The sequence below is a fragment of the Andrographis paniculata genome, unplaced genomic scaffold (assembly GCF_009805555.1).
Source record: "Andrographis paniculata isolate CXL003 unplaced genomic scaffold, ASM980555v1 Contig61END, whole genome shotgun sequence".
Classification (NCBI taxonomy): Eukaryota; Viridiplantae; Streptophyta; class Magnoliopsida; order Lamiales; family Acanthaceae; genus Andrographis; species Andrographis paniculata.
The window spans coordinates 1,386,972-1,459,060 of record NW_026137597.1 but is presented as its reverse complement, the minus strand read 5'-3'; the positions used below and the strand labels follow the sequence as shown (position 1 = coordinate 1,459,060).

At 36.2% G+C, this 72,089-nt stretch overlaps 4 protein-coding genes across 4 annotated transcripts; 3 read left to right on the top strand and 1 right to left on the bottom strand.

Annotated features, from left to right (window-relative positions):
- Positions 1-9,395: 9,395 nt before the first annotated feature.
- On the bottom strand, positions 9,396-14,931 carry LOC127260246 (ubiquitin carboxyl-terminal hydrolase 4-like). Its single transcript, XM_051287949.1, has 6 exons — positions 14,540-14,931; positions 13,696-13,812; positions 12,177-12,275; positions 10,815-11,009; positions 10,474-10,655; positions 9,396-10,046 (listed from the first exon to the last, which is right to left on the bottom strand). Exons 1-6 carry the CDS (start codon positions 14,654-14,656, stop codon positions 9,641-9,643), a joined length of 1,116 nt encoding a protein of 371 aa, XP_051143906.1. The 5' UTR covers positions 14,657-14,931; the 3' UTR covers positions 9,396-9,640.
- A 128-nt stretch (positions 14,932-15,059) lies between these two features.
- LOC127260247 (50S ribosomal protein L29, chloroplastic) lies at positions 15,060-17,018 on the top strand. The gene is made up of 2 exons (XM_051287950.1): positions 15,060-15,439; positions 16,673-17,018. The coding sequence occupies exons 1-2, from the start codon at positions 15,113-15,115 to the stop codon at positions 16,853-16,855; spliced, it is 510 nt and encodes a 169-aa protein (XP_051143907.1). The 5' UTR covers positions 15,060-15,112; the 3' UTR covers positions 16,856-17,018.
- Positions 17,019-36,641: 19,623 nt separating this feature from the next.
- On the top strand, positions 36,642-37,568 carry LOC127260268 (uncharacterized). Its single transcript, XM_051287978.1, has 2 exons — positions 36,642-37,010; positions 37,122-37,568. The coding sequence occupies exons 1-2, from the start codon at positions 36,642-36,644 to the stop codon at positions 37,566-37,568; spliced, it is 816 nt and encodes a 271-aa protein (XP_051143935.1).
- A 19,989-nt stretch (positions 37,569-57,557) lies between these two features.
- LOC127260234 (protein SENSITIVE TO PROTON RHIZOTOXICITY 1-like) lies at positions 57,558-58,788 on the top strand. The gene has a single exon (XM_051287925.1). The coding sequence runs from the start codon at positions 57,622-57,624 to the stop codon at positions 58,615-58,617; it is 996 nt and encodes a 331-aa protein (XP_051143882.1). The 5' UTR covers positions 57,558-57,621; the 3' UTR covers positions 58,618-58,788.
- The last annotated feature ends 13,301 nt before the right edge of the window (positions 58,789-72,089 follow it).

Here is a 72,089-nt window from a genome sequence, read left to right as displayed (position 1 = left end):
CATCTTTTTTATTCAGAAGTGTAACTTTGGGCCAGCTTGATGAGCTCCACAGATTCCGGCATGAGTTTCCTCCATAGCTTGTTTGGCTTGATGATTGCCGAGGCATCGAAGGAACATGTTGTCGAACGACCGACGATAGAGTATGCCGTTGAAGTAGGCATAGCGTGCAGCTCTTCTTCGGATATCTGCTCGTATGTGCGGGTCACTCGGGAGCTTGTCATATTTTAAGAAATCTAATATTGGTTGCCGCCAATCTTCTTATTCTTCTTCAATTTCAAACACCTTGATGAGGTGATTTACTTCTTTATCAACACATTCTTCTTCTTCATACTTGCAGGAATCCACCCAAACTTTGCGTATCGGAATATACACCTGTTGATCCGGGATGGATAGAGTCGATGCCAGTTTAGCCAAAGCGTCAGCTTGCCCATTCCCTTTCCTCGGGACATATTCAATAGAGACATCCCTGAGCAACTCAATGAGTGCCTTAGCATACTTTAAGTAAGGCATTAGTTCTGGTTTCTTCACTTCAAACTCTCCAGTGATTTGATTTACAACCAGCTTGGAGTCCCCGTATACTTGAAGTTGGCGTTGCTTGATGTCTACTGCCATTTTTAGGCCGAGGATGAGTGCTTGATACTCAGCCACATTATTTTAACACTTTTCTTTTAAGGTAAAAGAGTATGGAAGGACTTCTCCTTGTGATGTGACAAATATTACTCCGGCTCCAGCTCCATTTTTGTGTGATGAGCCGTCAAAATACATTTTCCACGGTGGGGTGATTTCGAAAAAAAACGTGTTTCATCAGGGAAGTCGTCAGACAACTCCCACTCAGCGGGAATGGGATGATCAACAAGGAAGTCAGCCAATATTTGTCCTTTTACAGCTTTCTGTGGTACATAAATGATTTCGAATTGTTGCAGCTGTAGGTACCACCTTGCGAGTCGATCAGAAAAGACAGGCTTTGACATGACATATTTTAAGGGATTTGCTTTGGACACCAACCGGATAGTGTGCGCTTGGAAGTAATGCTTCAACTTTTTTATGGCGAAGATGAGCGCCAAGCATATCTTTTCCACCGGTGAATAATTTAGTTCATTTGGTGTCATCATTCTACTGAGGTAGTAGAGGCCATTTTTTTTTCCTTTATTGGCTTCATGTGCTAAAAAGGCTCAAACTGAACGTTCTTGTGCAGCGATGTAAAGCGTCAACGGATGTCCAGGAATTGGCTCTGTCAGCACTGGTGGCTTTGTCAAGTAGTCTTTGATACTTTGGAATGCCTTCTTGCATGCTTCATCCCAATGCAAAGGCACTCCCTTTTTTATGATTCGGCTGAAAGGTTGACATCATCCAACGAGGTTAGAGATAAATCTTCTTATATATGCTAATTTCCCTTGTAAGTTTTTTAGCTCGTGGATGTTTTGAGGCTCAGGCATTTTTGTGATGGCATCTATCTTTGCCTGTTCAATCTCAATTCCACGACTATGGACAATGAATCCGAAGAATTTTCCGGAGGTGACTCCAAAAGCGCACTTGAGAGGATTTATTTTTAATTGGTGGCGCCTCAACCTTTCAAAAACCTTTCTTAAGTCTTGCAGGTGATCTTATTTTCTCTTGGATTTGACAACCAAGTCATCAACATAGCACTCTACATTTTTGTGTAGCATGTCATCAAAGATTTTTTGCATTGCTCTTTGGTAGGTTGCCCCAGCATTTTTCAATCCGAAAGGCATAACTTTGTAACAGTAGATACCTTTCGGTGTACGAAAGGCGGTTAACTCTTCGTCTTCAGGTGCCATACGAATTTGGTTATATCCAGATGATCTATCCATAAAAGAAAGCGCTTCATGTCCTGTCGTTGCATCAATCATCAATTCAGTTATGGGTAAAGGAAAATAATCTTTTGGGCATGCTTCGTTTAAGTCCCAGAAATCCACACAAACTCGGATTTTTCTATTCTTCTTCTTTACAGGCACGATGTTGGAAATCCATTAGGGGTATTTGACTTCCCGGATGAATCCCACTTCAATGACTTTGTTGACTTCATTTTTAATTTGAGGGATGAGTTCAGGACGGAATCTTCGTTGCGCTTGCTTTACAGAGTGAGCTCCCTTCCTTACACCTAGATGGTGGACCGCAACTTTCGGGTCTAAGCCGGGCATTTCTTTATATGAACAAGCGAAGACATCTTGGAATTCATTGAGAAGTCGGGTGTAGGCATTCATATCATCCTCACCCAGCTCTTTGCTGATATACACGGGTCTTGGGTGATCTTCAATTCCCAAGTTGATTTCTTCTAACTCGTCCACTGCAGCTTTGACCCCTTCTTCAAGCGTGGCGGGTGCATTTCCTGCATCTTCTTCAATCATTGTCTCTTCACCCCCTTCAGTGATGTAGCAGGATGATGCAACACTTTCTTCATTATCTTCTTTGGGTTTGGTGAAGACAACGGTTTGCCATTTAGCCTTCAAAACTTTACCGCAATGTATCGTCATTTTTGTTTGAAGCGTCATGCGGGATGGAAAGCGGCTTTTGATTTCTTCATCCATCTCCACATATTTTGTTGATGTGGAATTCGTCTTGTTTTTCTCTTTATTGATCTTTTGTTCTAACCTTGTGAAGACAGAAGGTTTTAGCATCTCGAAAACCGATACTCTTGCATTCTTCCCCTTTTGAGGTGAATTGGAAGACAAACTCTCGCTTTCGGTGTATAATGGTTTGCAACCCTTTTGATAGCGATGCGTACGGGAGCTTGTGGCATGTATCCAAGACCAGCCCTCGAACCTTGGGTTGTCTGCAGTGGTAACTTTCCTAGCAGTGACTCCTCATTTGAATTATATCCAGCTTTTGTGGGAAGTTTGTAGGCTTTTGGGCCAAAGCTTTTGTCCTTTTGCAATCGCATAGCCTCTATTTTTTCTTCTTTTCCGTTCCTTGTCTGTGAGGAGGAGATTGGGTTGAGTGGGGTCTTCGGAAGAGTCAAATCTTTCAGAGGCTCAATTAATGAGTCTGCAGAACCTGAGGCAGGTGTTTTTTCTTCATCTCTTGACTTTGCCCCCAAGTTTGGTTGTGGTGCTTTGACTACTTCATGTACCTTGGATTTTTTTGCTTCTGTAGAGAAATATTTGGCGTCCGCAAAATGTGACTCGGCTTCTGCATATGGCTTTGTGTCTCCGAGAACTTTCTTTGTCACTCCATTTTGAGTGTATTTGAAGCATTGGTGCCACGTTGATGGAACTACACCATTCTCATGTATCCATGGTCTTCCCAAAAGAACGTTAAAAGATGTCTTTGCATCTATCACGTAGAACAAAGGGTTAGTTTCCATTTCATCGATTAACAGTCTCAATCTTATGGTGCCAAATGCTCTTTGCCCCTCTTGATTGTATCCATGTATTGTCATACGACTCTCGAACAACTGATCTACTGGTATTCCCAATTTTTGCAATGTGTATAGAGGAAGGACATTGACTGCGACTCCTCCGTCTAAGAATATCCGGCTAATCCTTTGTTCATGGATATAACCCACGACCAGTAATGGACTATTATGGGGTTTGGATCCTAACATCAAATCTTCATCAGTGAAAGTTATCATGGCACATTCTTCACTCGATTTGTCTCTGATTGCCTTGCCACATTTCTCGGTAGTGAGGCAATATGATTCATTGTCTTTTATGTCAACTTCGAGAGACCCGAACATGATTGAAGTGATATTAACAGAAACAGAATCATCTTCAAGGGTGATCTTTCCTTCATGAGCCAACTCCATGACTTTGTCTTTAAAGACGAAACACTTATGGATGGGATGTCCTACGACACGATGGTATTTGCAGTATCTTGGGTCATTAACCTTTCTAGCTTCCTCCGGTCTTTCTGAATTCGGAAGTTCAATGAGGTTTTCTCTGAGTAGATCGTCAAAGATGCCCGAGACGTCAGAATCCAAGAAAGAATAAGTTTTGGATTGCAACTCTTTAAGGGTTGGCCTTGGCGGTCTTTTTGTCTGAGTTGACTGTCTTTTCCTTGCAACTTCCTTTTCTTTACTTTGGATCTTCACTGGTGCTTTGGTCGTCGCTTTTATGGCCAAGGCTTCTTTTCCGAAAGACTTGATAGGGGCGTTGTTCCCCTTCTTTACGGCATCATATCTTGAACTGGTGGTTCGTGCATCCCGCTTGAAACCATACTTAACTCCATGTCATGAGCGCGGGTAGCAAGTTCTTCGAAAGTGTGGGGTCGGATCCCTTGCAGGATGTATTTCAACCCCCAGTGCATTCCTTGGACGTACATCTCTATACCGGAGGCCTCAGACAACCGGTCTTTACAGTTCAAGCTCAGACTCCTCCAGCGGTTGATGTAGTCGATTATTGGTTCATCTTTCCATTTACGAGTATTGGTGAGTTCTGTCATACTGACGGTTCTTTTCGTGTTGTAGAACCAATTCAAGAACTCGTACTCCAACTGCTCCCAACTGTCGATGGAACCAGCCTCCAGGTCGATGTACCAGTCGAAGGCGTTGCCTTTTAATGACTGTACAAACTGCTTCACCAAGAGATCGCCGTATGTCCCAGCGTTGTTGCATGTTTCCATGAAGTGTGCCACATGCTGCTTTGGGTTGCCTTTGCCATCAAATTGTTGGAACTTCGGCGGTTGATATCCCAACGACGTCTTGAGGGCGTCGATCCTTGAAGTGTAAGGCTTGGCATACATATTTGTTGGCCTTGAACTTCCTTCAAACTCCCTTTTGAGAGCTCCTTTGATATACTCGTCAAGTTGGGATAGATGGATGAAGGAGTCAGATGATGCTTGAAACGGCATTGGTCCCGCCATTTTTTCTTTACCGTGACGTTGATCCATGGATGTTTCTGCTTCATTTTGGGCCTCTGAAGCATTCTGGTTGGTTGGTTCCGGCTTGTCTAATTTTGCAAGCAATTTTGCGATAATATTGTTTTGTTACTGCATGTGTTGAGACATCCCTTCAACAACTTTGGCCAATGCAACAAGTTGGTCTTCTATGTTTGAAAGCGTTCGTGGTCATCACCGGGGCATAACTCGATGCAGTCGAACGAGTTGCAACTTCTTGAGGGGTGCCCAGTGCAAAGGTACTCTTGAAGCTTTCGTCCTCCTCATAGAGTGAGTTTTGCTCTGTGATTTTCGGATGTGCATCCTCGGAAAATAACAGTACTCTTTTAGCCATGCTTCGTGTCATCACTCCAGCATTCGTTGAAGCACTTGAGGTTTTTGATGTAGTAGCAGCGACTCCTGTGGCGGTGGCAGCTAGAGCAGCAGCTTTCGACACAGCGTTGGAGATCTTGATCTTGTAGGAAGCCATTGATCCTTTGAGAATTCGACGGAAAGAGAGATGAAATGTAGAGTTGTCCCACTGGGCGTGCCAAAAATTTGTAGACAAAAAAAAATTGTGTTATATTTTTATAAACACAAAATTTGTACAAATTATATTTAATTTAAATATATGAGGGTCCTATTCTATATTCGGATCCTTTGATTCTCTTCCCGGGTCGATCCATTTTTTCAACTTGGATTTGGGTGGCTTCTTTGATCCGAAGGGATTTTGGTCTTCGATTTGGCCGGCTTTTGGAGGGCTTTGGTATCCGTGTTGGCGATTTTGATTGTCAACTTTGGATTGATACCTCCTTTGGATGATCCGGCGGAATTTGATCTTTGAAGATGGGGATTTGGTGCTCCATAACGCTTTTGGCGGTGTGTCCCTTTGACTTTTGGATCGAAGTGGGCCTGGTTTGTGCCTTTTATGAAGAACGAGACGAACATCTTGAAGCTTCGGGAGCGATTTTGGAGGCTCTTCCTTAGCTTTGATGGATTCCTCGATGGCTTTGGGAGCTTTGATCCTTCCTCCAGCTCGGGCATACGACGAAGAACGTTAACTCCATCGATTCGTTAACCAATATTAGTTCATTTGTCCAAATCGGTGACTTTTCGACGAAGAACGCTTCGAATGACACGAAGAACAATGAAGAACATGCAGAGAGTCTAGAGAGACTTACCCTTGCGCGAGTCTTCAAATGAACTTCGGTGTGTAATGAATTGGCCAAGGCTCCTATTTATAGGGGAGGGTGGCCTTGGCTTCCTTTTCGGATGGTGCCACGTGGATGGAAAGATTTTATAATATTTCATTTTCCATCGGATGCCGTTTTCCATTCTTGACGGATTTGATTGTGCACCTTCCTTTCTCGCCAAAATCTTTATATCATTGTCTTTTTTGGAAGATATTAATTTATATACTTCATTTATTGACAAGATCTTTATATCATTGCGTTGTTTAGAAGATATTAATTTATATACTTCTTTTATTGACAAGATTAATTTATTTTGCTACCAAATTTATTATGGCTCTATTTATGTACATAATATTTGTACGATATCTTCCATTTTAAGCAGATTTTTGCATTAATGGTTGATATTTATTGTACAAAATTAACATATGTGCATAATTAAATACCATATATTTATATCATTGGAATTTTATTTTCTTCTAAAGTATATGATATTTAATTTAATTTAGACATTTAGGGTGTGTTCGTTTGTAGGATTTTATCAAAATCCTACTATTCATCCAAAACTTTTTCCCCAAAAACATCAAATCAAACACCTATTTTTCATTATCTATATTATACTAAAAATCAATTTTACATTCAAAACATCACATCAACACCTATTTATATCACATCATACAACTATTCAAATTCAAAATTTTTACTATTCAAATCCCAACTCAAAATCCAAACCCCCAAACAAACACACCCTTAATTTTTAATGCCTACAATTACTTTTATATTACACTATACTAATAGGGGTATTTTTGTTTTTTTTTACTACAATCCAATATAATACTAATATTCAAAAATTTACGTGCAAAAAGCAAACGTCACTCTTTCACTGGGACGGAGGGAGTATTATAAAAATATAAAATATATAATTAATTTAATTACATATATTATTTATATAAAAATTGTGCCCTATATCAAACAAACTAAACTCATTCACATTCACAACCGTTCTGTGTGCACAACGCTTTCCCCTCTCTGTTGCAGCCGCTACCGCGTCTTCTTTCTTCTTCAGTTAAATCCAATATTTTTGAAGATTAACTTCTTCAATCCAATATCTCTGAAAATCTGTCTGTGGTTAGATAAGATTATTGATTTATTGTACTTTCTTCTTTTCATTTCAATTCTAATTCATAGTTTATTTGTTCTTTCCCGGTTTCAATTTAAATATGTGCATTAATTTATTTTTTATGATGTTACTTTTTATTTTAAATATTTTTATCGGAAGATTTTAAGTTATTTATGGTAAAATTAGAATAAAATTTAAAATATATTATGAATTTTGATTTTTTTTTTTTTTTACATCTATAAAATTAAAATTAGGTTTTATACTATAAGGAGAAATTATTAAAAAGAAAAGTATATTGTGATGATTTAAGTGGAAATAGTTCCAACAATCTTTCTCCATTTAAATATTCTCTATCAACACTATCAAAGATAATTGAATTGAAAGATCTTCCGTGAGATCCGGTTGATAGGCCAAGAATTTTTGAATACGACACCAATCAAAGAGATGAAATAAGATTGAATTTACAAGGAGGGTCTTTTCAACCATGTGGCTATGTGTTTCCAACAAAATAATCCGAAGTAACGTACGATGTTTTGTCTCAAAATGATTTGATGAATTTCGTTGGTTGGAGTACAGTGTGAAAGATCTGGGAGTGAACAGTTGTAGAAGATTAAAATTTTTAATTTATTTTAGGCAAAATTGCCTATAACTCCCTTGTGGTTTCAAAACTCAGCGTAAATTCCCCCTCTACTTTAAAAATTGCACGGTATCCCCTTATATTTTAAAAAATATTGCATGAAACTGCTTTGTGGTTTCGAAACGTAGCATAAATCCTCATTTTACTTTAAAAAATTGCATGACGCTCACTTGTACTTTCAAAAATATTGTATAAAATCCCCCTGTCATACAAAACATATAGATAGGAAATCATCTTCTTATCACATGAGGAAAGTTTCAAAGTGGTGAGTTTCATGCAACGTTTTTTAAAGTATAAGGGGGTACCATGCAATTTTTAAAATAGATGAGGAATTTACGCTGAGTTTCGAAACTACAAGGGAGTTATGGGCAATTTTGCCTTTATTTTATTTTAAAGTTTATATATTGTGTCACCAATGAATAATTTTTCTAGATCCACCTAACAAACCTCAGATTATTATTTGGGAGAAAGAAGATGAAAATTCTAAAGATAATTATCATTTGAAACAAGATTATCCCAAAGAAATATTCAAAAGAAAAAATAAATAAATAATTATTCCACAAAAATTTGTTGCACCAATATGAACATCCTCCCTACACTTTAAATGAATTACAACATTAGGTACATTTCGAATGTTGAAAAATGAATGCCCGCAAAACAGATTATATAAAATGTTGACTAGTTTTATCGTACCAATAAAAAACCAAAGAGGAGACTATTTGTTACCTAAACAAAATTATATGCAAAAATCAACCAGGTTGGCGGATTGGGTATTACACAAAAACTCTTCAAAAATTGTGCAGATTTTAAGAATCGATTAGTCTCCAAATTAGACAATTACAATATTCAAATCAGTCCTCAAATTATACAATCGGATACTGCGCAGATTTAAAAGATGCCGAATACCATGCCCGGTATTTCGACCGATTTCAGATAGGATAAATGGGAAACTATTCAGTTCAACCAAAAATTGATTTTTAACCAATTACAAACAGCAGCTCAACCGACGAGTCGATCATATGACACAAACCAATCGATTCTACCAACCAAGCACAAGTCTATAAATACCCCATCCTGAGAAATTATTAGGAAATCACTACTCTACATTTCTTCTACTTTTATTTTCCTTGTATTTACTTTTGGAACTTAAAAGATTCTCATGTTTGATTGAGCCTTCCCCGAAATTTTACTATTGATTGTTAATTTTCACGATTAACAGTAAGATTAAAAATTACGAGCATAATAAATATATAAATTAAATTTCAAGGGACTAACTCGAGCAGGACACAAACTATAAATATATATATCACAAGATGTGCTAATATAATACAAATACAACATATAGCAGTAATCCATTCCACACATACTATCATTAAACTTAACATCATATGAGATATATAATTCAACTCATAAGATGTACAAAAACAACACACACATGGCTTCATTTAACACATCATTTACTATGTTAAGCTAAAACTATATGCTGTCTATCTATTTTTGTGCATGCTAATTAACATTAATCAGCACCCCATGCATAACACTATACAAGTAGTAGTATAATATATATATAAAATCTACTGATGCATCAACTGCCATTAAAACACTACACAGTTGGTTCAAAGAAATGAGGAAGCAAAACCATTTATTAGTCTCACCTAGGGCGTGCGTGTAGAATACCAATACATAATATACAATTTTTATTTACCAAAAAGGATAAAAGAGAACCAAAGTTCAAAACAGGATCCACATTTAATTCAATTCAACTGAAATTATGTCGCGGCCAAAATTTAAAAAATACCGTCTATGCAATAAGAAAATATATATAGCAGCATAGCGCACCTCGACTCCATCAGCTTTTCTTCAGGCCACCGTCAGAGAGCCGTTCCGTTCGTAGAACAAGATGTATCCATGATCATTGTTGCTCGAATATTCCTGTGCTGATCCGAAGAAAGTCTGAACCGCTGATTCATCAATCATCTCTACATTCTCATCATCAAAGAATAGCCAATGATTGTGGCTTTTAACGAGGCTGACATAGTGCCCGTGGTTGGGTCCACTGCCAACATGGACAACCACAGCAAACAAAGAGTACTCGGCATCTGCATCCTCGACGGTGTTGCTGAGCTTTAGCTCCAGGGGGAACACAACACGGTATGATAGTTTCTTGTAACGGCCCAGCTGTTCGATGTATTTAAACCTCTTTAAATGGATAACCAGTATGTGGGGAGGTTTCTTTATCTTCATTCTCTTTTGGGCTTCTTGCAGACTGCATTGAATTGCACAAAAAGCTTTGTTACAAATAAACAATAAAGTTAATCATTTTCGATATTATTCTCTCCAGCCTAAGCAACAGTGATTGTACTCGTACATATGCGCAGTTGAAATGCTTTTAAGAGAGAATATAAACATGGATATATTTCCAATACAGCATATTTATTTTTCAGAGGTCGATATCTATCTACTCCATAAGAAAACAAATGCACCAGAAACCTCAATCACTTATACTTTGGAATTAAAAGAACTTTTTATTACAACTTGGACCTTTTTGTTTGCAGAATAGAATTTTGTTTTCATTCAAATAGCTAACAAATTGTGCGTTATACTTAAACAGCTGTCTATGCTGACCTGAGTACCCAAACCCTCAAATAGAAAGATACTCATCAACATTGAATAACACAAAAGTGAATACTGACCTGCAGCATTTATCGCAAAAGAATTTGTCCTCAGCATTTAAAGTTTCTGTGGAGCTGAAATTTTTGAGACAGCTTGTGATTGAACTATTCTGCTCTATATCAATGCTCAAGTCAAAAAATGTTTCGTCCCTTGCCGTCACCGTCTCACAACACAGGCACCTAGTTTCATTTGTCAGTATACCCTGAAAACACAATATCCATCGGTGAGAATTAAGCCCACAAAAACAATCAAAATCTTCAATTGTGTAGAGGTACCTAATTAAAATGAGAGAAAGCAAAGCAAAGTAAAGCATGGAAAATGAGCTGAAGAGTATCAGCACAGGCACACACAAAAACTTCACCTGAAAATTCTCGTGCACCCAAGTGATCAGAGGCTCCTTTTGAGGACCATTAGAAAATGTATTATTATCCTTTATTCCATTAGCAATTTTCCCAGATGAGGGGGAATTTTCTTGATCACTCTTAGCATCTTTGGCCTCTTTCTCTAGTATATCAACTAGCTCATTTAACAAATAGTTCAAGAACTCATGTGCATCCTACAATAAATAGTACACATACCACATCAGAACAAACTCAAATGTGAGACTGGCTGATGAACTCTGCAAAATTCAGGAAAAAAGTAAAAATTATAGTAAAAGACGTGAAAGATGGTAATTCTAAGCAATATGAATTTGCACTATAATTTAACAAAATAACAATCACTTCCAGCAAAAAGAAAAGGAAGAAAAAAAAAAAAAAAGAGCACAGTGAATGAGTGATTGCATAAGGCAGCACACATAACTTTCATCATAACAAAGTCAGTTCAGATTATATAAGTAGAATCAAAATTATAACAGAACACAAGAAAATGTTCAATAAAAAATAGGAAATATGACTGACGAATGAACACAACACATGATCTATATAATTTTAAATTCACTAACAATTTGAAACTCAATATTTCTAACAAAATGAATCAACTAGTCCATCCACAGCCAGCAGCCAGCAGCTCATTTAATGGATCCACAGCACTTCAATCTGAGTATAATAACAAGCTCCCATGGTTAAGGACTCAAATAAATTCCAAACAAGATATGCTTCAATAATGCAATCATTAAACCCTGTATGCCGTCAAACAGCACCTTGAAGCATGATCAAACTAGTAATGAAACAAAGAGCGGATGAACATCACAATTCACCAGGATCAACTCAAAGAAGATAGCAACATCATATAAGCATGTGGATAATGTAGCATAAAAAAAAGGCATAAGGAATTGGAAAAAGTTAACATGTTAGGTACACAGCATAATGCATATCATTTAGCATAATAAAATTGAAGACCAAGTTGCATCCCATGGTTTTGAGTGTTAGATATAGCTATTGTGTAGTGAAGGGGGAGAACATAAAATACAAAGTTTCTAAACAAACAGGGAGCTAGTGAAAAGCATATCATAACACAGCTTTACGCATGTCGGTGCTGCCAGATTTCAAAAATAAAGAATTAAACTACCAGTTAGCTTTAATGTTATAACATAAAATAAATATAACTGCAGCATATGAAAATGAACCCAAAAAAAGTAATAACCATCAGAACAATCTCTACTACTCGTATCAGAGAATATTCTTGCGATAATAATTCACTCTAAGCCCATGCCATCATTAAATATGATCATATAAATGTTAGACTAATCCACCTCAAAAAGAATTGAGGTAAACACACATACCTGGTGCATAAAGCTGCGAAAAATCTCATTTTGCTTCTTCAACCTTTGTACAAAGCGCTTTGGAGCAATAGCACCAGTTTTTTTCTTCTGTGAGGTAATCTATAAGAATAATCAATTTCATCTATTTAGATAAAAGTCTATCCAAGTTAATGCATAACTTAGCAATATGAAACTGTAAAGGCCGCAGCCCAAATCACAATCAACGGGATCAAGCTGTAACTTGCAAGCGCAAATTGGCTCATGAAACTATATTCATACCATAGTTGTCGAGAGCGGCGTAGAGTAGCGGAGAGGAAATCTGTCGCTACATCCGCTCCGTAATTCCGCATTTATGCAATAATGGCGTAGCAACCTGTAGCGGCACTTCACTACGCTAAGCTACACCACTATTGTAGCTCATTGAATTATTTTTTAACACATAAATAATTAAAATCTAAATTTAACTCATAAAATGTATTTTTTTCATTATAAAATAGACGAGAAAAAAAAAATTAACATTTATTTTAAATCTTAACTAAATTTTTAGATTCATTTCAAGAAAAATAACAAATTAGAAAGCCAAAAGTGCACAAGTTGGTTTATATCAAGTATAACAAAAGTTTGTTAGATTGTTATGGTAGCAATGATGTGATTGGTTTTACTGTTTTGAACGAATCCGATTCCAATGAGTGGTTGATTAAATAAATTGATAATTGCGGAGGATGAATTAGTCTTTGACAATGATAATTTTACTAGAAGAGTTGTTGATGCTACTGGAGCTAACGGACCTGCTTTTTACACTAGGATGCAAACATCAATACATCAATGAGAAAGAAAACAATGGATACTTCTATCTCTATCAAGGGAAATGATATTATGTAACGTGATGAACATACAATAGAATAAATTGATGAGAATGAAAAAGAGGAAGAAAAATATATAGACGAGTAATTAAGTGAGGATGACGAAAATGAGAAAGAAAATTCTTTATCAGATTTTGAATTTGATTAACTTTGATATATCTATCACACAATAGTAATCTAATTGTTTTTGCTTATATAACTATCTAACAATTATGATCGTATCTCTTTTTTTTTGACATTTTATTGGTTTGAATGATAATTACGAGATTAATTTATAAGTTTTTCTTGTGTATTTTTGTTGTAATTTTGTATATATAATAATTTTTATATATTTTTAAATATTTAAATAGAGTTCGCTATAGCATTCTAGATGTTAACTTCTACACACCACTATCGGTGATTGACAACTATGATTCATACAACTCATTTTATCCTTCAACATGAGCATCATCAGTAACGTTAACCCATTTTGTGCATCTCAATGACAAATAAATCACTTGGTTGGTTCTAAAAAAGAGTATTTCATGCAGCACCAACAAGTGACGACTCTTGTGATCCCTACATGCTACAGTAGTAAAGACTCCATACTTTGATTCTAAAAAGTAGTAAATACAAGTACAAGAACGACAAGATAAAAAAACTACCAAAAATAATCATTTTATACAACAATCTATTACCTGCAAGAATAAGTCAGCCAGGCATGTCAAGAGGTTTTCTTCGGCATCAGCAGGATATTTATTGTTTGAATAATAATCAAGCAACTGTTCACGAAATGGGACACAGAAATACAGAGCCTGCACAGAGAGCAAATGAAAACATAAAAACGAAACCCAAATAGAGTCGGTAGAAATCTATTCTTCGAAACTATTGGCAAAAGACTCTTGCCTGGTGTTGGCAAACATTGAATCTCTACAAGTGGGAAAACAAACAGAAAACCACTGTCCCCATCTAAAATTCTAGAAAATAATAGCAAAAAGAAGAAAAAAGCTTCAACAATGAGAAGAAAAGAAGTAAGCGACTGTTTTCTTTTGAATAATACTCACTCTTTACGTTAGGATTATAAGCGACCATGATGCATTTAGCATAGAAATAGTACTTAGATTATGATTGACAAGAAGCTACAATCTATACCTCAATTTAATTCGGAAAGGGTGTAAGATAAATATGCACTGTGATCAGTCACAAACATCAATTACTCGAAAAGAAGAAGAGAGAGGAAAAAAACTAAAGAAACACATAATAACACGAGATTATTAAAGGCAAATCTAAAAATAAAAAATACTACCAAATAAACAGTCTCTATCCGCCATGTTCATCAGTCCGCTATTCTACACACTGCAAATGACGGTTTCTAGAGGGGTTCCTTACACTCTTCTCAAAAAGCATCGCAATATCCACAAACAGCAATTAACGGAGAATCCGCATGGCAAAACCATAGTCCAACCGATAAACAAATCGAAACGAAAACAAAAAAAAGGGGGGGTTTTACGATCTAATGGAAGGTGGGTCATCAGCAAAAACCTGAAGGACGCTGTTGCAGTAACAAGTGTTGCCAAAATTCTCGAGTCCAAAATATCTCTCGCCTTCAGGAAATTGATCTCCCAATGCTCTCTCCAGCTTCGAACCCGTCGCGCCCATCCCTGTCGCGCTGTTCACTTCACCCGAACCTTAACTTCCAATCTACCTGTAATCACACATTACACGAGCATACTCCAGATAAACAAATCGCCTCAGAGAACGACAATTCGATTTGCCCCACAAGATCATCAACAAAACCTCCGCGACAGACAGAATTGTCGATTGAATTGTTTAAGGAGATGTGATCGTGGCTTCAATTAGGGTTTTTGTTTGTAGTTAAGTCAAATTTGGGAAACGGAATCGCCGACTCGCATTTGTGGAGTGGACAATTATAAAGGCTTCCGCCAAGGAGGTGCATAACAATTTCATCATTTAAAAAGCGCATTTATAATAATGCTGACATCGCACTTTCATAAATACAGCCATAAAACACGACTTTGAGTTATATATCGCCATCAAAGGAGGCTTGGCTTATCTTCAACCTTCAGAAGACTTCACAGTCGAGAGAAAGCAGCAATGGCGAGCCTCTCCATATCGACCATCCCCTTTATTTCTAAATCGAGCCTCGGGAGGTCTTCTTCATCCTCTTCTGCCTTCCACGGCGTGAGAATGGTGCAATTTTTCCGGTCGCAGTGCCATGGGATATCCACCGCTCGTTCTTCAAATGCCTCTGCGGTGATGATGGCGAAGAGAGAGGAGGAATTGAAGGAAATAAGAGAGAAGTCTACTGAAGATCTGAATGAGGAAATCGTAGACCTTAAAGGAGAGCTTTTGATGCTCCGCCTCCAGCGCTCCGCTCGGAATGAATTCAAGTCCAGCGAGTTTCACCGCATGCGTAAACGGGTACTGCTTTAGCTTCCGAATCAATTTGTTGGATTCTTTGTAATTTCATATCGATTTCTGCTTTTTGACTGTGCTTTGTTAGCTGGAAGTATACTCTGTGTGGTTTTTTTTCGTCGATTTGGAGCTAACATGCGATAAACATTGCGATTATTCAAAATTGGAATAGATTTTCAACAATGCGTAGCTTTTGCATTGAAGTTTGTAACAAAATCAAAAGGATTGCCATTTTTTTGCACAAATCTTGTCACATTGATTTCATTGTTGTTAACCTTTAGATGCATTATCAAAAATTTTATGTAAGAGATGGAATCATTGCTTGAATTCTAGCCTCCATGCATTTGGATTAAATTCATTGTCATATCTCAAGGAAAATGATTGTATATGATTATGTGGGAAACTCGTATGGATGCTTCAGTAAGTTTGCTCATGAACTAGTAGAAAAAGCCATTGCGTATTTACAAGTAAGCACTAAGCAAATAAAAGTCGAATTTGTGAACACATATAGTTAGTCAATAAAGGAGGAATGAATGTAAGTCTTTTTTTTTTTTTTTAACTATGTGTAGTATACCCCTCTTGATTTTACTAAATAGGTAATATATATAGATGTGTAAATTTGTGATTTTAGCTTACAAGAAGTAGCTACTGTATTTCAGTCTCAGGATATACGTTACTTCCCCACAATTGCAAATTTTCATTACTTTTTAGTGTCTTGAGTTCCATGATTTTGAAGCTGTTGGATAGAATATCACCCTCCATTTAAACATTTAATTGTCTTTTATCTGGCAATGTCAAACGAGTCGTATAATTACAACCAATTTTCTTTGGGGAGTAAAAGCACTAGTTTGCTAATGATGGTGCATAGTGGCTCCTAGTTCACACAAGGATATGGATACAAGTTAGATTAGGCTGGAAGATAGATTAGATTTCCTATAACATATCGATTTCCCCGTTATTTTCCACCACACTCTTGCTGGAAGTTTGTTATCAGTTAACCTCAGTCCCTAATAACTCTACTCATGTGAAAAATTAATCCGTCGGCGTCTGATAACACAATGCTGTATTTTCTTTGTAATGTCATTTCTATTTCTAGTGCCTTCTTCATATGATTATTCATTAAGCTCGCGATTATATATTTGCACCTACAATTCTTCTACAATATAAGTGTTCTTATGTCAAAAAACCAAAGGATGTTGAATCTCTACCGTATGATTTCTATTTGTATATATACTATAGATTGCTCGGATGCTGACGGTAAAGAGGGAACGCGAGTTAGAAGAAGGAATAGGGAAGAGGCAATCTCGAAAGCTGGACAAAAAATGGAAGAAGAGCATCGTTCCAAGACCGCCACCGTCACTAAAGAAATTACAAGAAGAGGAAGCGGCTGCCGAAGCCAAAGAAGCAGGAAAGTCAACTTGAACCCAACCCCATTGTTTGGATGTTTTCTTGTACTGTGTTTTTGTTTGTTTGTTTGTTTGTTTGTTTGTATCATTTAAGAAAATTTGGTGGTCGTTTTTGATATGCATAATGCATGTATGTTTCATTCCAATTATATCTAGTGCATTGCTCGACCTACCTGCCATCTTATATCTTGTATGTATACTAGTTATTATTGTTATTACTATTATTTTCTTCATGCTATGTTATGCACGATTTTATTAAAATATATAGAAATTGTGCAAATTTTGCTGCATCATTTAAGGATGTAAGTTTTAAAACCAATGGAGTATAGCTAATAAAATTGTAAAAGAATTTTTTTGGGAAACTATCAAGTGTTTTATGTGAATAGTAATTTTTATTTCTTCGGTCCCATACAAATGTAACTTGATGGACATATGTAAAATATTTTTAATATTTTTGTCTTTTGTTTATTATGTATATATTTGTAGTTTATGTAAAAATTAAAAGTATTTTGTCGTGAGGAGCAAGTTTATAGCCAACGACGGTCCATCTCGTCGGAAATTCCTTGTCGTAGGTCATGATGTGGTGTACCCCAAGAGCTACAGGAAGTTGAAGGGGCATCATACCCAATTCTCAAATGTGATAATTACACCGATTGGTCGTTTGTGATAAAGTGATGCTCCAAGCGAGTGGGTTGTGGGATGCCATCAAGTATGGAGATGCTTATCTACAAGAAGATTGTGCATCATTGAAAGTAGATTTCAAAGAAGTACCAAAGGAGATGTTGTGTATGATCGCTCGTAAGAGGACGGCCAATGAGGCATGGGACTATATCAAGTCCGTCCGGGTTGGAGCCAATCATGTATATCGAGCGAAGTTGCAGAAACTATGTGCCAAGTTTGATACGATCATATTCAAGAAAGGCGAAGATCCGGAAGATTTCGCACATTGCTTAATCAATTTGGTCGGAGAACTTGCGGAGTACGGTGTCATCAACCACAATTATAGAAGGTAAGCATTTACTAATTGGAGAGGAATGATTGGTTTGCCACAGGAATAAATAGAGCACCGAGCAGACATCAACAAATAATGGTGGTTGTATTCGAAGCATCGGGGGAAGAGGTCGACGACCAGTTAAAATCAATGGTGCTACAACAACAAATATGAATGCGACATTAGTATGGGCAGATACTGCAACTGTGGGACAATGTGCTAGAGATTTATGAGCAGCAGCAGCCACGATGAGAAAAGATGCACCTTGTCAAGGAAGATGATGAGGAACCAATATTGATCATAGCACATGTTTGCTCTATCACTAACTATAATAGACGCCACACCTAGTGTTGTGGAGCTCGATAAGTCAAGTGGCCAAGTCAATCTCAAGAGTAAAAGAAAAAATGTTGCAGTGACGTATGGTACTTATATATAGGTGATAGCAACTACATGATTGGGAACAAAGATCATTTTGCAAAATTGGATAAAAGTGTCATTAAGTAAAATTCAGCGATGGTTTGATCATGGAGATTTTTTGACGTGGCATGGTGGTGTTCACAAGCCCAAATGGGGAGCATCATGCGATCGTAGATGTCTACTACATTCCGAGGTTCAAAAACAGTATCATAAGCATTTAGCAACTTGATGAGCGTTTGTGTGATGTTTTGATTAAAGAAGGAGTGCTGAGGACCCACGACCAAAAGCTAAAAACCACTTGTATACATTAAATTTAAATATTCCAAGATTGGTGTGTCTAATGGTGCAGAAAGACAACAAGAGTGGTTATGGTATCCTGGGTACGGTTATTTAAACATTGAAGCTCTAAATAAGTTAGCTAAAGATGGCATAGTACACAGGCTTCCGTAATCAATCATGGTGATGAAATTTGTATTTGTTGTCTCATTGGCAAGCAAAAACACATTTTTTTCCCCGGTAGCTGCATACAATAGGGCAGAAGGTCTACTCGATTTTATACATCTATGTGGACTGATAACCCAAATTATAACATATTTTCTACTTACAAAACCTATGTATTACTTGAATTTTTGTACGAAAATTATCACAGTATTAGACTTATGACATATTTTATTGGCTTGTTTCACTTGATATGATCTAATACACTTTAGTTGAGATTTACTAACTTTTTAGTCCAACTTAAGTGAGATTCAAGCCTAAATTTTTATTCTGAAGTAGAGCAAAAAAGACAAATACCTTATGTTGAGTGATGAGAATCTCGTTCAGCCGAAGTCTCAGAGGCCAGTGAATTTGCACCGCTACAGTGAAGCCCTGAAGCGAAAATCGTGATAAGTGAGTGTCGAAACGGTACAACCATTTTATTCCAACTAACAATGAAGATCAGTTCTATTCTGAGTGACGTCAATTCCATCCCACAACGAAGTGAGGAGGAAGATCTATACCCATATTGAAAGAAGCAATGGAGGGGGCGAGCTGAGATACTCAACTTCCTAAATACTCAGTGGTTGTAATTGATCTCCAACAACATTCTAGTTGTTTACTAACTTTTATTTCAACTGCTCAACTTCCATCCTTGAATCTTCTATAATATGTTAGATTTCTCTTTGTAAATACGCTTATTGCAAGTGTTTAGTGCAATTTTATTGTTACTATGTTTTTTTTATTTCACGATAGCTCCAAACTATAAGAAGTTTTCTTAAGGGGAATGATGAAGCTTTCACCACCCCTAACTCTCTACCAGTTTTGCATTTCTAGGCAACTTTTATTGCTTTACTTTTCTATATTGTAATATAGTGTTTATTGCTTTAATTTGTGTTAATGAAATATACAAGCCCATGTTTATATTTCATTGTTTAAGTTTTGATTCTTGATAAAACTGTGGAAAGACGAAAAGAATGATTAACTATATAAGCCTGAGATTGTGTAACCAACAGATGATAGATAGTTCGTAGAAATTAAGTGCGTGTTTGCCTTGCCAACCTGCGTAGTTGTGATCTGATTTTAATCCTAATTAAAAAGAGTCATAAGAGGGATAGAACTTAGTAAGTAATAAACTGTGACATCCTAGCCTGCAAGCCACGCAAAGCTGGGCGTGTCGGGATTAGACTTACCCTACAGGTCAACATGAGCCCTTACAACGCGCTTCTGTCCTCACTCATGCGCACCATGAGAGACTTCCCAAGGGGTTACCTATCCTCAAATTACTCTATTGCAAGCACACTTAACTCTAAAGTTCTTTCAGTATGGCTTCCGAAAAGGAATTTTCACATTGTTGATATGAGTAGTCTATTCAATCCATTTAACCTATATTGAACCTCGGATGATCTGACACCAGCTCATCCACAGGAGTTGGCCTAGCATCGGCCCAACTTCGGAGGTATTACATCCTCCCTCACTAAAGAATGCAACGTCCACGTTCCATCCCAAGGATTATCAACTGCTAGGCTCATCAACAGTTCGGTCAACGACTTTGGGCTATTGCAGGTTGGCTCACCCATCGTCAAATTACTCTATGACAAGCACGCTTAACTCTAAAGTTCGTTCAATAGGGCTTCTGAAAAGGAATTTGCACATTGTTGACATAAGTAGTCTATTCAATCCATTAAACCTATATTTAACCTGGGATGGCCTGACACCGGCTCATCCACGGGATTTTGCCTAGCATCGGCCCAATTCCAGAGGTATTACATCTTCCCTCACTAAAGAATGCAATGTTCATGTTGCACCCCAAGGATCATCAACTGCTAGGCCCATCAACAGTTCGGTCAACGACTACGGGCTATTGCAGGTTGGCTCACCTATCATCAAATTACTCTATAACAAGCACGCTTAACTCTAAAGTTCTTTCAATAGGACTTCCGAAAAGGAATTTGTACATTGTTGACATGAGTAGTCTATTCAATTCATTTAACCTATATTCAACCTAAGATGGTCTGGCACAGGCTCATCTACGGGATTTGGCCTAGCATCTGCCCAACTCCGGAGGCATTACATCTTCTGTCACTAAAGAATGCAATGTCCATATTGCACCCCAAGGATCATCAACTGCTAGGCCCGTCAATAGTATAGTCAACGACTACGAGCTATTGCAGGTTGGCTCCAATACCAACTGTGATACCCCGACCTGCAAGCCACACAAAGCTGGGCGTGTTAGGATTGTGGACTGACCCAACAGGCCAACACGAGTCATTCTAGCACGTTTTCGTCCTAACACATGCGCACCCTGAGAGAATTTTGAAGGAGTCACCCATTTTCAAATTACTCTAGAGCAAACACGCTTAACTATAAAGTTCTTTCAGTATGGTTTTCGAAAAGGAATGTACATATTGTTGCTATGAGTAGTTTATTCAATCAATTTAACCTATATTCAAACCTCGGATGGCCTGGCACCGGCTCATCCACGGGAGTTGGCCTAGCACCATCCTAACTCCGGGGGTATTACAAATTAGTAAGTGATAAAGAAGTGTATTAGTAAAAATAATTATGATTACATAAAAATAATTATAGATTAAGATTTATATGACTAAATAGTTTAATTAAAATAAAAATATATATAAATTATGAATTTCTAAATGTAATTAAAGTGTATAATTATATTTCTAAAAACGGAAATGACAAATTATGTAGGACGGATGGAAATAAAAATAATGTACAAATTAAGTGGGATAGAGAAAGTAATTTATTATACATAGTCGTTTGTCTATTGGATCACAGAAATGTCCAGTGATAGTGGCTTTTATTTTGAATAATGTTCTTAATTGGGTGTCATTAAAATCTTGATGTAACTCCCCTAAAGTCAAATAACAATCGAGTCAAGAATCTAATTTAAATTAAATGATCACATTCTTTACTTCTATTCATTTATGTTGTTATATATACATTTTCATTATTTCACCATCATCTCACACTCATTTTATCCGGGTAATCCTAGCTATTTTGAAACATACAAGGATCACTTACAAACACCTCACTTCATCCTACCATCTAATATACTAGAAATCTTGTCACAGGAATACTTGAGCTCTGTGCCATTATGTATTATTTTATTCAGTTCTCGTTCTAACTTTTTAAGTTTGATGTGGTATTTTAAATTTTAAGGGTCGTAAAAATTTCCAATTTAAGATTAATCATACTCCTACGTGTACATAGAGATGTCTGCTTTGTGAGATTACTAAAGAAAGGATCTTGGAAAGCAAGAAATCAATGTTGCCCCTGTCCCCACTGTTGCCACTGCATCCTTAATCTCATATGCATCAGCAAAGAATCCATCCGCCTCTATTGCACCTATCGTTGCTGCTCTTACTACTGCCAAGGTGCAGATTGAGCAGGCCCTTATCAACATGCAGACAAGCATGGCCTCCATGCAACAACAACTTTTCCAGGTCAAGCAGGCCCAAGTCACTCAAGCTTAGTTCATCATTGCACAAGCTGCTCGTGACCCCACTACTTTTGATCCTGCCACCATTATCACCATCAATTGTTGTGCCTACTGAAAGACAATTCCCAGGGCACCGTTCTGCTGATAGCCAAACTGTAGAGATTCCTATAGACGCTCATTATGAAACTCTGTTTGACTTTACTTTGATAATGAATACGGCATCCCATACAGTTAGCCATTATGAACTGAAGCCCGTGTTGGTTTTGCTTGTCAGTCAGCGGCGAGCTCCTGAATGAGAACCCCTACGATCATTTAATGAACTTCAACTGGATCGGTGCTACATCTAAGGTGAATGGTATGTTTGAGGACAACACCAAGCTGATCTTATTACCATTCTCTCTAGCAGGTGAGGCAAAAGGTGGTATGACTCCCTCAACCCAATGCCTCAATCATTCAAGGAAATAGCTTAGCTTTTCATGGGCAAGAACAATCCTTTATCGAAAACCATTAATTAGTGAGCCAAAATATTCAACTTCAAGATGGTTTTTTATGAGACCCTGCCCCAATCACAAGATCCCTAGATTAATGGAGCTTTAACTATTTTACACAAGTCTTTCTCTTGAGCTCTAGATCCCTTTGAACACTATAGAGGCAGCTCGCTCATGGGAAATAAAGCTTATGAGGCTCGGACTTTAATCGAAAAGATGATGGCCGATCAAACTAGCTGGTCGGAGAACAACAAGCCGTCACTATCTAAGGGTCTCTACTAGGTCTTTGCAACCATTTCTCAGGATTCCGGGATTGAAGGCCTATCTGTCCAAGTGAAGAATTGTCAAAGCTCCTAAACCAGAAAGTCCTCGAAAAGAAAAAAGGTAAACAAATGGTATGTAAAGTTGAAGCAAGCGAGGATCACTCCAAAAGAGTAACCCTCCAACTAATGCAAGTTATGTTCAACATCTAGGTAAGATTGTCTACAATGCAACATCATATCACTCAGGTCGAGCAAGCCCAGAATCTGAAGCACAACTGATCCATGAGCAAGCAATGACTCACTCTCCTTCCGCCACTGCTCCTACCACCAACACTACTTCAACTACTGATGCACCTACTAAGAAAAGAATTATTCATGATATATTGGTGCAAGTGAACAAATTTGTTTTTCATGCTGACTTCATCATTATTGAAATAAATGAAAACCGCAAAATTCCAATAATATTGGGAAGATCATTCATTGCCATTGTCCAAGCCAACATAAACATCGTTGAAGGCGAAATCACATTAAGTTTTGTGGTGCAAAGTCACATTCTCCATGAACTCAACCTTGAATCAACCTCAGGATGAGAATGATGAGTATATTAATAAAATAAATGAATTAAATATCCTTGAGAATAAGCTAACACTTGAATTTCTCCAGAAAACTTCAAACAAAGATTTGTTGAAACTGGAACAACTAAATGACTCAGATGAGCGAAACATCGCTGACAATTCTGAACTTGAGCCACTTCCAAAAACCCATAAGCGAATCTACACCAAAGAGTGAACTCAAGAAGTTGATGACCATTTAAAGTACATATTCCTTGAGTTGGAGAAGATTCTACCACTAATTATATCCAACTTACTCTTTGATGAAAAATGGAATTTCCACTTTGCATTGCCGACATCACTTGGGGCTGGCAATTGGAGAAGTTTGACATCCGGTAAGAACTAAACAAATTTAGCTCTCTTCTTATCGAATGACGATCATTTGATTGCTTGTAACAGTTGGAGAATGTAAGCCACTTGGCGCGACATATCATGCACAAAGTCTCGAAGGCTTTCCTGCATCAGCGATGATACTTCCTCACGAATGAAGGTAGTCGCCATCCGTTGGGAAGTTACGATGCCCCCTACATGCAAAGTGGCACCTTCTCGACATATATTATTTTGGATGGACAGCCTACAGAAGGTGTCCGAAAACTCATCGCCGTTCTTTTCTTAATTCCCCATATGAAAAGTATATTTTCCCCATTGTAAGGACATATGCCCTAAGTCCCACTGGGCGTGCCAATTATGTTGGCCTGGAAATTCGAGATTTCTTGCATAAAACTTCTAGTTGAGAGAATCGGTGGATTCTCGGGAAATTTGATGCAAATATCCGGTGATATGCAATAAATTTGAAAGAATATAACATAAATCGATCGAAAAACAAACGGCACAAACTAATTGTAATGATTCAAGATCAAATTACTTATTTCTTCAAGAAAAATAAGAAAAATGCAAGGAAATGAAAAGGAAAAATAAAAGATAAAATTTGTGGATGAATTGGGTAGATCTTGCTCACGGCTGGTGCTCCACATTTTATCATCCTTCGTCATTTTCTATAACGTACTTAATGGTTGTTCACTATATTCTATTAATCACCCAATCTTAATTACTTGTTGTAACGGCTTCACCACTACTTTCATTTCTTTACTTATTTCAAATATAACGATTATCCTTCTTCAATTGCATTTCCTCCTCCATAATCACTTCCATGACACTCACTTTGATTGTGACATTATGGTCTTCTATGTTAATGATAATTCATTCCAAAATTCCACCAAATCATTCACTCATCTATTTGAATCGCAAAACCTTATTAGTCATTGATCGGCTGGTTATTTTATTGGGTTTGTATTCTTTTGGACCGTCGCTAATCATAATTCACCGTTAATTGGTCTGCTCTGGATGCATGGACTTAATAAAATTATGTTGCGTCGGTCAGATTCGTTTTAATATAACTAATCATAATCCTTTAGAATCACCATCATCATCGATGAAATTTTTGCGTGAATATATATATATATATATATTATTCGTCTTACATAATATCAATCAAATTAATATGTCAATAAAACATACAAATACAAGATTTCAGCAAAAATAAGTATCAAGGAGACGTTTTGCATAGGAAAAAATAAAAACTAATTTTATAAAGCATTATGAAGTTGTATAATAATAATATAATACTAATAATAATAAAACATAGTCTAGCTAATTTTATTTTTATTATTCATAAAAACAATTTCTTTTAAAAAGAACCAAATATTTTTTTTATATGACACTAAAAATTATTACATTTAAAACATCACGACAATTCTTATTTATATTACATCAAACAACTATTCAAATTCAAAACAAATCAAAACCCCAAACAAACACACCCATCCTAAGTTTATTTGATTTTTTTTTTTTTTTTGTTTGAATTTGCGTTTGTTTGTATGTTTGTTTATTTGAATGCTATTTTACATATTACTTTTATATATGTTTTTTTTAAAAAAAAAAAAATAACCCTACCTTTGTCTATGGTTAAGTTTATTTTTAAGTATTAATTTTTAAATATTAATTATTATATTAAAATGTAGTATAAATTTAAAAAAATATATACAAAAACTTTTATTAATATATTATACAAATATAAAAATATTTATAATATTAAATACAAAACGGCAAAATATAAACGTAACCATTGACGGTAGATGAATGTAGTATATTTTTCTTAATAATTATAAGAATTAAATAACATTAATTCTAGTTAAAATTAAACAAAAAAAACAAAAAAGTTAAAAAAAAAAATCCAAATGTTGTATTTACTTGTATTTTTATTAACTTTTTAATTATTTTATAAAATATTAATTTAAATAAATATTAAAAATTAATTTATATTCAAAATATTTTATTAATATTTATTTATACTACATTAAATAATTAGTTTAATTTAGAATATTATTATATAAAACATTTAACGCCAAAATCCCGGAGCGAAAGCTCCCGAAGAATCAATAATGTTATTACAATGAACAAAGCCGCCTTTCTTTCACTTACTATATTATTATTATTATTATTATTATATATTTTTAGCAATAAAAAATTGAATTATTGCCTGATAATGCTGTCAACACAACGAAACTTGATCCCACCACTTACCACTTACCATTTAATTATAGTATAAGTTTCTTTATATACAAAATTCAAACTTTCTAACAATTTTAATTTTAAATTTTCTAATTTTTTTTTTCTCTAACAAAATGTAGAAATATTAAAAGAAACTACAATTTAAACTAAAATTTTATTTTAATATCAAATTTAAACTAAAATTTTTCAAACCAAATTAAAAGAAACATAACTTGGAGGCTTTGGAATGAATTTTATTGTTCCATAATCCATCATGCTAAAAGTTTTTAGGGTGTGTTTGTTTGGGAGATTGGATTTAATTTCCATTATTCATTCCATTTTTTTCCTCCAAAAACATCAAATCAAACACCTATTTTTCATTTTTTATATTATACAAAAAATTAATTTTACATTCAAAATATCATATCAACACCTATTTATATCACATCATACAACTATTCAAATTCAAAATTTTTACTATTCAAATCTCAATTCAAAATCCAAACCCCCAAACAAACACGCCCTTAGTGTGTTTGTTTGTGGGCCTTAGTTTTTGGATTTGGGTTTTTGAATAATAAAAAGTTAAATTTATATAGTTGTTTGATGCGATATAAACAGATGTTGATATGATGTTTTGAATGTAAAATAAATTTGTAGTATAATACTCATTCCGTCCCACAATGGAAGTCTTGGTTACTGTAGACACGAGAATTTATGATAAATATAATTAATAAATAATTAAGAACGTATTAGTAAAAATAATTAATTTATAATATAAATTATTATAGATTAAAATTAAGATAACTAATTAGTTTAATTAAAATTTAAAAATATTAATTAAAATAAGATTAAAATGTATAATTATTTTCCAAAAAAGAAAATGATATGAGATGTGTGACGGACAGAAACAACAACATGGACATGATATGTGAGACGGATGGAGTATTAAAAATAAAAAACTAATTTTTGATCTGATATTTTTGAAGAGAAAAAATAATTTATCGTAAAAAAAAAAAAAAAAAAAAAAAAAGACACAACCTAAGTTTTGGAATTCGTGAACATTATTTCATAATTAATAAAGAGATTGTAATTCAACTTATTGAGCTCTCCTTTGTTTGAAAAAATTCTAATCGCCGACTATTAAATTTCAAATCTAAACTCTTTTCATTAGCGCAATTGCCATTCTCCTTCTGCATTATTTGAGTTTGTTTTTTTTAACTTTTTTTTACGTGACTTTCAATATACTATATTTTATTTTTTATCGTAAAATTTAATATTTAATATAAAATATTATTTTTATATTATTAACATAAATTTTTATATTTCACATAAAAAAAAAATTTCTAAACAAAACACTAAATAAGCAAAATCGTTTTACAAGTTTTTGCAATATTTTATATTCTTTCCGTTTTATAAAGAAGTATCAATTTGTTTTTCACGTAGTTTTAAAAATATTAGTATTATATTGAGATATAATAGGAATAAAATAGAAATAACTAAAATAACCTTATTAGTAGATAGTATAATTACTAAAAAAAGAAATAAATATTTTGTTATGGGACGAACTAAAATGAAAAAATAGATATTTTGATATGGGTTGGAGGGAGTATATTTTTTAATGTTATATTTAAAAAATATTTTATTCTATTTAAAAAATATTAAAATAAATAAATAAATCTGCAATTTTAATAATTGAAATTTCATTTATTTTGATTTTGACGTTTTTTTCTATATATAATTTTAAAGATGTTTTTGTTTGTATTTTTTTCTTAAATTTTTACGGTTTGCAATTTTAAAAAGTATATATATATTTATATATATATATAATCACGCGTATATTTTTTATTTTTTTTAATTGAAAATTAATTTATATATAATATATAAAAGGATAACAGTGTTAGTCCCACTGATTATACTTTTTCTCAAAATTTTAATTTTTAAATATGAAAAATTATCATCATTAAAAATAACAATATAAATATATTAATATTTTTTATTTACTTCAATTTATTTTTTTATATTTATTATTTTTAATTTAATCAGTATTTTTTTATATATTGTAATATATATTGTTGATGTATTTTTTCAACAATAAAAAAGTAAAAATCGAAAATAGGAGATTATCTTCGAACTTGATTAATTAGTGCCTGAGATTAGGAATTTATAAACACTGTATGGTACAGAAAATAAATTGTAAAATAAAAATACAGACTGAAAAATAAAGTGGTGATCCCAAAAGCAATTCTCTTGAATTTGATGTCGATTGAAGATGATCTGCCAGTTGCTGACCACAATCCTTAAATATTCCTCAGAAGAGATGTTTAGGAACCGTCGCTAGCAACCGCCGTCAACCGTCCATAACGAAACGTTTTGAAACGTCGTCTGGTCGGTTACGGCAACCGTCTTGCCAACCGCATAACCCAACCGACCAATCCAGAGACTAACTGATCGCTAGACCAAACGATTCCTTGGTCGCCCCATCAAGCGACCACCCTCTGGTCTTTCCAGATGATTCAATGGTCGCCCCAACCAAGCGACTGAACTACTGTTCACTTAATTAGGCGACTAATTAACAGACTTTCGCTTGGTCCAGACTCCGTATTGGCCGACTCAACCGATGGCGGACCAACCGACTGCGAACCAACCGACCCGACTGCAGACCATCCAACCTGCATGTCTGACCGCGGACCTTCCGACTTGTTGGTCCAGCCACAAACCTCCCGACTTGCGGACCGTCCGACTTGCGGACCGTTCGACTTGCAGACCGTCTGACTTGCAGACCATCCGACTTGCAGACCATCCGACCTGCAGACCGTCCGACTTGCGGACCATCCGACCTGCGGCCCTTCCGACCTACGGACTTTCCGACCTGTGGACCATCAGACCGGCGGACCTTCCGACCCGCGGTCTTTCCGACCTGTGGACCTTCCGATTTGAGGACCTTCCGACCGGACCAACCGACTTAGGACCAAATTTTCTCCTTTTCCGTCCGACTTCGTGTCTAACTTCCTTTAAGATCCTGCTATCCTTATTTTTATTATTATTATTATTTTTTGTGTATAACAACTTGCCTCCTCCTCAAGACTCCTAAGCGCCATTTCTTATGATGTTTAGGAGTTAGCAGGCCGTCATCCGAGGCCACGTCAACCTCAGATCCGACCTCCAACTTCCGAGGCTACGTTGGACCCGACCTCCATTTATCGCGGACTGGTGCTGGCCTGTACGTTGGTCGATCTTGCACTACCATTTCTTCAGCACCTCCTCCCTGACAGAAGTAGTGATTGTTTTCTCTAAAAAAGGATTATAACCTCCTTGTCTTGGATGCTAAACTGGCCAGATTTCGAACGTCGTGGGCCGTTAAAGCCTCCCGCAGTCATGTATGTATATTCCTGACCACCAGGTTGGTCATTTCACTCTCCTCAATGACTGTCGGGCAACGCCCCTTCATTAGACATGTCCTTTCGATGAACTGTGAGGCTGTCTCTTCTGGATATTGTTTCAGTTCCAACAAATCGGAAAGAAAGACGGCTGGTAAAGGGTTGAAGAATCTAGCATGTAACGCCATCTCTAAACCTTCCCAGGTTTGTATTTGCCTAGGTGGCAGATTTACAAACTATGAAAAAGTTGTTCTAGTAAGAGACAAACCAAATAGTTGCAGTTTATAAAAAGGATTATTACCGACTTCTCCTAACTGTGCTGTGAACCGACCCACATGCTCTATGGTGGAAGATCCGTCTTCTCCAGAGAAAGCATGAAAGTCTAGCGGTCGATAATTCTTTGGGAGAGGAAAATCGTTAATGATCCTTTCTGGAAAAGGTCTTTGATATGCCGGTCTATTCACCATTTGCGGATTCATTCCGAAATGCACCCGCAGAACTTGAGCGATGTCTTCCGGATCTACTCTGGGTGGAACAGGGTCGAATACAGGAATGGGATTATGAGCGTGTCCCCCCAACCTCTCTTCTCTGGGGACGGTTGACTCGGCTGGGATGGGATTATGAGTTTGTCCCCCCAATCTCTCTTCCATCACGATATGCGGCTGCGTATTATCAACTCTCGGTCCCAAAGGAACATTATCTGGGAAAGTTAGAGAAGTCTTCCCCATATCTGTTCGGTTGAAAGTTGTGAGGCTTGGAAATGTACTATCAACGTATGTTGGCCCTGCAAACGTTGATCCTGAAAAATTCGCATGAAAACGAGAAGGTGACAAGGATGTAGGCATGTTTGAATGTAGTGTGAATTTAGAGAACGCCTGATCCAACATGTTCTGCATTAAGTTTTGTTGCTCACGCAACATGATGTTCTGTTGCTCGCGCAACATATTCTGCATAGCCAAAGTTTGTTGATTGTTCAATTGTTGAACATAAGACAACCAATCGGTATGTGGTTGGGGAATCTCCCCTGGATTTGGCATGCCAGGTGGTGAAATATTTTCTCCCACCGGTACTGATGATGATTGAGGTTGTGAGCCTGCCATAGTGATCTATCTGATGATTCGGCTGGATCTCAGTCGTATAAAATTCTCTGTTGATGTAGGATCAGCAATCTTGCCTTTCTCCCACTGTGGTCGCCAATTTGTTAATGTATTTTTTCAACAATAAAAAAGTAAAATCCGAAAATAGGAGATTATCTTCGAACTTGATTAATTAGTGCTTGAGATTAGGAATCTCTAAACACTGTATGGTACAGAAAATAAACTGGAAAATAAAAATACAGACTGGAAATAAAGTGGTGATCCCCAAAAGAATTTCTCTTGAATTTGATGTCGATTTAAGATGATCTGCCAATTGCTGACCCCAATCCTTAAATATTCCTCAGAAGAGACGTTTCGGAACCGTCGCCAGCAACCGCCATCAACCATCCACAACGAAACGTTTTGAAACGTCGTCTGGTCGGTTACGGCAACCGTCTTGCCAACCGCATAACCCAACCGACCAATCCAGAGACTAACTGATCGCTAGACCAAACGATTCCTTGGTCGCCCCATCAAGCGACCACCCTCTGGTCTTTCCAGATGATTCAATGGTCACCCCAACCAAGCGACTGAACTACTGTTCACTTAATTAGGCGACTAATTAACAGACTTTCGCTTGGTCCAGACTCCGTATTGGCCGACTCAACCAATGGCGGACCAACCGACTGCGAACCAACCGACCCGACTGCAGACCATCTGACCTGCATGTCTGACCGCGGACCTTCCGACTTGTTGGTCAAGCCGCAAACCTCCCGACTTGCGGACCATCCGACTTGCGGACCATCCGATTTGCAGACCATCCGACTTGCAGACCATCCGACCTGCAGACTGTCCGACCTGCAGACCATTCGACCTGCGGCCCTTCCGACCTATGGACTTTCCGACATGTGGACCATCAGACCGGCGGACCTTCCAACCTGCGGTCTTTCCAACCTGCGGACTTTCCGACTTGAGGACCTTCCGACCGGACCAACCGACCTGGGACCAAATTTTCTCCTTTTCCGCCCGACTTCGTGTCTAACTTCCTTTAAGATCCTGCTATCCTTATTTTTATTATTATTATTATTATTTTTTGTGTATAACAAATATATATATTGAATATTGTATATCTGTATCGTAATATTTAGTGAACTTGGTATGATAGTGATATATTACGATATGCAAAATTTTATATCATTATCATATCGAAAACCTACGGTACAATATCATACTGTACTAAAAATACTCCTTCGTTCGCCTCTAAGGGTCATATTTACCTGTTACGTCATTGTACTTAACATTAAAAATATTCTTATATTTGTACTTTTTTTTTGTGCAAATATCCTTCTATCAGTATTATAAGACACTAACGAAAGTATTTTTGCAATTTTTTTCTAAATTTGTACTACGTTTTGATATAATAATTAATAGGCAAATTGTCCATAACTCCCTTATAGTTTTGAAACTCACCGTAAATCCCCCTTTACTTTAAAAATTGCATAGAGCCCCCTTATACTTTAAAAAATGTTGCATGAAACCCCTATGTGATTTCGAAACTCAGTGTAAATCTCCACTTTAGTTAAAAAAAATTGCATGACGCTTCCTTATACTTAAAAAAATATTGCATGAAATCACCCGCCATATAAAAAAATATGGATAGGAAATCATTATCCCATCACACAACGAAGGTTTCATGGGGGTGAGTTTCATGTAACGTTTTTGAATAATAGGGGAGTGTCATGATATTTTTAAAGTATAGAGAGATTTTAGGCAGAATTTTGAAACCAGCAATTTTACCTAATTAATATTTAAAGACCAACATGCAAAAAGTAAATGAGACCCTTAAAGTCAGATGGATGTAGTACAATATACCAAAAACCCATTATAGACAATAATATTTTTAATATTTTTTTCACCTTTAATAAATATTATAAAGATAAGTGTTATGGGCGCACGTGTGTATTTGTAAAGTTGGATGAATTTGAATAGAGAAGATAAAAGTTAAAAAATAAAAAAATAATAAAAATTTCTTATTTTTTACTGACATTCATGAATTTCTTTCAAATTATTTTTTATTTTAAATTTAATATGATTTAAATTTGAATATAAATTTAATATGAATTTTGTAAGATTTCACTTATGATTTACATTAGGTAGTATGTTTGTTTTTTTGTTTTGAAATATACAAAGACCATGCTAAAAAATTATTTAAGGTTGAATTTGTTAAGAACAACGGAATTGCAGATAAATATGATAACAAAAAATTGAATTTAGAAAAAAAAAAAAAGGGTGAAATAAGAATTAATTATATTGTTTAATAAAATAAAAATTTTAATTGAAATAAATGTAACATAAAATCAATTATTATTTATTATATGAATCTATATAAAAGGTAAAAAAAATTAAGAAAAAATTGCACAAATTAATAATTTTAAGTAATACGACTACTAATAATAATAATAATTCTATTATTTCTATGTAAAACTCTCAAATGGCAATGATGGTGTGATCATGGTGACGAAAATAGAGGAGAAGATTTGGAAGAAAATAAAAAATAAAAAATGTTTTTAATAAACAATAAAAAAAGTTTTTTTTTTTTTTTAATTACATGAAACTAATATAAATTAGATTTTTTCTTACGTTGAGCAATTATCATAGAACTTTTGATAATCTGCCATTTTTCATCACCAAAATGGTATGAATATGCATCATCATCCAGCCTACTAGTGGAAACTAGATGCAATCGAACATTGGGAGCATGTCTCACATCCTTCAACGCTAGTGTGTATCCACTATTGGTATTCAAACACACTGTTTATGTGCCTACAACTTTCGCCAAGCTATCGTTTCCCATCTTCAAGACTTTAAAGTCTCCCGAAGTATATGATGTGAAGTAATCTCTATTGGCAGTCACATGAAATGCAGCTCCACTATCCACAACCCAACTAGTCTCATTTTGGATAAAATTATTTCCCATTCCTCATACACAATGATGAGATCATCCGGCATTGTTGTATTCACACGATCATTGTTCCTATCATCATTTTTCTACTAATATTTGTTGTCCTTACCTTTCTGCTCTTTTTTCAATTTGAAAAGCTACCTTTTGATGTGTCCCTGTTTGTCACGATGATGACACTCAAGGTCTATGTAGTTTGGCTTTGACTTACTTTTTCCTCGGCTCTTTCTCGATTCCCATGATCTCGGCCTATATTCCGACTTCTCCCACTATTATTCATAACTAGGATCTTCAAATGAGAAGATACATTGCCAAGAGTCTTCCTTCTTACCTTTTCATTCAAAATGGTATTTTTGATAAACTCCAAAGTGACTATACCATCGGGCGCAAAATTAAGTAAAGAGTCTGAAACCTTCTCATGAATCTGGAAGAGTACTAAGTAGCCGCAAACCAAGTACCTCATCATCAAACTTCACTCCCATGCCTTACAACTTATCGAAGCATCATTGAAATTCATTTATGTGGTTGGAAATAGACTTGCTCTCATGATAACTCAATCGCGTAGCCTGCTTGAGTAAAAACAACTAATTGTTTCCAGTCTTCGAAGCATATAAACTTTATAGCTTGCCCCATAATCTTTTGGCATTGGTCTAATTCATAAATGTGATTCAAAAATTGTCCTATACTCATTGCTTTATGAAACCACATACTTGTCGATGCTCCAATTCCAATATGCATCAGTAGTTTTAATATCAAGCTTTGCCGCAGAAAATACTGGCCCGTGTAACTTCTTCACATATAGAAGATCATTTATCATCTTTTTCCAAACATGATAGTTTGTTCCATCTAAGAAAATCATTCTTCCTAAGTTCACATCCATCATTCAATGGTGAATAACACTCCCAAACAACCTTACTCTGATACCACTTTGTATTGGGAAAATACCAAAAGAAGAAGAAAATGCAAACAAAAAATATCAGACGTGGATGTACTCTTAAGCGTGGGCACGCCTAAGAAACATATAAGGACGTGGAGCGTAGGTGTGGCTATACGTGATCACACCTAAGAAGGGTGTTCAAACTATCCTATCAAACTCTTTCCCTCCAATCAATTATTCTTTCCACCAAAATACGATGGGTGATAACCACTAATAAATCATAGAAATAATATTACGGGATACAAAAATTTTTAGCGTGGAAAATTCGTTCAAAATGAAGGATAAAAACTATGGGGCCTAACACCCACTACAAGAAAAAATCATTTTTGTAACAAAACTTTTTTTTTCTCTAAATCTACTTTTTCCGTTACTAATGACATTAGAGACGGAATTAGTAATAGAATTACGTTAGCTACGTGAACTTTAGGGACGGAATTCCGTTACAAATATATATTTTTTTGTAGTGACCTGACCCAAGGGAAAATCTACTATATCAAAAAATGTTCGTATAATCAAAGATAACAACAACTAAAAGGCTATCAAACTATACACCCAATTACAAGAATCGAACCCCAATAACAATAGATTTCCCAACTACAAACAACCCATTCCAATCACCAACCAACAAGATTCAAAATCGAATCCAAACAAGTAAATAGTGAGAAATCAACGATACCAAGAAGAACATCCAAGGATGATGAGACCGTTGATCGGAACCGAATTGAAAAAATTCTCTCTTGTTTGTCGATTCTTTTGCTTGCATGGATAACAGTTGTTTCTTTCTCAATCTCTCATCTCAAATTTGATCCCACTCTCAACTGTAAGGTCTAGGACAACAATTGACAAAAATAGACTCTCAATTCTTATGAGCTAATATGAATTGTTGGACCTCCTAATACCTGTTTTTTCTGATCAAATTTAGAGTTATTGCTGTAGACTCTGAAAATTATCGGCGTTGATCGAATTGGACTGCAATCTTGCAGCTAGAAATCCCAAACCACGACACAACCAGGAGTTGAATTCAATTATGCATGTTCATTCAAAATTAATGGAAACAAGGAAGTTTGCTTTGCTTTTGATTTCTCAATTGAAGGCGTGTTTGTTTGAGTTCTGATTTCTAAATTTCATAATATTATTTTTGCCTAATTCCTAGTGTAAATTCAGTTTGGATTCAGTATTATTAAATTGGGGTTTATTCAAAGTTGCTTTGTTAATTAAATTGTATATTTGTTTACAAGATACTGTTCGATAAAGATCATCGATCCGAAATATAAATTCATAGCACGAATTTATTATATTTTCACCGCTCACTCTCCATATATCTATTTGCTTTTTTTCACATAGATTTTAAGATATTAATAATTATAAATAAATTGTACAATGATAAAAAAGTTACTTCTCAACTTATTTTCTTCTTAATAATATTTTTTATAATATTTCGTCAAAATATAGAGATTTTTTTTTTTTATCAAGTAAAAATATTTTAGATAATTACTAAAGTAATGCAGCATGAAAGAACAAAATAAGAAAAATAAATAAATAAATAAATCATGAAGAAAACGTTAATATAAAATGTTGTATATATTAGTTTTTTAAAATTTAGTTTTTTTAGGGTTTAGGTTTATCCTTTGTCAAGATTATTTAATTATATAAATTATCCGAGCTCATGGGGAACGAATTTCAAACACAATCAAATAACTAAAAATTGTTTAATAAATTCTTTAGTTGTTATACACAACACAACAACTACGTCGACGGAACGTGGATGCTTTATAATCATGTATTCTACCGCCTCACTCACCTATATATATATATGTATGTCTTTGGTTATAAAATGGATACCGAAAAATCCTTTTCTCCCTCCCTTTCCATTCATTGCATCTTTCTATCTGAGCATTTATTGCATACTAATATATATATATATATATAATATAAGTGTAATAATTACTCATATACATACAGACATACACAACCGTACACCCGTATAGACATATATACATATACACATTTATTAATATTATATTATTATTATTATATAACACGTTATCAGCACGAGGACTCTTGTCTATTTTATTTTTGGTAAGTTTTATTTTTATATTATCTATTTTTTATACTATGGAAAATCTTGCAAAATTTTCTTTTAAACCTTTATCTCTCACCGGCAACAATTTTCTGACTTGGTCCCTGGATGTAGAAATGCATCTGGTTTCAATGGGCCTTGTTCATACAATTGCCAGTGAAAATATGGCTACAAGCCAAGATCGGGCTAAGGCTATTATTTTCATCCGTCATCATTTGGACATTCCTCTACAGTTTGAATATTTGACGGTGAAAGATCCACTTGATTTGTGGAACGAATTGAGGAAGAGATTTGGGCACTTGAAATATATCACTCTCCCCAAAGCCCAACATGATTGGCTTAACCTGCGGTTGCAGGATTTTAAAACTGTTACAGATTACAACTCTGCTATCCATCAGATTACATCTCAGTTGAAACTCTGCAGAGAAAATGTTACTGAGAATGATAACTTGGAGAAGACTTTCTCTACCTTTCATGCTTCTAATGTTGTGTTGCAACAGCAGTATCGCGAGAAAAATTTTCAAAAGTACTCACAGCTCATTGCATGTCTTTTATTAGCTGAGCAAAATAATGAGTTACTGATGAAAAATCATCAGTCCCGGCCCACTGGTTCCAGTCCGTTCCCTGAAGCGAACGTGACATTTTCTGAACGAGCCCGAGGACGTGGTAGAGGCCGTGGACGTGGTCGCGGTCGCGGTCGTGAGAGTAAACGCGGTCGATATACCCCTTACAATCGCCGCAGTTTTGACATTAACAGGATGCAGAGTAAACCCCAACATGGGGATATAGCCGAAAAGGCTAAACAGGAAAAGAGGCAAATCGGCAGTTGTAATCGGTGTGGCATTGAAGACCATTGGGCCAATACCTGCAGAACATCCAAACACCTAGCCGATCTTTATCAAGCCTCACTGCAGAAAAAGGGGAAGGAGGTCGAGACTAATCACGTTGATAACGATAACGACCCCGATGATGATCTTTTGGATTATGACACAACACATCTTGATATAACAGATTTTGTCGTAGATCCAGTAAACTCCCAGTGATAGACATATTATGTCATTTTATATTATGTTTTGTAATATTTAAATTATCGCGTACTACCTTTTTGTAATACATTTTGTAATATTTATATTTTTCTCTATTAATACTGCGTTTATTTATATTTGAAGGTTAAATGGATGCCAAACATAATGATGCAAATATGTGTTTCATTGACAGTGCAACGACATATACCATATTGAAACACGAAAAATATTTCTCCCATTTGAAAAGAGAAAAGATGAATGTCAATACAATAAGTGGCAGTGCAAAATTAGTTGAAGGCTCTGGAGAAGCCATTATATTTCTCCCCGCGGGGACGAAAATTGTGATACAGTATGCGCTGTTGGCCACTAAAGCTCGAAGAAATCTACTGAGCTTTCATGACATTCGGAAAAATGGTTATCACATTGAAACTATGAGTGATACCGATGGTGACTTTTTATTGATCACCAATATCATTGATAAAAGGAAATGCATAATTGAGAGATTACCCTAACTCTCTACTGGCTTATATTATACCAGATTAGGTGTTGTTGAAACACACCTCACGGTAGATCAAAAGACTACCGATTTTCAAATATGACATGATCGCCTTGGGCATCCTAGCAGTATAATGATGAGGCGAATAATTGGGAATTCGCATGGCCATTCATTAAAAGGTCAAAAAGTGTTAAACTCAAATGAGTTAACATGTGTTGCCTGCTGTAACACCCCCAGTTGGCTCATACTGGAAATGCTACCGCCACACTGCATCATGAGGTCGTCACCTCCTACTTCGGGCCCCACAACACAGTGTTAAGGCTAAAATTAATTATATAAGCATTTTATTATTCCCAAAAAAAACAAGTTTATAAATATTTACAAAAACTTACTCCCAAAACGGGAGGTTTTTTTTCTAGTTAGAATTTACATATAATACATCAGATGCAGTTCACTCATTCAACCCGTCTTTCTATCTCCCGAGACGTCCCCTGTCCCGGAGGTGCCATGCGTACCTGAATCAAATATTTTTCTTAAAAGCAGTCTAGAATTAAATCCATTTTAAGAACTAACATAAAATATGCCATGTCATGCTCGAAAATAGAGTTTAATTTCCGTCATTTGCAAAATAAATGCCATGCCATGCCCATACTGAAATAATGTAACAATAATGTCAAAATCGACAACTCATGCACATATACCCATATACACATGTCCAAGTGAGCAGCCGGAATAACCTCGGCTCCATAGTAACAGCTCACTAGACTATCATCAATAAATAGCCGGAAAATCCTCGGCTCAAGGAAGGACCTGGTAAACCCATAATAATATAACGGTCACCCGGTCACTCCCATATACCCACCATACGACTCCCGCAATCAATACATGGATAGTCGAACGTTGTCGCCATTAACCACCAGACACCCCATAGTCTGTGATAGCGAATATAGGACCCTCCTGTCTAGCCCTACCCCGTGTAACGTAGTAGAATCCGTGCAACCTGGAATCACCCGAAGGAAACCCGGAAACTCTACTCCTCCTCTCACGCCCTAACGGGATCGCGTTTGGAGTTTGGCATATGATCCTAAACTACCGGTAGACCTCACTAGTGATCAGTCCAATGAGTGGAACAACACCGAACACGAATGATTAGACCAAATACGTCTCAACTGCAATGGGTCTAATCCCTGAATGACCGTGCGACTAAGTCACCCAGTTGCCCGACTACTATCGTCCACTATCGCCAAAGTGTTACGGTACATCGGGGTCGAATATCCTAACCCCAGATGATGCCCTCGCCTAGCACTACCGCACACGGCGACTAAACGATAGATCCATAAAACATATCCGATAAATCGTGCAATGTGTGCAGCATGTCAATAAGTGAATCTAATGAAAAGGGCTGGTGAGACGGCCCACCTATCCTCCTTTTTATAAATTCACCAACACGATCAAATACGTATATCAAATATCGTAAAACGAAGTTTCACACATGCATATACACACACATATATACATATATAGATGCACTGACCAAATGATTCCACATAATATCATATCAATATCAGAATCAGAATCACATGCAACATAAATACCTAATTTCTTAAAATTAGATTTAATTCCCTACTGCTTACCTCCTACCGATACTTTCTGGATTTTATAACTTCACCCAAATCTCCTCCAACGTACACCTGTCCCATTATTTACTCAAATCAGATGAGCTTTATGCTTATTCTCAGGAGCTACCTGCTTATTCAAAAGCTAATTTCTATAATTAACTCGTCGGGCTCCAAACTTTTATATTTAGTAGAATATGATATTCTAGCTATAAAATCCTTCTACCTCATAATATTTATATTGCCCGATTATTAAATAAAAATACGCAAAGGTATGAACAAGCAGGCAGGTGCGATATACTGCCGTTTTCCATTCGGCTCGGATCGATACGAAATTCTCAGAATATAATACTAGGACTACGAATAGGCTATTAGCTAAAGAAATTCGTCGATTAAATAGTCAAATAGGCGGTTATGAATTTTTGAAGAATTTCTAATTTAATACTCCAATATCAAAATTCGTATTAAAATTTATAATCGGACTCTACGAATAGCAAGGAATACCATACCCAAGTCGGAATTAGAATCGGACGGCTAAATCTTTTTCTTTCCTTTTTTTCTTCTTTCTCTTCTTTCTCCTTCGCGTTCTTCTGCTTCGGCCTTCCTTGACAGGTGGGTTTGATTTGTTATATATATATATATAATTATATTATTATTATATATTATATTATATTATATTATATTATTATTATTAACGTTATTATTATTATTATTATTATAAATATTATCTTCATCATCATTACCTTTATTATTATTATATTATTATATATTTTATATTTTATATTTATATTTATCGATATTTATCCGTTTAACAGTCTTTTCAATCATAATTAATATATAAAATGGGAATAAAATTTATCCCAAAATATTAATTTCTTGATTCCAAAATATTATAAAAATATTTATTTGCTATAATAATATTATTTTATACATTCCGAAATCGGGGCATTACAATCCACTCCCCCTTAAAAAGATTTCGTCCCCGAAATCTAAACTCAAACACATAACAAGGCAACTTAATTAAACAATTGTGGGTATGCTTTGAACATTTCTTGTTCTACTTCCCACGTGGCTTCTTCCGCTCCATGTCTGGACCACATTACTTTCACCATACGAATATCTCGATTCCTCATGGTTCGGACCTTTGTGTCCATGATCCACAGAGGCTTTTCTTCATACGAAAGATCTTCATTCAGCTCTATCTCATCTGGAGACAAAATATGAGAAGGATCTGCAACATACCTACGAAGCTGAGATATATGAAACACATTATGGATACGCTCCATAGAATTTGGAAGTGCCAACCGATAGGCCCAATCACCAACTCGATCGGCAATTTCATAAGGTCCAACATAACGCGGACTCAATTTTCCTTTAATCCCAAACCTTCTAATACCTTTCATTGGGGATACTTTCAATAGGACAAAATCTCCACTTTGAAATTGACCCTCACGTCGGGCTCTATCGGCATAACTCTTTTGACGATCTTGAGCTGCCTTCATCTTTTCTCTGATAATTCGAATCTTATTTTTCGATTCCTCAATCATTTCCGGACCCAGTATCAGTCGATCACTCATATCGTCCCAACTCAAAGGAGTTCTGCATTTTCGACCATAAAGAGCTTCAAAAGGAGCCATTCCGATACTTGCTTGATGGCTATTATTATATGAAAATTCCACTAAATCCAAGTGGTCTTCCCAACTCCCTTGAAATTCCATAGCGCAAGCTCTTAGCATATCTTCCAGAATACGGATAGTTCTTTCTGACTGACCATCAGTCATAGGATGGAATGCAGTACTCATATGCAACTGAGTACCAAAGGCTTCCTGTAATTGTTGCCAAAATCGAGATTGAAAACGTGGATCACGATCTGATATGATCACCTCAGGAATACCGTGTCGTTTAACCACATAATGAACATATAATTTGGCCAATTTCTGCATACTCCAAGTCATACGTACTGGAATGAACACTGCTGACTTGGTCAATCTGTCTATAATTACCCAAATTGCATCTGTTCCCGACTTTGACCTTGGAAGTCCTGTTACAAAATCCATTGCGATAGAATCCCATTTCCAGAGTGGAACTTCTAAAGGTTGTAGCAACCCCATTGGTCTATGATGTTCTGCTTTTACCTTTTGACAATTTAAACATCGTGCAACAAATTTGGCTACATCCTTCTTCATGCCCTTCCACCAAAAGTGTTGACGTAGGTCATGATACATTTTATTTCCCCCCGGATGCACTGAGTATGGTGTATTATGAGCCTCACTCATAATCTGCTCTTTCAAATCATTTCGATCCTTTGGGATACACCACCTCCCGTGAAATCGAAGACTCCCATCTGGAGCAATATTAAAATTTTGAGTCTGACCGTACTGAACTTTCACTGCAAGCTCAACCATTTTATTATCTTCCATTTGAGCCGCTCTAATGCGATCATAAATTTCAGGCTCAACTTGTATCATTTGCAAATATCCCCGAGTCATACCCCGTCCAAGTACCTCAATTTCCATCCGCGCTAAATCTTGGCACAGTTCATCAGCAACCGACATGAAGCCCAAGTTATGCCTTGGTTTTCGACTTAAGGCATCGGCTACCACATTTGCTTTGCCTTCATGATACACAATTTCAAGATCATAATCCTTCACCAATTCTAACCATCTTCTTTGTCTTAAATTCAATTCTTTTTGGGTGAAGATATATTTCAAACTTTGATGGTCAGTAAATATTCTGCAATGGGCTCCATAAAGATAGTGTCTCCAAATCTTCAAAGCAAACACCACTGCTGCCATTTCCAAGTCGTGTGTCGGATAATTCTCTTCGTGAGGTTTTAGTTGTCGTGATGCATAAGCAATAACTCTTTGATTCTGCATTAAGACACATCCCAATCCCTGCTTCGAAGCATCACTATACACTTCAAAATCCTCACCTTCCACTGGTAAAGCCAAAATTGGCGCTGAAGTTAATCGATGTTTCAATTCTAAAAAGGATGACTCACACTCGTGATCCCAGTTAATCTTTGCATCCTTTTTCAGCAAATTAGTTAATGGTTTTGCAATCTTCGAAAAATCAAGAACGAATCGCCGATAATATCCTGCCAAACCCAAAAAGCTTCTTACTTCTGATTGATTGGTAGGTCTTGGCCAATCCAAGATTGCCGCCACTTTAGAAGGATCTACTGAGATACCCTTTCCAGAAACAACATGCCCCAAGAAAGCAACCTCCTTCAACCAAAACTCGCATTTGGATAACTTGGCATATAACTTTCTTGCACGTAATATGTTTAATATTACATGCAAATGTTTTGCATGCGTCTTTTTATCTGGGGAATAGACCAAGATATCGTCAATAAATACCACCACAAACTGATCGAGGTATGGTTGAAAAATTCTATTCATCAACTCCATAAACGCAGCCGGGGCGTTAGTCAACCCAAAGGACATAACCGTGAATTCATAATGCCCGTATCTAGTCCGAAAAGCTGTCTTCGGAATGTCATGCTCTGCAATCCTTAGCTGATGATATCCAGATCTCAAGTCAATCTTTGAGAATATAGTTGCACCTCTCAGTTGATCAAATAGATCATCAATCCTCGGAAGAGGATATTTGTTCTTCACCGTGACTTTGTTCAGTCCACGGTAGTCAATACATAACCTCAAACTTCCATCCTTCTTTTTCACAAATAAAACTGGAGCTCCCCAAGGCGATGTACTAGGCCGAATGTAACCCTTATCTAGCAATTCCTGTAGTTGCAATTTAAGTTCAGCTAGTTCTAAAGGTGCCATCCGGTATGGAGCCCTTGATACTGGCTCAGCACCCGGCACAATATCAATAGTAAAATCCACCTCACGAGCTGGTGGCATACCCGGAATGTCATCAGGAAATACATCAGGAAAATTTCGGACTACAGGAATATCTTGCAATCGCTGCTCCCCTTGCGTCAAATCTCTTACCTCACACAGATATACTGGAAACCCCTTACGAATAAATGATTGAAATGGTAGGAATGAAATTACCTTCATAGAAGGTTGTCTGGCAGATCCTGCATAATTCACCTGTTCGCCCATCGCTCCAACCAGCGAAATTGATCTTTTTCGACAATCAAATTGAGCTTGATATGCCACTAACCAATCCATCCCCAATATTACATCGAACTCGGATAGCTTGATGCCCAACAAGTTAGTAACAAAATCAACCCCTTCAATACTAACCGGAATCTGCATATAAAGCTCTCGGCATTCCAGCACTTCTCCTGATGGAAGTAAAACTTCCACTACCACTTCTACTGATGAATTCAGACCCAATCGTCTAACTAGACGCTTAGATATGAACGAGAACGTTGCACCCGAATCGAATAACACAAGAGCAGGAAAACCGCAAACCAGAAATCTACCCGTTAAAACCTCACCTGGATGATAATAAGCTTCTGCTTGGGTAAGAACATTTATTCGACCACGCTGGTCAGGTCCTCTGCCTGGCTGCCTAGATGACGAACGTGACTGACTTCGTCCCCCTCGCCAAGATGATCCTAATCCTCTCCCTTGTGACTGCGAAGACGGCGGCTGCCATGGCCTAAACCTCGGTTCTGGAAACTCCCTTGCAGTTACCACACTTGGACATAACCTGGCAATGTGACCACTACCACCACATTTAAAACATGTCAATGGAACTTTATCACAACGAGTACCTGGGTGGCTTGTTCCACAACGCCGACAAACAGCCCCCGATTGCTGAGACCTCTCCTGACTCGGTTCATTAATCGAAATCCCCTTATACGATGGCCCAGACTTGAACATTTGCCACCATTTCTTTTTACCCTTGGGCTCATCCTCCACTTTAGCTTTTCCCTTATCTCGAACCTGATGTTGATAACCTATTTCCTTCTCACTCTCCTTTTGTCTGACTTCCTGCTTCTGATAAAATCGGGCAGCACGCTCGTAAGCCTCATACAATGAACTGATATCCAACACCGCTAAAGCTTCTTGAATTCTGTGTTGCAACCCGTCTACAAAATGGTCAATTCTGTCTCGCTCACAGGAAAAGTAGTCAGGAACATACATCTCCAACTCATTAAACTTCACAAAATAATCCTCAACTGACATCGAGCCCTGCTTTAAGTCCAGCAATTCTTGCTTCTTCGCTTTTCGAATATGCGACGGTATAAACCTAGCCTTTAACTTTGCTTTAAATTCATCCCAAGTCATATCCACTTGGTCTACACCTGCAGCTTCTTCACCTAACCACCACCGATTTGCTCGGCCTTCCAAGAAATAGGCTCCAATATTAACTCGTTGATCTGGCGGAACCTGAACAACACGAAATATCTTTTCCATCTTTTCAACCCAAAACTCAAGGACTCCTGGCTCCACTGAACCAGAATATGTTGGTGGGTTATGCCGCATCACAGCATCAATGAAACTCCTCTGTTGAGGCATCATCGCGGCCATAAACTGCCGAAAGAAATCCTGACTAGGTGCCTCTGTTGGTACATGCGCTGGCACAGGATACTGTGACTCATCAGACGAAGGATCAAACTCTGGGCCTTGAATAGCCCTACGTACACCACCACCTCGAGAATTCGACATACTGCCCCCAATTTTTCCTGATTCAATATCAATTCAGCACACAGCTAAACCAAGCATAACAATAAAAGATAGATCACATTAACATGAATGCACCCGCAAAACCCAAACCTCACCAAACCAATTCAATATCATTATTATTTTCAAAACCTTTTTAATTCAAAGAGCCAAAATCTATCAAACCTAGGCTCTGATACCAACTTGTAACACCCCCAGTTGGCTCATACTGGAAATGCTACCGCCACACTGCATCATGAGGTCGTCACCTCCTACTTCGGGCCCCACAACACAGTGTTAAGGCTAAAATTAATTATATAAGCATTTTATTATTCCCAAAAAAAACAAGTTTATAAATATTTACAAAAACTTACTCCCAAAACGGGAGGTTTTTTTTCTAGTTAGAATTTACATATAATACATCAGATGCAGTTCACTCATTCAACCCGTCTTTCTATCTCCCGAGACGTCCCCTGTCCCGGAGGTGCCATGCGTACCTGAATCAAATATTTTTCTTAAAAGCAGTCTAGAATTAAATCCATTTTAAGAACTAACATAAAATATGCCATGTCATGCTCGAAAATAGAGTTTAATTTCCGTCATTTGCAAAATAAATGCCATGCCATGCCCATACTGAAATAATGTAACAATAATGTCAAAATCGACAACTCATGCACATATACCCATATACACATGTCCAAGTGAGCAGCCGGAATAACCTCGGCTCCATAGTAACAGCTCACTAGACTATCATCAATAAATAGCCGGAAAATCCTCGGCTCAAGGAAGGACCTGGTAAACCCATAATAATATAACGGTCACCCGGTCACTCCCATATACCCACCATACGACTCCCGCAATCAATACATGGATAGTCGAACGTTGTCGCCATTAACCACCAGACACCCCATAGTCTGTGATAGCGAATATAGGACCCTCCTGTCTAGCCCTACCCCGTGTAACGTAGTAGAATCCGTGCAACCTGGAATCACCCGAAGGAAACCCGGAAACTCTACTCCTCCTCTCACGCCCTAACGGGATCGCGTTTGGAGTTTGGCATATGATCCTAAACTACCGGTAGACCTCACTAGTGATCAGTCCAATGAGTGGAACAACACCGAACACGAATGATTAGACCAAATACGTCTCAACTGCAATGGGTCTAATCCCTGAATGACCGTGCGACTAAGTCACCCAGTTGCCCGACTACTATCGTCCACTATCGCCAAAGTGTTACGGTACATCGGGGTCGAATATCCTAACCCCAGATGATGCCCTCGCCTAGCACTACCGCACACGGCGACTAAACGATAGATCCATAAAACATATCCGATAAATCGTGCAATGTGTGCAGCATGTCAATAAGTGAATCTAATGAAAAGGGCTGGTGAGACGGCCCACCTATCCTCCTTTTTATAAATTCACCAACACGATCAAATACGTATATCAAATATCGTAAAACGAAGTTTCACACATGCATATACACACACATATATACATATATAGATGCACTGACCAAATGATTCCACATAATATCATATCAATATCAGAATCAGAATCACATGCAACATAAATACCTAATTTCTTAAAATTAGATTTAATTCCCTACTGCTTACCTCCTACCGATACTTTCTGGATTTTATAACTTCACCCAAATCTCCTCCAACGTACACCTGTCCCATTATTTACTCAAATCAGATGAGCTTTATGCTTATTCTCAGGAGCTACCTGCTTATTCAAAAGCTAATTTCTATAATTAACTCGTCGGGCTCCAAACTTTTATATTTAGTAGAATATGATATTCTAGCTATAAAATCCTTCTACCTCATAATATTTATATTGCCCGATTATTAAATAAAAATACGCAAAGGTATGAACAAGCAGGCAGGTGCGATATACTGCCGTTTTCCATTCGGCTCGGATCGATACGAAATTCTCAGAATATAATACTAGGACTACGAATAGGCTATTAGCTAAAGAAATTCGTCGATTAAATAGTCAAATAGGCGGTTATGAATTTTTGAAGAATTTCTAATTTAATACTCCAATATCAAAATTCGTATTAAAATTTATAATCGGACTCTACGAATAGCAAGGAATACCATACCCAAGTCGGAATTAGAATCGGACGGCTAAATCTTTTTCTTTCCTTTTTTTCTTCTTTCTCTTCTTTCTCCTTCGCGTTCTTCTGCTTCGGCCTTCCTTGACAGGTGGGTTTGATTTGTTATATATATATATATAATTATATTATTATTATATATTATATTATATTATATTATATTATTATTATTAACGTTATTATTATTATTATTATTATAAATATTATCTTCATCATCATTACCTTTATTATTATTATATTATTATATATTTTATATTTTATATTTATATTTATCGATATTTATCCGTTTAACAGTCTTTTCAATCATAATCAATATATAAAATGGGAATAAAATTTATCCCAAAATATTAATTTCTTGATTCCAAAATATTATAAAAATATTTATTTGCTATAATAATATTATTTTATACATTCCGAAATCGGGGCATTACACCTGCACTCAGGGAAAATTGATAACCAGGCCATCGCCAGCTAAAGTAGGTATTGAATCACCTACATTTTTGGAAAGAATACACGGGGATATATGTGGACCAATAGACCCACCGTGTGGGGCATTTAAATATTTTATGGTGCTTATTGATGCATCTACCAGATGGTCACATTTCTGTTTATTATCTACTCGCAATATGGCATTAGCGAGATTGCTTGCCCAAATTATTAAATTACGAGCACAATTTCCCGATAATCCAATTAAGAATATACGTCTGGATAATGCTGGTGAATATACATCGAATGCATTTGATGATTATTGCATGTCAATTGGAATTAATGTAGAGCACCCAGTTACTCATGTTCATACACAAAATGGCATGGCAGAATCACTTATTAAAATATTGCAATTGATTTCTAGACCATTACTGATGAGGTCTATGTTGCCCGTTTCAACTTGGGGGCATGCAATCTTACATGCAGGAATACTTATAAGAATTAGGCCGACAAGCTATCATAGCTATTCTCCGATGCAGTTAGTATTTGGTCACCAACCAAATATATCTCATCTACGTATTTTTGGGTGTGTTGTTTATGTTCCTATTCCACCCCCAAACATACAAAAATGGGTCCTCAACGTAGATTGGGCATTTATGTCGGATATGAATCGCCATCAATTATAAAATATCTTGAACCTATGACGGGTGATTTATTCACGACAAGATTTGCAGATTGTCATTTTGACGAATCATATTTTCCGACATTAGGGGGAGACAAAAACGAACCGAAAAGGGATATTAATTGGAAAATCCCATTGAATTTTTCTGATCCTCATACAAAGCAGTGTGAACTAGAAGTTCAACGCATTATACATTTGCAAAATATTGCAAATCAGTTACCGGATGCATTCAATGACTCGAGCAAAGTCACTCGATCATATATCCAAGCTGCTAATGTTCCGGCTAAAATAATTGTCCCTGATGGACAAATTGCAAGTGCTAATGAATCAACGACACACTTAAAGCGTGGTGGACCACTTGGTTCCAAAGATAAACATCCTCGAAAGAAAAGAGGAATTAATGATGATAATCATGAAAATATCAGGAATGACATTGATAAACTTCAATCTAACGAGGAACTCAACCCTGAAATAATTGCTCAAGAAGAGCACGATCTTGAAGAACATGATGAGATTATTGAAAACTCAATTGACTATGTTACTTCAAGAAAATGTTGGAATTGTAAAGAGACAATTATTGATAATGCCTTCGCAAACAGTTTAGCACTTGATATAATGGAAGAAAACGAGGATCCAGAGCCAAAATCGGTTTATGAATGTCTGCAAAGAAATAACTGGCCAAAATGGGAACATGCGATTCAATCAGAGCTTGACTCATTAAACAAAAGAGAGGTCCTCGGACCAATTGTTCAAACACCAGATGGTATAAAACCAGTTGGGTACAAATGGGTCTTTGTACGAAAAAGAAATGAGCATAATGAAATTGTGAGATATAAAGCCCGTCTTGTAGCTCAGGGATTCTCGCAAAGGCCTGGAGTAGATTTTGATGAAATGTACTCTCCAGTTGTTGATGGAATAACATTTAGATACCTTGTGAGCCTAGCAGTGCGAGAAAAACTCGATATGCATATTTTAGACGTAGTCACTGCATATCTTTATGGCTCATTAGATACTGATATTTATATGAAAAGTTCCTGAAGGATTCAATATGCCTGAAGCATACAAATTAAATCCAAAGGAATCATATTCCATCAAATTGAAAAAGTCATTGTATGGACTTAAACAATCAGGGCGAATGTGGTATAACCGTCTCAGTGACTGCTTAATAAAAGAAGGTTATACTAATGATCCAATATGCCCATGCGTCTTTATAAAGAAAAATAGATCAAATTTTGTCATTATTGTAATATATGTTGATGATCTCAACTTAATTGGAACTCCAGAAGAGATCCAAATTGCAGTTAAATATCTAAAGAAAGAATTTAAGATCAAAGATTTTGGAAAGACAAAATATTGTCTGGGATTACAAGTGGATCATGTGAACAACGGAATATTTATCCATCAATCAACATATACCCAAAAGGTATTAAAACAATTTTACATGGATAAATCTCACTCTCTGAGTACACCAATGGTGGTCAGATCCCTTGATCCCAATAAAGATCCATTTAGGTCAAGTGAAGAAAATGAAGAAATACTAGGCCCCGAATTACCATATCTCAGCGCTATTGGCGCATTAATGTACCTTGCAAATTGCACCAGGCCAGATATATCTTTTTCAGTAAATCTACTGGCCAGGTTTAGCGCACCCCCCACAAAGCGCCATTGGAATGGTATCAAGCACATTTTTCGTTATCTTCAGGGGACTCATGACCTCGGATTATTGTATTCGAGTGAATCTCAAAATGAATTAACTGGTTATGTTGATGCTGGTTATTTGTCTGATCCGCACAAAGCAAAATCTCAAACTGGCTATTTATTTACTTGTGGTGGAACCGCAATCTCTTGGAGATCTGCTAAACAGACAATAACAGCTACCTCTTCAAACCATGCTGAGGTTTTAGCAATTCATGAAGCTAGTCGTGAATGCGTTTGGTTGAGGTCCATGACTCACCATATTCAAAAAAATTGTGGCTTGATTACCGATGATATATTACCTCCTACAGTATTATATAAAGATAATGCAGCTTGTATAGTTCAATTAAAGGGAGGATATATTAAAGGCGATCGGACAAAGCACATATCTCCGAAATTCTTTTTCACTCACGATCTTCAGAAAAGTGGTGAAATTAATGTGCATAAAATTCGATCGTCTGAAAATTTTGCAGATTTATTTACGAAGGCGCTACCGACTGCAACATTCAACAAACTGGTGCAAGGAATTGGAATGCGTCGGATGAAAGACATCAAATAAAGTCCAAAACAGGGGGAGCACATTAATACAAGAATGATGTACTATTTTTCCTTCACTGTGATTTTTTCCCATATGGTTTTTTCATAGTAAGGTTTTAACGAGGCACATTCTTTGTATAAAACATCCAAGGGGGAGTGTTATACACCACACAACAACAACGTCGACGAAATGTGGATGTTTTATAATCATGTATTCTACCGCCTCACTCACCTATATATGTATGTCTTTGGTTATAAAATGGATACACAAAAATCCTTTTCTCCTTCACTTTCCATTCATTGCATCTTTCTATCTGCGCATTTATTGCATACTAATATCTATATATATAATATAAGTATAATAATTACTTATATACATACAGACATACACAACCGTACACCCATGTAAACATACATACATATACACATTTATTAATATTATATAACATTAGTATTGTACACATAATGAACAACAAAATTATACGAACTGAACAACAAGTATATACGTGGATTATTTTAAACATAATGTACAATCTCATTTTACCTATAAACAGGCTTGTTCTGTAGATTGCCTTCAATTCAATGAAAACACAAAGCTCATTTATTACACTATATTTTCTCTCTCACTCTCCCCCACTCTTTAATATTACACGCATATATACATACATATATTTATTAGTGTAATCATTGCATTTATATATATTATCTTATATATCATACACGCACCCATACATATATATACTTAATACTTATCCATATATTATTTATTATATAACACGTTATCAGTAGGAAGTTTTTTGTCTATTTTATTTTTGGTAAATTTTATTTTTATACTATCTATATTATTTATTTTTTAAATTATGGAAAATCTTGCAAAATTTTCTTTTAAACCTTTGTCTCTCAATAGTTTTCTGAGTTGGTCCAAATGCATTTGGTTTCTATGGGCCTTGTTCATACAATTACCAGTTATAATGCTGCTACAAGCCAAGATCGGGTTAAGGCTATTATGTTCATCCGTCATCATCTGGACATTCCTCTACAATCTGAATATTTGACGGTGAAAGATCCACTAGATTTGTGGAATGAATTAAGGGAGAGATTTGGACACTTGAAATATATCACTCTCCCGAAAGCCCGACATTATTGGCTTAACCACCGGTTGCAGAATTATAAAACTGTTACAGAGTACAACTCTATTATCCATCAGATTACATCTCAGTTAAAACTCTACGGAGAAAATGTTACTGAGAATGATAAATTGAAAAAGACTCTCTCTACCTTTCATACTTCTAATGTTGTCCTGCAACAACAATATCGTGAGAAAAACTTTAAAAAATACTCACAACTCATTGAATGTCTTTTATTAGCTGAGCAAAATAATGAGTTAGTGATGAAAAATCATTAGTCCCGGCCCACTGGTTCCAGTCCGTTCCCTGAAGCGAACGTGACATTTTTAGAACAATGCTGAGGACGTGGTAGAGGCCGTGAGAGTCACCGCGGTCGATATATCCCTTACAATCACCGCGGTTTTGACATTAATAAGAAGCAGAGTAAACCCCAATATGGGGATATAGCCGAAAAGGCTAAACAGGGAAAGAGGCAAATTGGCAGTTGTAATCGGTGTGGCATTGAAGGCCATTGGGCCAATACCTGCAGAACAACCAAACACCTAACAGATCTTCTGGATTACGACACAACGCATCTTGATATAGCAGATTTTTTCGTAGATCCAACAAACCCTAGTGACAGACATACTATGTCATTTTATATTTTGTAATATTTAAATTCACATATTACCTTTTTGTAATACATATATGTGCCTTTATTAATACCGCGTTTATTTATATTTGAAGGTTAAATAGATGCCAATCAAAATTATGCAAATATGTGTTTCATTGACAGTGCAATGACACATACCATTTTGAAACACAAAAAATATTTTTCATATTTGAAAAAGGGAAAGAATGAATGTCAATACAATAAGTGACAGTGTAAAATTAATTGAAGGCTCTTGAGAAGCCCTTATATTTCTCCCGCGGGGAAGAAAATTGTGATACAGTATGCACTGTTGGCCACTAATGCTCGAAGAAATCTACTGAGCTTTCATGACATTCGGAAAAATGGTTATCACATTGAAACTATGAGTGATACCGATGGTGAATTTTTATTGATCACCAATATCATTGATAAAAAGAAATGCATCATTGAGAGATTGTCTTCACTCTCTACTGACTTATATTATGCCAGATTAGGTGTTGTAGAAACACACCTCATGGTAGATCAAAAGACTACCGATTTTCAAATATGCCATAATCGCCTTGGGCATCCTGACAGTATAATGATGAGGCGAATAATTGAGAATTCGCATGGCCATTCATTAAAAGGTCAAAAAGTGTTAAACTCAAAGGAGTTAACCTGTGTTACTTGCACTCAGGGAAAATTGATAACCAGGCCATCGCCAACTAAAGTATGTATTGAATCACCTACATTTTTTAAAAGAATGCACGGGGATATATGTGGAGCAATAGACCCACCGTGTGGGCCATTTAAATATATTATGGTGCTTATTGATGCAGCTACCAGATGGTCACATGTTTGTTTACTATCTATTCGCAATATTTGCGAGATTGCTTGCCCAAATTATTAAATTACGGGCACAATTTCCCGATAATCCAATTAAGACTATACGCCTGAATAATGTTGGTGAATATACATTGAATGAATTTGATGATTATTACATGTCGATTAGAATTAATGTAGAGCACCCAGTTGCTTATGTTCATACACAAAATGTTTTGGCAGAATCACTTATTAAAATATTGCAATTGATTTATAGAGCATTACTGATGAGGTCTATGTTGCCTGTTTTAGCTTGGGGCATGCAATCTTACATGCAGGAACACTTATAAGAATGAGACCGACAAGCTATCATAGTTATTCCCATATGCAATTAGTATTCGGTCACGAACCAAATATATCTCATCTAAGTATTTTTGGGTGTGTTGTTTTTGTTCCTATTCGACCCCCCAAACGTACAAAAATGGGTCCTCTACGTAGATTGGGCATTTATGTCAAATATGAATCACCGTCAATTATAAAATATCTTGAACCTATGACGGGTGATTTATTCACTGCAAGATTTGCATATTGTTATTTTGATGAATCATATTTTCCGACATTATGGAGAGACAAAAATGAACCGAAAAGGGATATTAATTGGAAAATCCCATTGAATTTTTGTGATCCTCACACAAAGCAGTGTGAATTAGAAGTTCAATGCATTATACATTTGCAAAATATTGCAAATCAATTACCGGATGCATTTAATGACTCGAGTAAAGTTACTCGATCATATATTCAAGCTGCTAATACTTCGGCTAAAATAATTGTCCCTGATGGACAAATTGGAAGTTCTAATGAATCAACGACACGCTTGAAGCGTGGTAGACTACTTGGTTCCAAAGACAAATATCCTCGAAAGAAAAGAGGAATTAATGATGATAATCATGAAAATATAAGGAATGACATTGATAAACTTCAATCTAATTAGGAAGTCAATCCTGAAATAATTGCTCAAGAAGAGCACGATCTTAAAAAACATGATGAGATTATTGAAAACTCAATTAACTATGTTACTTCAATAAAATATTGGAACCGTAAAGAGGCAATTATTGTTAATGCCTTCGCATACAGTTTAGCACTTGATATAATAGAAGAAAATGAGGATTTAGAGCCAAAATCGGTTCATGAATGTTGGCAAAGAAATGACTGACAAAAATGGGAGAATGCGATCCAATCAAAGCTTGACTCATTAAACAAAAGAGAAGTCTTCGGACCAATTGTTCAAACACCAGATGGTATAAAACTAGTTGGATACAAATGGGTGTTTGTACGAAAAAGAAATGAGCATAATGAAATTGTGAGATGTAAAGCCTGTCTTGTAGCTCAAGGATTCTCACAAAGACCTGGAGTAGATTTTGATAAAACATACTCTCATATTGATCGAATAACATTTAGATATCTTGTGAGCCTAGCAGTGCGAGAAAAGCTCGATATGCGTCTTTTAGACATAGTTACTGCATATCTTTATAACTCCTAGGATACTGATATTTATATGAAAGTTCCTGAGGGATTCAATATGCCTGAAGCATACAAATTAAACCCAAAAGAATCATATTCTATCCAATTGAAAAAGTCATTGTATGGATTTAAACAATCAGGGCGAATGTGGTATAACCGTCTCAATGAATGTTCATTAAAAGAAGGTTATACTAATGATCCAATATGCTAATGCGTCTTTATAAAGAAAAATGAATCAAAATTTGTCATTATTGCAATATATGTTTACGATCTCAATTTAATTAGAACTCCTAAAGAGAACCAAATTACAGTTGAATATCTAAAGAAAGAATTTGAGATCAAAGATTTTGGAAAGACAAGTGGATCATATGAATAACAGAATATTTATCCATCAATCCACATATACTCAAAATGTATTAAAGCAATTCTATATGGATAAATCTCACTCTCTGAGTACACCAATGGTAGTCAGATCCCTTGATCCCAGTAAAGATCCATTTAGGCCAAGAGAAGAAAATGAAGAAATACTTTGCCCCGAGGTACCATATCTCAGTGCTATTGGCACATTAATGTACCTTGTAAATTGTACCAGGGCAAATATATCTTATTCAGTAAATTTACTGGTCAAGTTTAGCGCATCCCTCAGTAAGCGCCATTGAAATGGTATCAAGCACATTTTTCGTTACCTTCAGGGGACTTATGACCTCGGTTTATTTTATTTGAGTGAATCTCAAAATGAATTAATTGGTTATGCTGATGCTGATTATCAGTCTGATCCACACAAAGCAAAATCTCAAACTGGCTATTTATTTACTTGTGGAGGAACCACAATCTCTTGGGGATCTGCTAAACAGACGATAACAACTACTTCTTCAAACCATACTGAGGTTTTAGCAATTCACGAAGCCAGTCATGAATGTGTTTGGTTGAGGTTTATAACTCATCATATTCAGAAAAATTGTGGCTTGATCACTGATAATATATTACCTCCTACAATATTATTAGAGGATAATGCAGCTTGTATAACTCAGTTAAAAGAAGGATATATTAAAGGCGATCGGACAAAGCACATATCTCCGAAGTTCTTTTTCACTCACGATCTTCAGAAAAGTGGTGAAATTAATATGCAACAAATTCGTTCGTCTGAAAATTTTGCAGATTTTTTTATGAAGGCGCTACCGACTGCAACATTCAACAAACTGGTGCAAAGAATTGGAATGCGTCGGATGAAAGACATCAAATAAAGTCCAAAACAGGGGGAGCGTATTAATACAAGAATGTTGTACTATTTTTCCTTCACTACGATTTTTTCCCACTGGATTTTTCATATTAAGGCTTTATCGAGGCACATTCTTTGTTTAAAATATCCAAATTAGAGTGTTATACACATAATAAACAACAAAATCATACAAAATGAACAACAAATATATACGTAGATGATTTTAGACCTAATGTACAATCTCATTTTGCATATAAACAAATTGCCTTCAATTCAATAAAAAGACAAAGCACATTTATTACACTACACTTTATCTCTCTCTCCCCCACTCTTTAAAATTACACGCATATATACATATGTTTATTAATATAATCATTGCATTTATATATATTATCTTATATATCATCCACGCACCCATACATATATATATATGATAACTTTCATTAAATTTTCTAATTCTAAGTTTAATTTTCTATTTACTTTCTATGCATTACATTCTTGTTATTTATTTTCTATTCTTTTTAATTATTCATCTTTATTTTCTATTCATTTAAAATTCCTATAATACTTTTATTTATTTATTTTTATTAACTTCAATTTTTTTTTATCTTCATATATAACTCTTAATTTCTATCATATAATTTTAATTTTTTATTATTAAAAAAAAAGTAGATAGACAATAATATGAAAAATAAATAGTTTAAAAATATATATATTAGCAACCATTAAATAATAATACAAAATATTTATAAAAAATATCAATGTATATATACTCAATTTGCAAATACTGTTAAATAATAAGTAGATTTATTTTATATATAAATACTTACAAATAAATTATATGTATATATATATATATTTAAATATCCATAACTATTAAATTTTAATATAAAATATTTATAAAAAATATTAATTTTGATTAAATAAAGTATTAATAAGTTAATGAACATGTACTTCGAATATTCTGTATATTTGTCATTATTTTGTGAAAAAATATAATAATAAAATTTATAATTGTTCACATAAATTAAGGATTCTGAATTATATTAGGTATATAGAATTATAAATAAAATATTATTTTGAGGACAAAATTAAAAGTTTATTGGTAAAAATTTATAAAATTATAAATAGAGAATTGTGAAAATAAATAGAAAGATACGAAGAACAAATATATAAATAGGATCGACGTGAAATCAATTTGCGAAATAGAGAAAGAAGTAAGTACTAAATATTTATTTTTGTTTAAATTAAATATATATTAATTCAATTTTATTTTATTTTAAAATTTTTTTACCAGCGAACACGTCCCCACCTTTAAATTATTTATGCCGAGCTGCCACGTGTTCTGATGCCTCGTTTCTCGACGTGTCTAACATGGACCCCACACGAATGAGTAGTTTCTGAAAGCTCCCACGACAGATCTGGACCGTCGGGATCCGTATCCAACACTATGAACGACGTAGATCGACCGGCGTCGAAGTCCCGGATCTCTCAGAAATACTACTGCATTAAAAGTCAAACCAAGGCAGAGGCAGAGCGTTTCTAGTATTGAATTTGATCCTATACATCTTCCCCAACCCTAATTATTATCTTCCCTCATTTCCGTATCGGCCAAAACGATGTCGTTTCTACACGATATACCTCACTCTCCGGCGACTGCGAAGCCACCGGGAACCGCCTCGCCGTCGTATGTCGCCACCGCACCCTTGGCAAACCTCTCCGTACTCCAATCTCGAATGGATTCCCTCCGGAGGTTCCTCTCCGATTCGGTCAACACCAATACCTTACTCGCTCAACCCCAAATCGACACGGTTTCTTCCGAAATCGCATCCGCAATCCACCAGATCGTCCTCAACGGCGCCGCGCTGCTGTCGTGCTCGCCGTCCGTTTCCGCGACGGACAAAAAATTGGGGAAATCAACGGATTGCTCGGCCGACTTCGACGCCGAATCGGCGGAGGATTACGAGATAATCGAGATGGACGCGGTGGAGCTGCTGGCGGAGCACGTCCATTTCTGCGAGATCTGCGGGAAAGGATTCAAGCGCGACGCCAATTTGCGGATGCACATGCGAGCTCACGGAAACCAATTCAAAACTCCCGAGGCATTAGCGAAGCCGGCTGAGAGATCCGGCGATTCAATTGGACGGCGGCGGAGGTTTTCGTGCCCCTACGTCGGTTGCAACAGGAACAAGCTCCACGAAAAATTCCGGCCGCTGAAGAGCGGCGTGTGCGTGAAGAATCACTTCAAGCGTAGCCATTGCCCAAAGATGTATTGGTGCAATCGGTGCCATAAGAAGAGCTTCTCCGTGGTGGCTGATTTGAAGAGCCATTTGAAGCAGTGCGGAGAGAGCAAGTGGAGGTGTTCCTGTGGGTGCCATTTTTGGCGCAAGGATAAGCTGTTTGGGCACGTGGCATTGTTCGACGGAGGGCACGTGCCGGTGCCGGTGCCGGCGGAGGAGGAGAAGAATACCGTTGGTGGTGGGGAATTGGAGGAGAGTGGCGATCCTACTACTACTACTACTAATAATAATAATAGCTTTTTTGAAGGATTGGATGATTGGTTTGAAGAGAGGTCGACTGGTCCGGCAATGGAGCAATTCTTCATCAGGTTTTGAATTTGATCCACCTATCTGTTTCTATTCATTTTCGTTTTTTTGCAGCAGCTGTGTTGTGTTGTGTTTATTCATGTGTTCTTGCGTTGGGCGATTTCGATGTATATAATTTGATTTGATAGGATGAATTTTTATTGCTCTGTTTATATTTAATATTAAAAATATTGCTATTTTCGTCTTATTCTAAAGTTTTATTTACTTTTTGTGTGTTGATTTTTAAATATTAATTAATATATCACAATATAATACAAATTAAGCAAAAAATATAAAAATATTTTCATTGGTGTCTTATAATACTAACAGAAGATATTTTTATAAAAAAAAATTATACAAATATAAAAATATTTTTAATATTAATACAATAATGTAAATGTGACCTTTAGAGGCGGAAAGTAAAAGTATTATATTTGTATAATTTTTTATACAAATTTTTTTATATTAACATTAATGAAAATATTTTTGTAATTTTTTTTAATTTGATGTTTTAATATAATATTAATATTAAAAATAAAAATGAAAAAGTAAATAAGATCTTAATATAATATTAATATTAAAAATCAATATGTAAAAAAATAACTCACGTATATTATTTATGGTATTTATCATAACTTACGTATATTTACAGTGCTTAATAAATTTATTTACAGTTAATAGATGAGAAGTATATAAATAGATAATACAAAATATATATTAATATAATGCAAATAATTAAACATTTCATATAAATAGATGGCACCGGCAGTACATAATAATACCATATACATCCCATACTCCCGATTGAGTTCACCATACGGTGTATATTCATGTTGGATAATCGGTTATTTTACAATCGATTATTTTGTGAGTGAAAATGCAATGGGTCGGTGTATCAAATTAATATAATTAATTTAGAAGAAATAAATAAGTATTTGTTTATTTGTGTATGGGGTTTCATTAATATTTTTGTTATTTTGCATGTCTTAAGACAAACTAAATTGTGCAACCCCAAATTAAACCCGTGTATATGGCCTAAGTCGCAATATTATTTGGATAAAATATTATCTGTTGGATAGATTTATTATAATCTCAAACGGAAGGTTTGAAATTAGAATAAATTACAATCGTTTCAAACGGAAGGTTTGAAATTAGAATAAATTACGATAGTCACAAACGGAAGGTTTGTAATTAGAATAAATTACGACTGCTTCAAACGGAAAATTTGAATTTATAATTAATTACATCAATAATTAAGGTCGTAATTATGATCATAATTGATCCCTGCCATTTTGGCCGAGTGGAGGCGCCTATATAAATGGTCTCCCCCTCCATTCTAATATCCAACATAAATAATCCTTTCGTCCCTCTCTCCTCTCTTCTAGCTTTCCGGCCGCCTCCCCAGCTCAGTTCCTCTCTCATTTTGTTCGCCGGAGGTCTAACGATTAGAGGTGCCACTCTCATTGGAGACGGAAACCGTTTTATCTTTGGATTAGAACGCCACCCACCGGAGGCACTACCGGGGCGTATCTAATTTTCGAAAATAGGATCTATCCTCGACTCGGTTTCACATTCATTCTCGCAATACCCATATAATCCAACAATCGAAAATTAGATAATCAATCCCTGCCGAAGTCGCCGCCGGAACCTCCGCCGGAGCCTCCACTGGAAAAGTCTCCGGAATCTCCGTCGGAGCCTCCGCCGGAAAATTCGCCGGAGCCGCCGCCGGAGGAATCGCCGGAGGAGTCGCTGGAATCGCAGATAAGGTAGTCGCTCCTCCACTTGGGCCACTTCCCTTTATGGGCAGCCTTTTATTTTTTAGATTTGCCCCTGGGGGATACGGGGGATTTCCTGGGTCTGTGGTTGCACCTTCTGCTTCATTCGCAACCCAAACTGTTGGTCCTGGGCTTGGCCCACGGATGATGTCCCATGTACAAGTTCCACAACCATTCACGGGAGTGGACTTTAGGAAGTGGCAGAATAAGATGCTCTTCTACCTGACTGCGATTGGGTTTGCTATGTTTGTGTTGCACGATGGCCCAATCACTCCAGAGCCCGGTGCGGATCAGCAGACGCATGTGAATTATGCATCGTGGGCACACAGAGACTACATGACAAGAAATACTATATTAGGTAGTCTCTCTAACTCTCTTTATAATGTATATTGCAAAATAAAGAGTGCAAAAGGGTTGTGGGATGCCCTTGAGAAAAAATATAAGTCCGAGAATGTCGGGTCTAAAATATTTGTTGTGGCGCGGTTTATGGACTATAAGATGGTAGATGACAAGTCTGTTGTCAAACAAGTGGAAGAATTTCAAAATATTGTTCACTCTATTATCGACGAGGAGATGCCATTGCCAGAAAAGTTCATCACGAGTGTGATGATCGAGAAATTGCCCCCGAGTTGGAGCAACTTCAAGCACGGGCTAAAGTATGAACTAAAGCAAGTGGGGCTTGAAGATTTGATTGTCCGACTCCGGATAGAGGAAGACAGCAAAAAGCAGCACAAGGCTAAAAGTGAAGATATTGCTAAAGCCAACTTGGTCAGAGATCCCGCCAAAAAACGTGCACGCCCAACTCAAACGGACAAGGGCAAAGCCAAACAGTCCAAGTTTACAAGTAACTGTTTTAACTGTGGTAAAACAGGACACCAGGTTAAGGATTGCAAGGCACCGAAAAAAAAGAAGCCGAGTTCCCAACTGGTCGAGACGAGCCACAGGACTGATCGTGATCTCAATAGTGACGACCTTGTCGCTGTTCTGTACGAAACAAATAATATGGAAAGTCTAAAAGCTTGGTATATTGACACCGGAGCAACCTACCATGTTTGCTCTGACAAAACAAACTTCTCGACCTACAAGGAGACCGAAGGAAGGAAGCTGCACATGGGAAATCATGCAACTTCTGAGGTCCAAGACGTAGGGAACGTGGTGCTGAAGATGACCTTTGGCAAAGAACTAACCCTGAAAAATGTCTTGCATGTGCCAGACATTCGAAAAAATCTCGTCTCAGGATCGCTACTAGTTAGGCATGGTTTTAAACTTGTCTTTGTAGCAGATAAATTTATATTATCAAAAAACGAGATGTTCCTAGCTAGGGGTTATCTTACAAATAGATTGTTCAAATTGAATGTAATGGTCGTGCTCCGAGCACCATCTACTGATAATGAAAATATGCTTCTTCTTCGTACTTGATTGAGTGTTCTGATTTATGGCATTGTAGACTAGGTCATGTAAATATAAATGCTATAAAAAGATTAGTAAATATGAATTTACTAAATATAAAATAGGTGAACACTCAAAACAAATGTGAAGTTTGTGTGGAGGCCAAAATGGCAAAATTACCTTCCCGTCTGTCGAAAGGAAGACTAAGCCATTAGAGTTAATTCACACTGATGTATGTGATTTAAAATTTGTGCAAACTAGAGGTGAAAAGAAATATTCCATCACCTTTATCGATGACTGCACAAAGTATTGCTATCTTTACCTATTAAGGGAAAAGAGCGAAATAATCGAAGCCTTCAAGAACTTCAAAACCGAGGCAAAAAATCAACTTGACTGTAAAATCAAGACAGTTCGAAGTGATAGAGGTGGCGAATATGTGGGCCCGTTTGAAGAATTATGTAACGAAAGTGGTATAATTCATCAGACAACGGCTCCATATTCACCTCAATCGAACGGCGTTGTAGAATGCAAAAATCGAACACTTAAGGAAATGATGAATGTCTTGTTGATAAGTTCAGGACTTCCCCAAAACTTGTGGGGGGAGGCGGTACTGACTGCAAATTATATCTTGAACAAGATTCCAGTTAAGGGTAAGAATGCCACCCCTTATGAACCATGGAAAGGCAAGAAACCTACATACAAATACTTCAAAGTGTGGGGGTTCCTAGCAAAAATGGAAGTTCCGCTTCCAAAGCAAGTCGCTATCGACCAAAAAATGGTAGATTGCATATTCATTGGATACGCACTAAACATTAGTGCGTATCGTTTCATAGTTCACAAATCGGAAATTCCTGGGATGACCGAGGGAACTATGATAGAATCAAGGAATGCTACATACTTTGAAAATATCTACCTTTGTAAGGAAAGAATGCAGTCAAACCCAAAATCCGTAGATGAAGAACTACGGGGCGTAAAAAGACAAATGACCAATAGCCCTAATCAAGAGGCTTCAGAGCCTAGTCGTAGCAAAAGGACAAGGGTCGAGAAAATCTTTGGTCCGGATTTTGTTACGTATATGTTAAACAATGATCCAACAACAATCAAGGAACCACTATCTAGTCCTGATGCTCCTTTTTGGAAGGAAGCAATAGATAGTGAAATAGACTCAATAACGCATAATAACACTCGGGGTGTTATCTGACCTACCAGAAAGCTGCAAACCACTAGGGTGTAAATGAGTTTTGAAAAAGAAACTCGGAGCTGATGGGTCTATTGACAAATACAAAGTCCGTCTCATAGTAAAAGACTAGAAACAAACTCGAAGGTACTGCGATGCCAATTGGATATCCGATGCAAAAGACTCACTGTCTACAAGTGGATATGTATTTAAAAATTGGAGGAGGAGTTGTCTCGTGGAAATCCACAAAACAGACGTGCATTGCACGGTCCACAATGGAATCGGAGTTCATCGCCTTGGACAAAGCTGGCGAAGAAGCCGAATGGTTGAAGAACTTCATGGAGGATATGCCATACTGGACTAAACCAGTACCTCCCGTAACGATTCACTGCGATAGCCAAGCTGCAATAGCAAGGGCTAAGAATGGAATTTACAACGGTAAATCCCGACATATCCAACGTAGACATAACACTGTAAGACATTTGATCACCAGTGGGGTTTTGACTATTGAATATGTAAAATCAATAGAAAACCTAGTGGATCCGCTAACCAAAAAGTTGCAGAGAGATCAAATGTACAAACTGCTAAAGGGAATAGGTTTGAAATCCACAAGATAGAGACAATTACAGTGGTAACCCAACCAAATCACTTGGAAATCCCAAACCTTGGTTCAATGGGAAAGCTAAACTATAAGAGTCCGGCACGAACACTCAATACAATTCCCTGAAAAGCAATGAGTTTTATAATGTGCAAAAGTGGTGAGGTTGAGTCAATGACTCTTAATGATCCTAAAGGTGTGAGTTAAATACCTTGATATAGGATTACCTATATAAGTGTGAAGTGTGGGCTGCTTCAAATTAAACACTTATGAATCCAAAGACGAGATCCATGGCCGAAATGGATCAAAATGTGAGAACAAAGTTGAGACTGAGATAGCGACACATTAATATTATTGACTAAGTGGATGCAGAGGTGGAACAGTTCAATGCATCACGTCAACTGGGCCACCAATACACTTTGTAATGTTGACTATGGAAGGTTCGAAGCCAAAAACTACATTTCCTGGTGTGTGAATGTCTCACAGGGATTGAGCTGGGCTTCTGTCCTTTATGGGCATTTCCACTCATGTGGGGGATTGTTGGATAATCGGTTATTTTGCAATCGATTATTTTGTGAGTGAAAATGCGACGGGCCTGTGTACCAAATTAATATGATTAATTTGGAAGAAATAAACAAATATTATTTATTTATTTCTTATGGAGTTTGGTTAATATTTTGGCTATTTTGCATGTCTCGAGACAAACCAAATTGTGCAACTCCAAATTAAACCCGGGTATATGGCCTAAGTCACAATATTATTTGGGTAAAATATTATATGTTGGATAGATTTATTATAATCTCAAACGGAAGGTTTGAAATTAGAATAAATTACAATCGTTTCAAACGGAAGGTTTGAAATTAGAATAAATTACGATCGTCACAAACGGAAGGTTTTTAATTAGAATCAATTACGACTGCTTCAAACGGAAGGTTTGAATTTATAATTAATTACATCGATAATTAAGGTCATAATTATGATCGTAATTGATCCCCTGCCATTTTGGTCGTGTGGAGACGTCTATATAAAGGGCCTCCCCCTTCATTCTAACATCCAACACAAACAATCCTCTCGTCCTTCTCTCCCCTCTTCTAGCTTTCCGGCAGCCTCCACAGTTCAGTTCCTCTCTCATTTTGTTCGCTTGAGCTCCAACGATTAGAGGTGCCACTCTCATTGGAGACGATAACTGTTTTATCTTTGGATTAGAACGCCACCCACCAGAGGCACTACCCGGGCGTATCTAATTTTTGGAAAGAGGATTTATCCTCGAATCGGTTTCACGTTCATTCTCCCAATACCCATATATTCCAACAATTCATACAATATATTCTATAAATGGTTAACTAAATATGTAGTAAGTTTAATCAACAGAGCATTTGTTGAGTAAACTGATACTATATGATTTCAATTTATTTTTGATGTGCTGATTGGGGCTAGATGTGTTGTGTTCATTTGAGATCTTTTTTGTTTGTTTACTTTCTACATGTTGATGGAGACTAATTAATATAATGTTTATTAGTCTTTTATTTTTTTTGTTAAGAAAATAAATTTTATTACTTTAGTCTGACTTTTACGGTCTCATTTATTTTTTGTATGATTTTTTAATATTAATTATTATATCAAAATATAGTATAAATTAAGAAAAAATTACGAACATATTTTCATTAGTATCTTATAATACTAATAAAAGAAAATTTGCACTAAAAATTATACAAATATAAGAATATTTTTAATGTTAAGTACAAGACACAAAATGTAAATGTGACCCTTAAAGGCGTACGGATGAAATATTAAATACTTATTATTATTATTATTATTATTATTACTATTGTTATTATATCTCATATTAAATACTATAATTTTTATTATTTTTTAAAATTTCTAAAATTTCAAAATCTCGATCTACAGAAGTCTAAAATTTTGGTATTTGTTTTCACAAAAATATTCATTGATCAGAGAAAATCGATTTGAACTAAATCAATTTAATCGATTATTGCCTAGTGGAATTAACCAAATAAAATTGATGCCGGATGGTTGTCATATAACACTATGAGCAAAAATATTGGCAATTCTTTGAAAATCTTCTATTTCATTACCAGTTCAACTCATTTTCTGACTCAAATTTGACCAAGAAAAACTACACAATAAAAATAAGAATAAAATTTTAAATAAATATATTTTTTTTTACGAAGAGATAGACAAACATAAAAAATTTGGATAAAAGTTGTCTCTACTGCACCAAGGGCCTCTATAATTTTGTTTGTAAATATGAGTCATTTAATGATTATATTTTGGAACTTGAATAAAAAACAACATTCAGTCATTAAGAGAGCTTCAATAATGGAGCTATTGTTCTTACTTTTAAGGGAAATAAATAATACTAAATGGAGGGCATTATGTGTAAACATTACATAAGATTTAATGCAACTCATTTTTATTTTTTTATGTTTGTTTTTCTATTGATTTATATAATTTTTCTTAAAAAAACATTGCATATCACAACAAATTTACATCAAGTTGTACTAAATTTATTATCCATTTGGAATCCAGAATTATTCACAAATTTTGATGCATGAGATTCATGTTTGGGTTGGGGTTGATGACGGTGGAATCCATTGGTCTTATTGTTTATGGTTTCTGTTAGGTAAGAAGAAAGATGTGAGGTAGAACACATACACGTAAGAAGATAACTCCTTCGAGTCTAATGGCAGTAGGAATAGGAAACTACAAGGAGTTTGCACTTCGGAAATATGTGGTATTATTCCGTGGTTATAACTATTTTTGTGTTACAGATACTTGCCTATGGCTGACCAAGATCAAACATAAAACAAACAACACATAAGATTTGTTAACCCAGTTTGGTGTAACCACCTATATTTTGGGGATTTTAATCCAGGTATACAAGGGACTCAATGACTTAACAAACACGGACCCAAAGTTATCCTCTTCTACAGTCTTCTTTACATCGCAATGTACAAGAAACTAGGGATTAAACCGCATATCTAATCCTAGCAAACTACCAATCTAACTGAGAATAAGCGGACACAAGTTGATCTTTTTCTCCTATTGGAAATCTATTTCCTCATTCTTCTGATGAGCTTCAAATCTTCATGAGAGCTCATATTCTTCTTCATATCAAGGAGTAGTGAAAACGAAAAGATTGAGAGAAAATACATTTTTTCTTTCACTAGATTTTTCACTCTGTTTTCACTCTTGTTTTCATACTGCTCACAAGATTGTTTCACAATCTGTTTATACAAACAAAGACACTGCCTCAATGCAGTATTTGACTAACCAACATTGGCGTATTAAATGCGCCACCACAAACCTGAAACATTGTTTTGTCTTGTCCTGAATATTCTCTTATGTTTGACAATCCATTTCCAGACAAAACTCGTGCAAAAAGGGCACAAACAGACTATACAAAGGGTCTTCAACAACATTTTGCAGCATTCCAAATTTGGGTTGCCCTCGAGTTTCGATACCCTGAAAAGTTAGTAACATATGCCAAAACAAGAAAGGGTACTTTTGTAACATTCTCCCTCTTTTTGGCATATGATACAAGTCTAAACACAAGCAGACAGAATACCATAGTCACGCACCATTAAGTTCATCAATCCAGTTATTACATACCAGCATAACAACAAGACTACAGACAACCTTCAAAATAGAATCATGTCCGCGGTTAAAACCGTACAACAATCCATCACAATATTTGGCATATATGAGCAAATAGAGCACACACCCTTATTTGGGCCGGCAACAATGCCATTCTCAGAAAAAAAAAATAAAGTAATCAAGGCAGGGTAAGCAAGTCTTGTAGCATCAGACTTCGAACCCACAATAAAGTCAAGCATCTTCTTCGTGACAACAAGTCCAAAATTCAAAAATTCAAAATGCTTATCAATAGCAAAGAGAATTTTACCAAGCTCCGAGCTAACTGAAGACACATTGGCCGTCGGAAAAATGTTCAACACACACAGGCAATGAAGACATTTAAATCTCATTGACAAATAGGAAGTTTTCATAGCTGTCTTTCCAAGTCTGATTGCTTTGTCTGCCGTTATGAAACGGGCAATCTCACTGGACGTCTCTTGAAGGAAGTGAGAAGGCATAGATTTTTTGTTGTTATCGAGGAGTTTTAACAGCCTGTTAATCACGGTTGGACTCAATTCCAACACTTTTCCACGAACATACACCTTGTGAAACCTGAAGATGTCGGATCGAGAGCCTTGGAATTCAAGTTAGCATAGAATTCCTGCATAAGTTTCGGACAAAATCAATGCAAACTAGTTGCCTAAAACAACAATTCTTTATCTTCCAAGTATCCAAGAAAACCAATTCCCGCATGGTCGAACCGTGCCTCTTGAGTAAAAATTTTGGTAGCCAACACCTTGCGCTCATGTTGCTTGTTTTCCTTGGAAAAGTGAGTTTTACTCAATGCAATATCCACATTGATAGTGTGCATTGACTTTGGCACCTTTCTTTTATTCTTCTTGGACTTGGACAAACCCGCAACATCTGTTTGTTTACGTTTCTTCATCACAATCACAGAAGATAGAGGAAGTTCAAAATCAATAATTATTTTTTCAGTAGCAATAGGTTGTCCTTCGGGTGTTTTAACTCCTGTTTGATCGACAGTTTGATCCGGTATTGGTTCTGCAACATCCTTTTCCGCAGTCTTTGGAATGATCACGACGTCATGTTCTAGTTGTGCACCAGCAATTTCCACGTCTCCAGGGGATTTTGTCGTCTCCTGATCAGCAACTTCTTTGATGGATCGAGATTGGATTTCTCCTTCATTTGCTTTTTCAGATTCAACATGATCATCAATGGCTCTGTCAAGACTTTCCATCGACACAGTTTGATTCAAATCTAGGATCTTGATAAAATGAGCATTTTCCTTATCAATTGCAGCAACTTCAACATATTTTTCAATAAGAGCATTAGGAACAAATTCTCTAAGTTGTTGAACAATAGGTTCATCAGCGTGAGACTCTAGTAACACAACAACACTTCTAACATCGGCTTGTTGAGTGGGAACAACCATTGATTCAGCATTTTCACCTTCAGTAGGAGGGTTTTCAACAGAAAGAACAACCTCTCTTTCAGTAAGATGGCGAATGGGGGAAACACGGCTCCATCGACCTCCACGACGAAGGGCTAGACAAGTTTTCACCATTGCTGAAAATAAGTTTCTTTTCAGAGAGAAAATATGTAGAGAAAGATATGGGATATCAACCCATTAAGACTCCTTTCAAAACCTCCAAAGAAAATGTCTTCAACACGTGAACCACGATCAACTTTTTTGAAATTGCCACTGCAGCACGCTATGTCAGGCAACAGTTATGATGCCATTGCACTGCCCTAGGTATCAATCAAAAGTGACCGATTTGACGTTTCAAATCACCAAAATATCATATTTTCCTTTTCTCGATTTCTTTTCCAAGGATATAAAAGTTTATCCATAAGATCAAGTCTTGGGAAGGGCATTTTTGAAAAACCACAATAAAAAATTACCCTAATAAAATATTCACCTCAAAATTGATAATCCATATTATCAGAGGGTGAATTAGGCAACAGTTAGAACTCTGGAATAATTCTTCAATTTAAGCATATTTCAAGAAGAAATTTATGCAAACTTATCAACTCTAAACCACACTTCTCCATGTTCTTCCACAATCAGAATATTGTAATAAGTAATAACAATATCATAGAAGAACATTATCACCAATGTACCTCAATTGCGATGAGAGCACATCCCCAAACTCCTTCTTAAACTCTCAAATCGATCAGAGTCCAAGGCTTTTGTGAGGATGTCTACCTTTTGATTGGTTGTACCAACATGCTGTAAAATGCAGATACCATTTTCTACCAAATCATGAATGAAATGATACCTGACATCGATGTGTTTCGTCCGTCAATGTTGAGCAGGATTCTTCAAAATATTTATGGCACTTGTGTTATCACACAACAACATAAATGAACTTCTTTCAATCTCATAATCCTGTAACATCTGTTTGATCCATAGAAGTTTTGCACAACAACTTTCAGCGGCAATATATTCTGCTTTGGTTGCTGAAAAAGCAATTGAGTTTTGTTTCTTGGAGCTCCAACTCACCAAATTATTACTAATATAAAAGCATCCTCCAGTAGTGCTTTTTCTATCATCACAACAACCAGCCCAGTCCGAGTATGTAAATCCAATCAGATCAAGGGCTGAACTGGAATACCATAATCCAAGCTCCATTGTTCCATGAACATATCGTAGGATTCTTTTTGTTGCTTTCAAGTGTGATTCCTTTGGCTTATATTGAAATTGCATGCAAACTCTAACGCTGAAAGAAATGTCTGGCCTACTTGCGGTAAGATTCAACAAGCTTCCGATCATACTTGGCTACAACTGTTGATTGATATCCAGTTCTTCATCATTCTTAGACAGTTTTTCTTGGCATCCTAGCGGAGTTCTAACCACATTCGAATTCTGAAGTCCAAATTTTTGGACCATACTCTTTGCATATTTTGATTGGCTCAGAAAAATACCATCAGCACATTTCTTAATTTGAAGGCCAAGAAAATATTTTAATTCTTCAATCATGCTCATCTCAAATTCAGCATGCATGAACTTCACAAAAATAATTCTTCATCATCTCATTTGTTGATCCAAAGACAATGTCATCAACATAGACTTGAATTATCATAATTTCTTTACCTTTGTGCTTTATGAATAAGGTCTTATCTGTCGAACCTATTATATATTCTTTGTTGATCAGGATGTTGGAAAGTCTTTCATACCAAGCTCGAGGGGGTTGTTTCAATCCATACAATGCTTTCTTCAACTTTTAAACGTGATCAATATGGTAAGGATCTTCAAATCCTTTGGGCTGCTCAACGAATATCTCTTCATTTATCCACCCGTTGAGGAAGGCGGTTTTAACATCCATCAGAAACAAAGTAAAACCTAATGAACAAGATATAGATAGAAGAAGTCTTACAGTGTCAATTCTTGCGACTGGTGTGAAGGTCTTATCGTAGTCCACTCCTTCAGTTTGAGTATAACCTTGAGCGACCATTCGGGCTTTGTTCATCGTGATATTGCCTCTCTCATCGGATTTATTTTTGAATATCCACTTGGTTCCAATCACATTTTTATCAGCTGGGTGTTCCACCAAAGTCCAAACTTTATTCCTCTCAAATTGATTCAACTCATCTTGCATAGCCATCATCCAATATTCATCTTTCAAAGCTTCTTCCACGGATTTTGGCTCGACTGTTGAGACAAAACAATTCATTCCTGAAAGTTCCTTAAAATGAATTCTTTTACCTTTCTTAACAAGATTTCCTTGAGGATCACCAATTACAACATAAATAGGGTGAGTTCGAGGGATTCTTGAACCATATTTTCTAATTTCAGCATCAGATTCACAATCTCCAAGGGGTTCTGCGACGGTTATAACCTCAGTTGAACCTTCAGGTTCAGACCATTCAAGTTGAATTGAACTTTCCTGATTGTCTAATCGAATTTGCAGAGGCTGAGCATGTTGAGCTTCTGAAATAGAGTTCTGAATAACATGTAACGGATTAATCACCTAATCTTCATCACCATCATTTATGGATTTCTTTTCCATGTGAGCTTCATCAAACACGACATTGATAGACTCCATCACTTTCTTTGATTGATTGTTGTACACTTTATAAGTTCTGCTATTCAAGGAATATCCAAGAAACACACTTTTATCTGATCTAGAATCGAACTTTCGAAGCTGATTTATGTCCTTCAATATTTAGCATCGACATCCAAAGGTTTGAAAATAGGAAATATTTGGCTTCTTTCCTTTCCACAATTCGTAAGGCGTAGACTCAGAGTGAGGTCTCAAGTACACTCTATTACTGATATAACACATTGTATTAACAGCTTCTGCCTATAAGAATTTGGCAACTTCTTTGGCATGCATCATGCTTCTTTCCATTTCTTGTAACGTTAGATTTTTTCTTTCAACAACACCATTTTGTTGAGGTGTCTTAGGTGCAGAATATTCATGCAGAATTCCATGTTCCTTACATAATCCATCAAACATTGCTTTCTCAAACTCTTTTCCATGGCCAGTCCTTAATCGATTCACATTTGATTTCTTCTCATTCATCAACATTTTGCTTAGCTTATCAAAAGCTTCAAATGTATCAGCCTTTTCCCGCAGAAAATCTACCCAAGTATACCTTGAAAAATCATCAATGCAAACAAGGATATATTTTTTTCCATTTAGGCTAGGTGTATCAACTAGATCCATCAAGTCCATATGTAGCAAATCCAAACAACCAATGGTATTTTGGTGTTCTAACACTGGGTGTGATACACTTCTTTGCTTTCCTCAGGCACAAAGTTTATGAAAGTTGTTGAAGCAACTTTCATAAACTTTGAGAGTCTTCTGATTGCACCACTCTTGCTTAGCTTTATGAGATTTTGTTGGTTGACCTGACCAAGTCAAATATGCAATAGCATCAGTTCTTCATCTTTCGAAATCAATGCTTGTAGCTTCGGATTTTCAAGCAAATAAAAATTATT

Excerpts from the sequence above, each read along its gene's own strand:
- LOC127260234 (XM_051287925.1), top strand. The coding sequence starts at position 57,622 with ATGTCGTTTCTACACGATATACCTCACTCTCCGGCGACTGCGAAGCCA.
- LOC127260268 (XM_051287978.1), top strand. The coding sequence starts at position 36,642 with ATGCATCTGGTTTCAATGGGCCTTGTTCATACAATTGCCAGTGAAAAT. Across the intron at positions 37,011-37,121 it reads CTACCTTTCATGCTTCTAAT|TCCCGGCCCACTGGTTCCAG; the intron begins GTTGTGTTGCAA and ends AAAAATCATCAG.
- LOC127260247 (XM_051287950.1), top strand. The coding sequence starts at position 15,113 with ATGGCGAGCCTCTCCATATCGACCATCCCCTTTATTTCTAAATCGAGC. Across the intron at positions 15,440-16,672 it reads TTCACCGCATGCGTAAACGG|ATTGCTCGGATGCTGACGGT; the intron begins GTACTGCTTTAG and ends TATATACTATAG.
- LOC127260246 (XM_051287949.1), bottom strand. The coding sequence starts at position 14,656 with ATGGGCGCGACGGGTTCGAAGCTGGAGAGAGCATTGGGAGATCAATTT. Across the intron at positions 13,813-14,539 it reads ACTGCAACAGCGTCCTTCAG|GCTCTGTATTTCTGTGTCCC; the intron begins GTTTTTGCTGAT and ends CTCTCTGTGCAG. Across the intron at positions 11,010-12,176 it reads TTCGCAGCTTTATGCACCAG|GATGCACATGAGTTCTTGAA; the intron begins GTATGTGTGTTT and ends TATTTATTGTAG.